This window comes from Camelus ferus, chromosome 14 (assembly GCF_009834535.1).
Source record: "Camelus ferus isolate YT-003-E chromosome 14, BCGSAC_Cfer_1.0, whole genome shotgun sequence".
NCBI classification, from domain to species: Eukaryota; Metazoa; Chordata; class Mammalia; order Artiodactyla; family Camelidae; genus Camelus; species Camelus ferus.
The window spans coordinates 904,143-965,090 of NC_045709.1; the positions used below are offsets into that span (position 1 = coordinate 904,143).

General features: G+C 34.1%; 2 pseudogenes; both read left to right on the forward strand.

Annotated features, from left to right (window-relative positions):
- Positions 1 to 34,948: 34,948 nt before the first annotated feature.
- LOC102510514 lies at positions 34,949 to 36,051 on the forward strand (annotated as a pseudogene).
- An 887-nt stretch (positions 36,052 to 36,938) lies between these two features.
- On the forward strand, positions 36,939 to 44,065 carry LOC102510285 (annotated as a pseudogene).
- The last annotated feature ends 16,883 nt before the right edge of the window (positions 44,066 to 60,948 follow it).

Consider the following 60,948-nt stretch of genomic DNA (forward strand, 5'->3'; position numbering starts at 1 on the left):
CAATAAGAAACAACTTCCTAAAGATAAAAGGTAGTAGAGAAATAAAAATACAAACTCATACCTGACTCATTTCCATTTTTGTTCCTCCCCAACTACTCAATGAAATAGAAGCCTTTGAATATATTTAAACATCCACTTAATCAGGTTCTCCAGGAAGTTAAGCAATTAACCATTTGTTGATCATGTGTTGATGGAAAGTAATATTCTTAAATTTTATACAAATGTCACTTCTCTAGGACTCAAATTGCTCATTAATTTAAACTGAATTTCCCACAAATATGAACAAATTAGCAAAATTTTACTTCATTCTAATTTATTGACATTTCCTTAATTAAAATAGTAAGTTCCAGAATAGTTTTGTTTATTTGAATTCTTGGAAACTAAAACACTTTAGCTCAGCAAAGCAGCTTGCTTCAATTTTCATTATAATTTTATTTTCTAGATTGGAATCTTTGAAATCCTTGCCATGCCAAATATCATATGCCATCTATCAGCATGATATGTGAAGTTACAGAGATGACATTTAATTTGTGCGATCCTGACAGTTTTTTTTTTCTGTTTAAATGTGCAACATTTTATTTCCAAAGAGAATTTATTTTCTAATTCTTTTCGCATTCTCTTTTGGAAACCAATTTATCATGTTTGATCTACATTGTTCATTATTTAAGAATTTTGCTGGTATTGTTTTGACACCTAATGCAAGAATCTTACAAAACTGAAAAACATTTTTACTATATCTCATATTCTAATTTAATTTCATGTTGTCATATTTCATTTTACATGGAGAAGTTTTCACCAGTGGCTTTAAACATAGCAGAATTGAAAATGAAAACATTTTAAAATTGGTTTATTTTTTATTACTATACCAGTATCATCTTTTTGAGTTTTGAAATCATATACACCCAGAGTCTAATTAAATGTGTTTCTAATATATCACCCCCAGGGTGTATGCATTTTAATGTACCAGACAAACAGTTGTGTTGTTACTGTTGAGAGAAGTTTGGTTTAATAGAAAATGCATTTCCATCTTCGGGGACCTAATTATCTATTTATGTATGAAGAGAAAGTTATGGAATCAATACAGGTACATTGTTGCAAAACAAAGTCTTAATTTTTGAAATCTGGTACCAAGTAGGAGAATTGGGATTTACTCTGTATAAAAGAACTTTCACTCCTGTTTTTGTAATTTAGATTTCTGAGACTTTTCATCACTGAATTGATGTATGCTCATTTGAGTCTAGAAGTAGCAAATTTTAACATATCCTCTGCAGGGTTTTTTTGCCTGTTAAAAATTAAGGCATGAATTGCATACAGTGAATGGCTTAGATCTTAAATTTTATATTTTTATAGCTTTGGCAAATGTGTATACTGTTGTAATCTTCAACCTGATAAAAACACAGACTATTCATCACCATAGAGTCAATTCTCTCTCAAATCCTAATTAACCATAACAATCAAGACTCAATTATGTCTTTAAATAATAGAAATGTAATTAAAAAATCTGTTAGAAGATATGATTAACAAAATTATATAACAGTAGCTGTAAAATATTATTTTTCTTCTTTCTTATGCATTGTCTATGGCATAAGGATTGATGTAACACTCGGAAATGCAAATAAAACTCTGAAACTTTTGTTTTAGTTTTAATATGTCCTAATTAATGGGAGATACATATTCACAATTTTTTTCTCCACTAAATACATGTTTGGATGTTTGTGCAGAAAATATATCATTCAAATTTCAGAATCACTTTCTATGATAGAGTCTAGATTATTTTTAAAAGTGGTGTTGAAAAGTATTACAGATTTTTCATGCTGATTGTACAATTGACCATCTTACTGAGCACTTTTATTAGATCTGATAAGTAGACTTTTTGTTGTTCATATCTTTTGTTTCTCTTGCTCAATGATTCTCTTTTAAGAAAATAATATTTAAAACACATGTAAATCTGTAAATTTTATATTTTTCAAAAATGGAGCATTTGATCAAACATGATAAGTTTAAAAATCAGTCTCAATTCCAGTCACAGTTACTGAATTATCTTCTTCCCTCTCTGAGAAAATTGTTTATTATTTGTGTCCCAAATAAAAAAAAATTGAAAATTGATGGGTCCCATGAGGTTTTGGACAATAATGATATTTTTAATTCAATTGTAGTACATCTGAGAACAACAGAGTGTATTATCATTAGAACTTTAACATTCATCACACATTAATGCAGTCAATACCTGTTTTATTTTCCCTTGCTTTAATAGGCATCACAAATAGTTATAAATAAAAATATTTTAAACATAGCTATAGAATGAAAACTTTCTGTGTAGGAAAACGACCTTATCAAATAAAAGTGTAATACTCAAGAGTAATCCTACATTCCCTTCATCTTTAGAAAACTTAGAACTAGTGATTTTTAAACAGATACAAAGTAGTTATGAATATACTGCTGATGATAGTATTCAAATATATTCAATTATACATTTAAACAAGATTTATTTGTATATTTAACTAATGATTTATTCTAAATCTTAATGGAGATTAAGTTTACAATTAATCACAAAGAGTTTTTCTTTGGCAAAATAAATTATTATGTATTTTTTTCTCTTTTTTTTTTCAAGAAAACTGCACCCTTAGTTGGCAAACAAAAACTTACGTTTCTTAATTTTCATGACTCTATTGTTGAAAACAAGATGACAAACCCAAAATGGAGTTAATTATGTTAAGTCCCATATAACTGAATTGAGACTTAACCTAATTACAGTTTCAAGTCTCCCAGAAATGGAGTCTTATACCAGTCAGTCAACACTAGTTAAGTCATTTGCCTGATAAACCTTACCCATCCCCTAAAGGAAAATAACCTTGCCACAACCAACCAAATTTTTTTCTTTTTGTCTAGTAATTTTTTCATTTCTTTCCCCTTCTGTCTATAAAAAGTTTTCATTTTGTACTGCTCCTAGGAGCTCCTTTATACACTAGATTGAATGCTGCCTGATTCATGAATCATTGAAAAAGCCAATAAAGTATTTAAAATTTACTCCATTGAATTGTGTTTTTTTAACACTAGACTCCTCACTCTGTCTTACACTTTAAATACCAGTATCTGAGCAATAGAAAGCAAGAAACAAAACCACAAATCAAGCCAAGATGCAGTAGGGCAGTGTTTTTTTTGAGAAGGTCGGAAAATCGAGTATGCTCTTACTTACAGAACAAAAGAGCCCTTTGATGTGAGGAGTGCAGAGTTGTTCATAAGTCTCCTCTCTTTGGGGCATTACCTCCTGATATTTCAATTTAGCAACAGTCAACATTTTTTTTTCCTGACTTAAAGACTAAGAATGCAGCATTGTGCTAGAATTAATTCACTCTTCTTCATTCATATCTTTATCTTTCAATATCTGCTGTGCACCTGTCGTATTTTAATGTCTGAACTTATCTCTGTTGTCTGTCTTTGAAAAACTGGCGGTAGAAATGTGGGAATATCGTCAGCCCAATGCAGTATGTGCTGCATTACAGGTAGAGACAGAGATGTACAGTGGGACAACTTACAGAAAATTCAGACAGTACCAGCCCATCCTTAGAAAGAGAAAGACTAGTTAAATATTAAGAAATGACTAGGAGTTCATTAGAGGAAGAAAGGGACAGGGACAATATCTGTGCTTTTGTGCCCCTTAAAGATGCAAAGGAACTCCAATTTCTTACATCTCTTATCAGAGAAAAATAATCTAATTAAATAAATGACACGGTAAGAAAAGATAAATTATCTCTCTCAACTGAGTTTTTCTGAATCTCCATGTCATTTTCTCTTTGGAATAAAAGATATCACACAGTTGTACTGCTTTTTATGAGCCCTTGTCAGATAAATCTCTGCTCAGAGTATTAGAGAATTTTCTTTCATTTTTCTCTTTCCCTAGATTCCCTGAGTATAAAGCACATTAAGGGCTCCTCTGATAAGATAGAAATGCAGATGAACATTATCAAGATATCACCTGCAAATATTTTCTTCAAAATCTTAGCAGAATTTGGCAATTTTGATTACACGCCTGTACTGGGAAAACCTCGTACAGTCTTCTATTTTCATAAATATTCTCATTTGTGCAATTTCTTATTATTTTCTTTCTCCCTTTTTCAACTTTTCTAAAAACATGGACATTTCACATCATATGCACAATCCCATCTCTCCACTCCATGTATTGAAATTCATTCATTCATTTATGCATTCAATCATGTTAATTACCCTCTAGTATTCATTTCATTTTGAATAATTTCAAACCTATAGAATAGTTGCAAGAATCATACAAAGAATATTCACAACCCTTTTTCCCAGATACAATTGTTAGCAAATTATTTTCCTTCTCTCCCCTCTCATCTTTTCTGTCTCTTTCTTTCTCTCTCTCTTCTTCCTCCCTTCACAGTATAGACATAGAATGAGTCCTGGAAGTGGAATATATACCTTAAACGTGATGCTTTCTCATGCCTATGGACCACATGCCGTGCATACTCTAAAAACCTGGGGGATCCTTTAATCTTATTATGTTGCAAAGCTCTCCATCAGGAGACCAACTTCCCAAATCTCATTTAAGTTGTACCAGCTCTCCCAGTAAAGTCTCTTTCCCTCTCTGTTCTAAGGTCCTAGTCACAAGAACACATTACATTTTGTTGCCACAGCTTATAAACCTACCCATTTCTGGCACATTTTTCTACAGTCTTTTCCTTTTTTTTTTTTTTTTTGGTTTTGACAGTTTCCAAAATACAGGCTTGCATTCTGTAGAAAGACCCTCCATGTGTTTATGCTCAGTGTTTTCTCATAACCAGATGTTGGCATTGCCTTCTTAACAGGAATATTACAAAATGATTCTTATTTCTTCTCAGAGCATCACATCACACGAGTGCCCAGTAGACCACTGTCACCACTTGTAATGTTAACTTTAAACAATTAGATTTGTTTTTGCTCGACTTCTCCATGTAACGTTACCATTCTCCCTTTTATATATCATATATTTTGAGGAAGATAGTCTAAAAGTGCTACTACTGTATACTGAACATTTTTTCTACACTTAAAAAATACCAATGGGGCGGCAGGAGGAGGACTGAAAACCCCTCTGCCTACAGAAGGTTATATTATGGTTAAGGAAGAGGAAGACTACAATATAAATAAGTAAACTCTGCAGTATTTTAGGTCTTATTTAAGTTTAGAAAAAGGCCAAAATAAATGGAAATAATGGGGTCTGTGGTTGAGTTTTGAGAGGTCTTTTTATCATAGAGTTATAAGCAATCTTTTATATTCTGGATACAAGACCCTTCTCATAAACACAAACTACAAATATTTACTTTCATTCTGTTAATTGGCTTTTCACCTCACTTTCTTTATATTATTCTTTAAAGTAAAGCATTGTTAAATTTTGATGAAGTACAATTTATCTATTTTTTTACTTTTGGCATCATACCAAAGAAGATTTTATCTAAATTCAGGTCACTAGAATTACCCCTGTATTTTAATCTATGAGTTTTATATCTTTGTATGTGGATATCAGTTATCTCAGCATGATTTGTTGAAAAGATTACTTATTAAGAATTGAATTCCTTAGCTCCTGTAAAAAATCAATTGACCATAAATCTGAAGGGACTCTCAAAGAGGCTCTTCAAAAGCTGACTGGGATTGCAATGAATCAGTAGGTCAATAAATTGTATATGTCTATTTAAGAAAAAGAGAAAAGTCTCAAATTAACAACACAGACATCTCCCCTGAATACTGGAAAACAAAGAGCAGACTAGACACATTGCTTTAGTACCATTTCATAAATTTGTTTTGTTGATTTTTGTTTGTTTTATTCATGTCAAACTATTTTCTAATTTTATTTGTGTTTTTTTCTTTGACCATAGGCTGTATATAAGTGTGATATTTAGTTTTCACATATTTGAAAATTTCCTAAACTTCTTTTTTTTTAACATTTTTTATTGATTTATAATCATTTTACAATGTTGTGTCAAATTCCAGTGTTCAGCACAATTTTTCAGTAATTCATGGACATATACACACTCATTTTCGCATTTTTTTCTCTGTGAGTTATCATAACATTTTGTGTATATTTACCTGTGATATACAGTGTAATCTTGTTTATCTATTCTACAATTTTGAAATCCCAGTCTATCCCTTCCCACCCTCCACCCACTGGTAACAAGAAGTCTGTATTCTCTGTCTGTGAGTCTATTTCTGTCCTGTATTTATGCTTTGTTTTTGTTTGTTTGTTTGTTTTTGTTTTTGTTTTTTAGATTCCACATATGAGCGATCTCATATGGTATTTTTCTTTCTCTTTCTGGCTTACTTCACTTAGAATGACATTCTCCAGGAGCATCCATGTTGCTGCAAATGGCACTATGTTGTCGGTTTTTATGGCTGAGTAGTATACCATTGTATAAATATACCACCTCTTCTTTATCCAGTCACCTGTTGATGGACATTTAGGCTGTTTCCATGTTTTGGCTATTGTAAATACTGCTGCTATGAACATTGGGGTGCAGGTGTCATCCTGAAGTAGGGTTCCTTCTGGATACAAGCCCAGGAGTGGGATTCCTGGGCCATATGGTAAGTCTATTCCTAGTCTTTTGAGGAATCTCCACACTGTTTTCCATAGTGGCTGCACCAAACTGCATTCCCACCAGCAGTGTAGGAGGGTTCCCCTTTCTCCACATCTTCTCCAGCATTTGTCATTTGTGGATTTTTGAATGACGGCCATTCTGACTGGTGAGAGGTGATACCTCATTGTAGTTTTGATTTGCATTTCTCTGATAATTAGTGATATTGAGCATTTTTTCATGTGCCTATTGATCATTTCTATGTCTTCCTTGGAGAATTGCTTGTTTAGGTCTTCTGCCCATTTTTGGATTGGGTTGTTTATTTTTTTCTTATTGAGTCGTATGAGCTGCTTATATATTCTGGAGATCAAGCCTTTGTCGGTTTCACTTGCAAAAATTTTCTCCCATTCCATAGGTTTTCTTCTTGTTTTACTTCTGGTTTCCTTTGCTGTGCAGAAGCTTGTAAGTTTCATTAGGTCCCATTTGTTTATTCTTGCTTTTATTTCTTCTAGGAGAAAATTTTTGAAATGTATGTCAGATAATGTTTTGCCTATGTTTTCCTCTAGGAGGTTTATTGTATCTTGTCTTATGTTTAAGTCTTTAATCCATTTTGGGTGATTTTTGTATATGGTGTAAGGGAGTGTTCTAGCTTCATTGTTTTACATGCTGCTGTCCAGTTTTCCCAAAACCATTTGCTGAAAAGACTGTCTTTATTCCATTGTATATTCTTGCCTCCTTTGTCGAAGATGAGTTGACCAAAAGTTTGTGGGTTCATTTCTGGGCTCTCTATTCTGTTCCATTGGTACCAATACCATGCTGTCTTGATGACTGTAGCTCTATAGTATTGTCTGAAGACTGGGAGAGTTATTCCTCCAGCCTCTTTCCTTCTCTTCAGTAATGCTTTGGCAATTCTAGGTCTTTGATGGTTCCGTATAAATTTTATTATGATTTGGTCTAGTTCTGTGAAATCTGTCCTGGGTAATTTGATAGGGATTGCATTAAATCTGTAGATTGCCTTGGGCAGTGTGACCATTTTAACAATATTGATTCTTCCAATCCAAGAACATGGAATATTTTTCCATTTTTTTAAGTCTTCTTTAATTTCCTTCATCAATGGTTTATAGTTTTCTGTGTATAATTCTTTCACCTCCTTGGTTAGATTTATTCCCAGATATTTTATTACTTTGGGTGCTATTTTAAAGGGGATTGTTTCTTTAGTTTCTTCTTCTGTTGATTTATCATTAGTGTAAAGAAATGCAACTGATTTTTGAACGTTAATTTTGTACCCTGCTACCTTGCTGAATTCTTCAATCAGCTCTAGTAGCTTTTGTGTGGACTTTTTAGGGTTTTCTACATATAGTAACATGTCATCTGCATATAGTGACAGTTTCACCTCTTCTTTTCCAATTTGGATCCCTTTTATTTCTTTCTCTTGCCTGAATGCTGTGGCTAGGACTTCCAGGACTATGTTGAATAGGAGTGGTGATAGTGGGCATCCTTGTCTTGTCCTAGATTTTAGTGGGAAGCTTTTGAGTTTTTCACCGTTAAGTACTATGCTGGCTGTAGGTTTGTCATATATAGCTTTTATTATGTTGAGATATGTTCCCTCTATACCCACTTTGGCGAGAGTTTTTATCACAAATGGGTGTTGAATTTTATCAAATGCTTTTTCTGCATCGATTGAGATGATCTTGTGGTTTTTGTCCTTTCTCTTGTTGATGTGATGTATTACATTGATTGATTTGCATATGTTGAACCAGCCTTGTGTCCCTGGGATAAACCCCACTTGGTCATGATGTATAATCTTTTTTATGTGTTGTTGGATTCTATTTGCTAAAATTTTGGTGAGGATTTTGGCGTCTATGTTCATCAGTGATATTGGCCTATAATTCTCTTTTTTTTGTAGTGTCTTTGCCTGGTTTTGGTATCAGGGTGATGGTGGCTTCATAGAATGAGTTTGCGAGTATTCCCTCCTTTTCAATCGTCTGGAAGAGTTTGAGAAGGACTGGTATGAGTTCTTCTTTGTATGTTTGGTAGAATTCCCCGGTGAAGCCGCCCGGTCCTGGACTTTTATTTGTAGGGAGGTTTTTAATTACTATTTCTATTTCCTTTCTAGTGATCAGATTGTTCAAGTGTTCAGATTCTTCTTGATTCAGTTTTGGTGGACAGTATGTTTCCAGAAACTTGTCCATCTCCTCTAGGTTATCCAGTTTGGTTCCATATAGTTTTTCATAATATTCTGGTATGATATTCTGTATTTCTATTGTATTTGTTGAAATTTCTCCATTTTCCTTTCTTATTTTGCTAATTTGTGCTCTCTCTTTTTTCTTCTTTGTGAGTTTGGCCAGAGGTTTGTCGATTTCATTTACTTTTTCAAAAAACCAGCTTTTGGTTTGGTTCATTTTTTCTATGGTCTTGTTAATCTCTATTGTATTTAATTCCTCTCTGATCTTTATTATTTCCTTCCTTCTGCTGCTTTTTGGGGCTTTTTGTTCTTCTTTTTCTAATTCATTCAGGTGGTGGGTTAAATTGTTTATTTGAGATTGTTCTTCTTTTTTGAGGAAGGTCTGTATCGCTATAAACTTCCCTCTTAGCACTGCCTTTGCTGTGTCCCATAGGTTTTGAGTGGTTGTGCTTTCATTAACATTTGTCTCAAGGTATTTTTTAATTTCAGCTTTGATTTCCTCATTGACCCATTGTTTTTTGAATAACATATTGTTTAATCTCCATGCTTTCCTTTTTTTCTCCTTTGTTTCTCTGTTGTTGATTTCCAGTTTCATGGCATTGTGGTCAGTAAAGATGCTTGAGATAATTTCTATCTTCTTAAAATTGTTGAGGTTTCTTTTGTGCCCAAGTACATGATCGATCCTGGAAAATGTCCCATGTGCACTTGAAAAGAATGTATATCCTATTTTTGGGGGGTGTAATGCTCTGAAAATATCCACCAAATCTAGTTTTTCTATTGTATTATTTAATTTCTCTGTTGCCTTGTTTATTTTCTGTCTGGAAAATCTGTCTAGTGATGTTAAGTGCAGTGTTAAAATCTCCAACTATGATTGTATTCCCATCAATATCCCCCTTTATCTCTGTTAGTAATTCTTGTATGTACTTAGGTGCTCCTATATTGGGTACATATATATTAACGAGTGTAATATCCTCATCTTGTATCACTTCTTTAATCATTATAAAATGTCCTTCTTTACCTTTCTTTATGGCCTTTGTTTTAAAGTCTATTTTGTCTGAAGTCAGTACTGCAACACCTGCTTTTTTGGCTTTTCCATTTGCATGGAATATCCTTTTCCATCCTTTCACTCTCAATCTGTATGTGTCCTTTTCCTTAAAGTTGGTCTCTTGTATGCAGCATATTGAAGGTTCTTGCATTATTATCCAGTCTGCCACTCTGTGTCTTTTGACTGGAGCATTTAGTTCATTAACATTTACAGTAATTAATGATAGATGTGTGTTTATTGCCATTTTGAACTTATCTTTGCAGTTGAATTGGTATATCCTCTTTATTCCTTTCTTCTTCCTTTTGTGGTTTGGTAATTTTCCTTTGTATTATCATGGATTTTATTTAATTTTTGTGACTCCCTTGTAAGTTTTTGGCTTGTGGTTACCCTTTTTTGTAAATCTATTCACCCATTACTATAACTGTTTTTATTAAACTGATAGTAACATGATCTCAAACCCATCCTACTGTTAACAAATTTAAAAAAGAAAGAAAAAAATATTCTATATTTCCCTGCCTCCCTATCCCACTCTCAGTGATTTGTATGTCTTCTTTTATAATTTCGTGTTTACTTTATTTATAATTCATGAGTTATCACCTTTCCAGTTGTGACTTTCTCATTTCTGTAGCATCCTGCTGCTTTTCTATTTAGAATAGCCCTTTCAATACTTCTTTTAGCATGGGTTTAGTGTTGCTAAACCCCTGCAGCTTTTCTTTGTCTGTGAAACTCTTTATTTCTCCTTCTATCCTCAAGGATAGCCTTGTTGGATAAAGGATCCTAGGCTGCATCTTTTCTTCACTCAGGGCTTTGAATATATCTTGCCACTCCCTCCTGGCCTGTAGTGTTTGTGTAGAGAAATCAGCTGAGAGCCTTATGGAGGTTCCCTTGTAACTTACTCTTTGCTTTTCTCTTGCTGCCTTTAGAATCATTTCTTTATCTTTGACTCTGGCCATCTTGATTATGATATGTCTTGGTGTGGGTCTATTTGGGTTCTTCCTGTTTGGGACCCTCTGAGCTTCCTGTACTTTGATATCTGATTCCTTCTTTAAGTTTGGGAAGTTTTCAGTCATGATTTCTTCAAAAACCTTTTCAATCCCCTTTGATCTTTCTTCCCCTTCTGGGACCCCTATTATGCGAAGATTGGGATGCTTTATATTATCCCATAGGTCCCTTATGCTATTTTCATTAATTTTTTATTTGCTTCTCTTGTAGTTCTTCTGAATGGGTTCTTTCTATTGTCCTGTCTTCTAGATCACTAATTTGTTCCTCTGCATTATCTAGTTGGCTTTGCACAGCTTTTAGATCATTCCTCATCTCTGTCAATGAGTTTACCCATTCTACTTGGCTCTTCTTTATAGCTTCAATTTCATTTTTGACATATTTTATATCTCTAAACACTATCTCTTTTAATTCTTTCAGCAATTCGATCACTCCTTTTTTGAAATCTTGATCTAGTAGGCTATCGATATCTATTTCATTGATCTTTCTTTCAGGGGATTTCTCTTGTTCTTTTAATTGGGAAAGGTTTCTCTGCTTCTTCATCTTGCTCATACCTCTTTGGCACTGTGGTTTATGGAGTATCAGTTGTTTATTTTGGTCCTTAAGGATTTTATATATCTAATGCCTATTTAGGAATAGAACTTAGGAAAAAAAATGAGAGAGAGAGAAAGAAGTTTAAAAGAAGGGAGAAAGAGGGTTTGAAAACAGTGTATAATGAATAATAGAAGAGCGAGTTGAAGCAGAGTATTAATCGGGTTGAGATGTCCTTTTAAAACCTTTAAAAAAAGGGGGGGAAGATGAATAGATGTATTTGAAACCTGTGTCTAATCAATAACAGGACATCAAAACCCAAGAGAAAAAGAAATGAATTAAGAAGTAAAAATTAAGAGAGTAATAGAAAATAGAACATGTAAAAACAGATTTACAAAAAAAAAGGGGGGGGGGTGGTTTGTCAGTGTTCTCCTGTAGTCCGTGTTCTTTTAATGTGAAGTCTTTCTGTCTTCGTCCTGTTTTGGAAGCTCAGCTTGCTGTTTTCAGAGGTCCTCTGTTGGCGCCCTCTTCTGTGCTGCTCCCAGCACCTGTCAGCAAGCAGATCGCGCCTCCTCCTAACACTGGGTCAGGTGCAGCTCTCTTCCGTGGGCGGGCGGGTCACTGCCCCTCCGGATGCCACAGTAAGTTGTTGCAGACTGGCCAGGTAGGAAGGCAGGTCGTGCCCCCTCCCAGCACCTCGGTCAGGGGCTGTGTTCCTGCCCGAAAGCCGGGGGGGGGGGGGCGCTCTCCCTCTACCTGCGCCGCCGGTAGCTCCGATGCTCTGTGCGGATGCGCGCTCTGCCCTGGTCGGCGCTCCGCCCTGGTCGGGGCTCCACAGGTGGGCTCGGGGAAGACCGAGGGACAGCCTTGTCCCTGCTCTGAGCCAAAACCCAGCTCCTTGTTTGTCTCTGTGGAGCAAGTTCTCTGAGGGACCAGGATGGAAGGATCCTATCTGCCCCGGGTTGTAGGCCAGTCTCAGTCTGGCCTTTGAGGCTGCTAAGCCCTTCGGTGTGGATGCAGGATTCGCCCCCGCCTCAGCCTGGGTGCTAAGTGCGGAGGATATGGCGGCTGTGCTTGAGCCCCGCCTCTCTCCCCCCGATAACTTTCCGCGGGTTTTCAGAGATGGGGGTATGTACCCTTCCCCCCAGAGCACATCAACCTTGCTGTTTTATGGAGGGCCCGGGTTGTTCTGCCCTGTGCACCCACAGCCACGGCGCGCAGCCCCTTGCGTTCCCCCGTGGCTGCCTCCGTGCAGCTGCCCCCGTCCTCCGACCGGCTTGTGCAGCCTGGCCCTGCCGGCGGCTGCCGGCCCGCGTCTCAGGCTGGGTGTCGGGGGGACGCTCTGTGCCCGTTTAACTTAGTTCTGTTAGTCAAGGGCTGCTCTGTACAGATCCGAGCCTCGGAGGTCCCACCTCTGTCCTGCTGGCCTCTCAGTTGGAGAGGGGAGACCCAGCGAGGGAGCGCCAGTCCTCCTTTGCCGCTCCCTCCCAGCGGGACCCGTCCCGCGCTGCTTTGCCTTTTGTTCTTTCTTTTTTCCTTTTCTCCTACCAGATTTTTGGTGTCTTTATCTTTTGAAGAGGGGGATGTTCTGTCGGAGTTCCGCAGGTGCTCTGGTTGGCTGAGTGGGTCTGTAGATGTGGGTCTTGGTGTATCTGTGGGAGAGGGTGAGCCACGAGTGTCCCTCTACTCCGCCATCTTCTCCGTCATCCTAAACTTCTTTATGTTATTAATTTGTAATCTCATTCTTCTGTGGTAAGAGAACATACTCTGCATGACTTCAGCCTGTTAAATTTTCTTTATCTTCTATCATTTGGTCTATCTTAGAGAATGTTTCATGTGGACTTGAGAAAAAATTGTATTTCCTTCCCCTCACCCCTCAGGAGTTTTCCATAGATGATTGTTAGATTTAAGTAGTTTGTTGTGTTGTCTAACTCTTGTATTTTCTTGTTCATCTTTTGTGCTGTTCCATCATTTCCTGGAGGTGAGATATTAAAGTTTCCAACTTTCTTTTGAATTATCTATTTCTTCCTTCATTTCTTTCAGTTTTTGCATTATCTATTTTGGGGACTTTTCTTAGGGGTGTGTGTGTGTATACATATATATATATATATATATATATATATATATATATATATGAATTTATATATTCCTAATGAATTTATATATTCTTAATATAACTCTACAATGTTCTCCTTTTCTCATGAAATATTTTTTTAATAATACATGGTTTGCTTTTCTGATGGTTATAGTTTGAATAATATATCTTATTCTAGCCATTTGTTTTCAACCTGTTTGTATCTTTAAATCTAAATGTGTCTTCTGCATGTAAAATAAAGTTGGTTTTATATTTTCACTGAGTTAACAATGCTGCTTTTTCTTTGGTTTATTTAATCCATTTATAATTAACAATTTTAAAGAAATATTTTTATCTACATCTTCCATTTCACTTTTTGTTTCTAAATATCTCATTTTTGTTCCTGTCCATATTTTACAGTCATTTGAAATTAAGTAAATTTTTTTTGGTATAACATTTAAATCATTTTAATAGCTTCTCCATATTTTTGAGTTATTGTGGTAATGTTCTAGGGCTTAAAATATATATCTAAATTTATCAGAATTGACTTTAGACTTATACTGAGCTAATTCTAGTGAGATACAGAAATGCTACCTTTAAATATCTCTGTTCTCACATCTCCTTTATTGTGCCATTTTATTTATAAACTATTAAATCTATATATGTTAAAAACATTAATATAGTATTACTATAATTACATTACACAATTTTATTTTATTTATAAGAGGTGAGAGAAAAAGAAAAGCAAATATATACTTTTTAGAGTTTCTTATTTACCATTTCTGGTTTTCTTCATTTGTTTGTGTGCTTTTGAGTTACCATCTGGTGTAATATTTTTACTTCATTTAACTGTATAACTGTCCTTTGTGTTTTTTTGTTAAAATGTATTACATTTACATATATTATTGACTCAACAATACATGTTATTTTATGCAATTGTTTTATATAAAATTCAAAATAGTAGAAATATGTAATCATATTGTTTTATTCTTATCTCCATGATTACCTTTATTGATTCTCTATTTTTTTATGTGGATTTGAATTGTAAGATGTCACTTTGTTTTATTCTGAATAGCTTTTATTATTATTATTATTTGTAATGAAAGTTTGTTAGCAATAAATTCTCTCATCTTTTGTTTATTTGGGAACATCCTTATTTTGCCTTCATTATTGAAACATAGATTTACAATATACAAGATTATTGTTAACATTCTTTTAAAATACTTTTTATCTATTTATTTTTGTTTGTTTTTGGGGTGGGGTAATTAGGTTTTTATTTATTTATTTATTTTAATGAAGGTGCTGGGATTGAATGCAAGACCTTGGGCGTGCTAAGCATGCATTCTACCACTGAGTTATACCTGCCTCCCGCCATTGTTAACATTGTTTTTCTTTTCTTTTCGTACTTTAGTATGATTTCTGACCTCCACTTTTTTTTTAAATGAGCAGTAAGCTGTTAATTGGGGTTTGCTGTGATGATTACTTTTCTCTTGTTTCTTTTCACAATTTTCTCTTTGTTCTTCAACATTTTCACTAAGATAAGTCTAGATATGAATCTTTTTGACTTACCCTGCTTACAGTTGGTTGAGATTCTTATGTGTGTGGATTAATTAGTTATTTTTTCTTGAATATATACCCCGGAGAGGAATTGCTGTATCATATGGTAGTTCTATTTTTAAAATTTTGAGAAACCTCCATACTGATGTTGAGTTGTATGAACTGCTTATATATGTTGGATATTAATTTCTTATTGGTTTTGACATTTTTAAATATTTTCTCCCATTCAGCACGTTGTCTTTTCATTTTGTTGATTGTTTCCTTTGCTGTGCAAAAGCTTTTAAGTTTAATTAGGTCCCACTTGTTTATTTTGCTTTTATTTCCTTTACTCTAGGAGAAGGATCCAAAAAAAAAAACCATGTTGAATAAAAGTGGCTCACCCACTAAATGAGGCACACAATAATCACCTTTATAAAATTTGATATGATATTTCTAGAATGGTAATATAGGTAGCTCCATCCTGTCCCCAGCAAAACAACCATCACTTATAAAAAATATAAAATTCAACATCCATTTATGATAAAAGCTCTCCAGAAAGTGGGCATAGAGGGAACATATTTCAAAATAATAGAAACCATATATGACAAAACCACAACTAACATCATACACAACGATGAAAAGCTGAAAGCATTTCCTCTAAGATCAGGAACAAGACACATTACCTCCATTACCTCAAACTCAATATGCCTGAAATGAACATCAACTTTTTAAAATTGTATGTTACAATGACAGAGTAAACACAAGTAAAAGTCAGTCTTCTTTTTGTCATATGTCTTATTCTATTCTAATTGTTCTTAATTTACACTTTTAAGTTTTTATAATGATCATAATGTATTATTTCTCTTTCAGTTAATTGACAAGGAACAATTTCATTGGATTAATTGAATTGACCAGGAAGTCAATATCAGCATTTATATTTATAAGATGGTTGGAGATTAAGATTACTTCTATTAGAAGTTTGTACTTTTGTAAAAAGAAAAATAGATATTTCTATAAGTTAATTTGTATCAGTAGCCTCTGTAATGACCCAAGGATGAGTCTATTTAGTTTCTTTGAACTTTATTTTGTTATCCATGGGTTTCTCTCTTCTTAAATTAAACCAAATGAAGGCTCGAAGAATATAGTAGACTGTGAAAAAGGCTTGTTCTGGTGCCACAGATAGAGGTACCTCTCTATTCTTCAAGAAGACATCATATAATTGCTTTAATGGAGCCAAAGAAATAAATTATGAGATAACAATCGTCTTTAATCCAACCTTATAGTTTTACAAATAAGATGAAACTAAATAGTAGCATTTGATATCATCAACAATTTAAAACCCCTATTTCTCTACACTCTCTAAAATGAAAGGTCACTGAGGCATAAAATCTGTGCTATCATGATGTAGAAACCATAATTGCATTAATATATATTTGAAATGTTTATAATTAAACCCACTAAAAGGACTAAGTTGGGAATTTTCCCATCTCTGTCTTACAGAGTATTAACTTCCCAAATAAGAGTAATGGATAGCTTTAGCTTACTCACTTTCAAAACTAAATTTTTTTTTTTTTTGAGGGGGAGATAGAAAGGTTCATTTATTTATTTTTGATGGAGGTACTGGGGATTGAGCCCAGGATCTTGTGCATGCTAGGCACACACTCTACCACTGAGCTATACCTTCCTCCTCAAAACTAAATAAATCAAATATCAAATCTACGTGTACCTCCCTAGCTTGAGTTCAGATCAGTATACACTTTTGGTCCAGCACACATCTTTTTCCCCGTATTATCATAGTGCTGTTACTTCTTTTAAAATGAATCTCTTTCTCTCTGTAGCCCCTTCTTTCTTTGCTATTTAGATAGTTCACTGCTTTTGGTCGTCCTCCCTGGACCTCATTCCGAAATTCCCTTTCCTAGTCTCAGTAATCTGATTTGCTAGGACTTCTCATCGCTGTTTTATAACACTTAAACATTCACCACTTACTCACTCCTCCAAAACAATTAGGCTTTCCATGTGACATCATGGCCAAAATGCTCATCTATGGATTATTTGCATAGATAGATCAACTTTTATAAATAGAACGTTTTGATTGATGGCGGACTCCCAGTTGAAGAAGCCTAACAGTACATAATGCTGGACCAGAATAAGCTGATCCACAAGCTATTACAACAAATAGGATACTGACATGTAAATATATTTCTATTTCTTTTTCTATATTGTTTTGTTCTGTTTCATTTTCTCTCCTAATATTCAAAGTGTTGGCTCTAATAATTCATTTAATACAGTGACTCTATGGTAGTATTTCAAAAGCATTTGACTTTAGACATTTTAATCAGGAAATGTATCCAAACATATTTTAATTAATTTTAAACAGTCATAGTTTTCAACATTGATAGCACCAATTTCTTCTAGTATTCAACTTATTTAATTTTATAATATAAGTAAATTTCTCCTATTGTGCTAAATATATGTGAGGCATATGTAGTTAACATGTGCTAGAGTATAAAAACCAATCGAAATATTATTCTTTATCAGCCTGAAATAAATAATTACACACAATATTATATTATATAAAAATGATCTAAATTAATGGAAATTGGTCTACTATTTATGCAAAATTGAATAAAGCGTAAGAGTCAATTAAGCACACATTTCTATCTTTCTATGAATCTATCTATTCTATTTTCTCATATTCCTGGCTTAAAGATTAAAATTATACTCATAGTAAAAGTGACTATTATTGACTTATTCTGTACTTAGGTTTGCCTTACTGCTACAAGACAGTGAAATCCTATTATCTTAATAGATACTAAATGCATTCTTTAAGTAAAATGATTTACTAAAAATATGTGTACCTGAATCTAAGAATGGATATATTATTGATGGTGATTTTTTGCACCATTAGCCATATCTTCTTTATACTTAACTGCTATCATCTTTTTAATAATGGATATATTCAGCAGAAAAATTATTGCTCAACATGAGTTAGGGCAAGTTTCTGCTAGTCAGAGATCTTAAATATACTCTCAAAGAGAGTTAATCTGATTTTTAAGTTTAAATTGTCTTAGGCAGTGTATTTAGCTCATTTTGTATATCAATAAAATTTTCTTACTATTTCACTTGAATGAAATTGAAATAAAAACAGTTGACTTACTAGATATCTAAATTTTATTTTCTTGTATAATACTGCACATCTAATTGTTCTTTATGACATCATACATAGTAAATGGATACTCTGCGATTGGTATCTTACAGTGAGAGAATGAAATAAAAAAAGGAATATAGACACCATTTATCTTTTCTACCTAATATTTCTCTTATTATGTATGTTTTCCTATTATTATTTAGAACATCTAACCATTTTCTTTGTCAGTCTCTAAAAACAATGCAAGACCTAAAAGCTTATATAGCTAACAAGAGAAATTCAGGATAAAACAAAATGGAAAGAATAAAAAAGAACAAATTCACATTTATAATTTGACACACCCAAATTGTGTCTTTATAAGTAATAGGACAAGTTGAGAGAAAATCAAAATGATACAGATGCTCTGAACAACATTATCAACTGACATGAAAACTTCAATAGTGGCTTTAACGGAGTATGCATCCTTTTCATGAGTATGTATGACATTGACAAAGATAAATCATAAGAAAATATCAAATATACTCTGACCACAAAAAATTAAGTTAGAAGTCAATAATCAAAGGTATCTTTCAATCTTTAATAAATTCCAGAAGTCCTCACTAATCAAAGAAGACATGGTATGCCAAATATAAAATATTTGAAATGAATAAAAATAAAGACTAAACATAACTGTAAGTTGCAGTTACAGCTGTCCTTAGATGGAAATTCATAGAATTAAATGTTTACATCAGACAAGGAAAAAGTTCTGAAATCAATGGCCTCAGCTTAAACCTCAGAAAACAGGTAAATAAGAAGAAAATAATTTAAGCAGATGGAAGGGAATAGTAAATGTAAATGCAAAAATCAATGAACTTGGAATCATAAAAATATTAGATAAAACCATAAAACCAAAAATTTTTGTCTAGAGATTAATAAGATTGATGGCCATATTGATAATAAAATAAGAGAGAACCACAAATTATTCATATTAAAGATGAAAATGTGACATTTGTATAGATATTATAGACACCAACTTAATTTTAAGAGAATGTTATGAGAATAATAAAGGAATATTATGAACAACTTTATGACAATCAATTCAATAAATGAAGTGGATTAATTTTTTGAGAGACTCAAATTAAAATGCACACTCAAAAATAAATACATATTCTTCAAGCTTTATAGCTACTAACATACTGAATACACAATCTAACACATTCCTACAAATTAAACTCTAATTCCAAATGATATTGCTATTGAATTCTATAAAATATAGAAGAGAGAAATAAATCTGTTCCATACAGTCTCTTCCAGTAGAAGGGGACAGAATCCTACCCATTCATTTTCTAAGACCAGAATTATCTTGCACCAAAACCAGGAAAATGTATAGCAGAAAAGAAAACTATAGAATTATATTACTCATGTACATACATTCAATCAGATCCTTAACATATCAGCAAATTATATTCAATAATTACCAAAAATTAATTCATCATAGCCTATAATCATTTATTCCAATAAATAAAGTTAGCACAACATTTGAACACCAGACCGTATAATTCATTATCTCAATAGTCCAAAAATAGAGAATTCATCCAATCTTATTAATATATAAGGAAAAAGAATTTGACAAAATATTGATTCTATTCATAGAAAAGCTCTCAGCATCCTAGGACAAAAAGGAAACATCTTCAACTCAATAATGAAAATCTGAAGAAATTCTATGGCTAACATTATACTTAATAGAAAGAAAAACAAAAAGAAAGACCTATAGATTTTCACTAAAATTAGAAAAATGTGTCTTCTCTCACTGCTTATATTCAACATTATAATGGAGGTCATAGGTAAGATAATAAGGCAAGAAATATAATAAAAGTCATACAGATTATAAAAAAAAAAAGTAAAACTCTATTTTCAGACAGCATGATAATGTGATCACCTATGTAAAAAGGAAAATCTAAGATTTTACATAAAATATCCTCTACCAAATAGTAAATTTAATAAGACTGTAGGATAAAGGTCAATATACAAAATTGATTGCATTTCTACATAATGACAATAAACACTGGGCTTTTTAAATAAATCTATTTATAATAATATCAAATAAAATTTAATTTTAGGGATAGATTTAATATAGAAATTAATAAATTTAATAATATACAAGATTTATGTACAAGATTTATGTGATAAAAACTATAAAACACGCAAGATGTAGATAAAATACTGCATTTTAAATCAAAAAGAATTTTTAAAAAACCCTGTAATTAGAATATTATTTTTCCAAGGTAAAGTGGTCTGAAAGTCAACCATTCTCAGACTTCTGCTTAAATTTACTAGAAGCAGTCCCATGTTTGAAGTGATGTGGATTTGACCTATGATTCTTGTTTGGTCACCACTGGTCGGACCTGCTTGAACTTCTGAATTAAAAGATGCTCTTCAGGACTAGAAGTATCAGATCTGACGTATAAAGAGCTTGGAAATCATCACTGCCCTTAAGGCTAGAAAAAGCTGTACAAACTGAAAACCTGTGGCTTTTCTGAGACTCACCTGATAATTGATGTAGCTGGACAAACCACTAGAATGAAATCTGGAAAGACAGTCACATTCAGAGAGATACTGGTCTTAGGATTTTATTACCTGCAGCAGAAGCTGCTGGAATCAAGAAGATGGTTGGGACTCTAAGATGGTTATGTTACAGAATTGCTGAAGGCTGAGTGAAGACTAGTGTGAGAGTGAGATACTCCCGGGGTCCACTGTCATAAATGGATTTTATATAAGGATACCCACTAGTTTCTCATGGCAGGTGTGGGGATCTGTGAAAAACTCCTTTGTGCCCATGGTCAGGGTGAGGAGGAGAGCAGTGATTGGAAAACCACCCAAACATTTTTCTCTATAAAAGTTCTAATCTTGAGGGGGAAGAAATTCCACAGAGGGAAATTCTGACATCTTACTCCAAAGGGAAGAGGAAATTCTGCCCCAGTTCCCATCTTCTTATCTCACCAATGGGGGAAAAGTTCAATAGAAGACAGGGCTTCAGAAAATAAATGTAAATGGTGCCTTTAGGAAAGGGAATAAAGATCAGGGGATAAAAACCTATAGCCTTGGAGGAGGGACAGATTTGTGAAAATCCACACCCCCAAGAAACAGTCCATGAAAAGACTGGGACAAAATCATGGAATTATAGAATATGCCCTCCTCTACCTCCTACGACCATACCATGAGCCTCCAGCACTATAACTATGAATTGTAGCTAAAAGAGACTCTCTCTGAGGATCTGTACAAAGGGAAGCCTTAAAGCATAAGGGGACAAAAATAGAGGCTAAAGGAATTTGATGTCTGCAGTACTTACGTCTTCAAGGTACACAAACACAGCCGTACTCTTGGCCAGATTAATGTAAAATCCTCATGCTGAAGGTCAATTTATTTACATTCCTTTACTCTCCATAACATCAGCTTCAATTAAAAAAAAATACAATGCCTGCTGAAATGCAAGAAAAAACATCCTGAAAAAGTAAAGCAACTACCAGAACCAACATGTGGGAATTATCAGAAAAGAGAACTGAAATTACTAAGTAAGGATCCAAAAGAGGAAAGTAAACAATGTGCTAGATTATGTAGATAATGTAGCAGATGAAAACGTTAAGAAAGAATCAAAGGGAACTCTAGAAATGAAAAATATAATAGCAGAACTAAAAGATGCCTTGGATGGTTTCGTTAATAGACTCTAGATAGCTGAGAAAAGAATCAACGAACTTGAAGACTGGTTATAGAAGTGGCCCAAACTGAAACACAAAGAGAAATATGAATAAAAAAATAAAGGAAATAAATAGAACATCTAAAGACTATAGGATAATAATAATTAAAAAGATATAACTTACATGTAATTGTAACAAACAGAAAAGAAGAAAGAGAAAATATAGAAAAATATTTTAAGTAATATGGCCAAAAACTTTACTAAATTAATGACAGACATGAAACCATAAACTAAAGAATCTGAGAGAATAGTAAGCAATATTTAATAAAAAGCAAAAAACAACAACAAAAAGACTAGACATATATTCAAACTTCAGGGGAAAAAAAGAGAAGAAAATGTTGAAGGAAGATAAAGAAAAAAGGATACTCAGAGAGAGAAACAAGGATAAGAATTTCATCAGGCCTCTCTAAAAATTATGCCCAAAAAAAAGAGTGTGGGTTGAAACATTTCAAGTGTTAATAGAGAAGAAAAAAAACCCAACACCTAGAAATCTATATCTAATCTATATCCTATGAAATTATCCTTCAAAAGTGAAGGAGAAATAAAGACAGAAAGCAAAATGAGCGAAGTCCTTTCTAACAGTCTTGCTCTGCAAGAAATGTTAAAAGGTAGGGGAAAAAAAAAAGGTAGAAATAAAAAGACGTAGGTCTGAAATTTGGAACTACATAAGGAAGAGGGTTGCCAAAGTTATAAATAAAAACAAAATATACTCTTCGTTTCTTATTCTTTGTTGATATAAAAGACAACTGCTTGTTTAAAGCAATTTAGTAACAACATACCAGGAATATATAACCTATGGACAACTGACATAAATGACAGCGATGTCACAAGATATAAGAGGAAGATATTGAAGATAAATTCTTTAAGGTAACTGAAGAGGTTAGCTTCTAGTTAAAAACCAATGTAGTACAGGGAACGATGTTCAATATCTTGTAGTAACCTCTAATGAAAAAGAATATGAAAAAGACTACAGGTTCACGTATGACTGAAGCATTACACTGTACACCAGAAATTGACACAACAATACATTGATTATACTTCAATTTAAAAAAATGTGTGATTTTTCAGGCTTGACTATAGACAATTATAAAGGCTTCACCAGTCATGTCTTACAGGCCAAAGTCCCCTCCCCACACCAGACTTGGCACACAGCCCCTTCACTGAAGTCTCCGAAGAGAGTCTCCTCAAGACGTAAGTCTTCACATCCATGCATCCATAGCCCCAGTGTCTTCCTTCCGAGGTCTCTTTATCTGAGGCCAAGGGAAGAAGTCCTCTTCAGCCTCCTCTGCCCAAGCCTCTTTATGGGGAAGAAAGGGGGGAAAGAAACCAGGAACACACTTTACCCTATTCTGACTCAGTACCCAGTGCTTTCCCACTCTTTTCTCTTCCCTCTAGCCATCCCTGACCTCAGGGTCCTTACAAGTGCCGTAGTCTTTTGTTCAGGCTCTCAGCAGTGAGCCACCCCAGCACCTGAGCTGTTCCATTTGCCCCTTGACTTGTGTGCTATTCCAACTGCCAAGGAGTTGAGCTTCCATGGTTTTAGCCTCTTGCTTATTTCCCTTGCAGTACATGATTAAAGATTTAACTCTTTTGCCGTTGCTTTAATTAGCTCCTCTGACCTCTGGCCGCTCAGTTCTCTCTGCTCGGATCAGCTGAGCTCCTGACAGTAATTGCACCACACAGAAAGTGTTACAGTGACATTTGATGGTGCACATGGATTATGTAAACACACATATTGTAAATTCTAGGACAACCATGAAAATAGTTTTAAGAAAAACAGAAGGATAAATAGTATACAAAGAAAAAATATAAAATTGAATAAGTAGAATCAAATAAAAAAGTTGGAGAATTTGAAACCTCTTTGTTATAAATTGATCAATGAAGCTGGTACAAAATCAGTAAGGACAGAGGTGACCTGAAGAGGATTATCAGTTAATTTGATGGAACTAACATTTATAGAATTTTCCATCCAACAACACAGAAAACACATTTTTCTCAAGCATACGTGAAAAATTTACAGAATTAGATCATATTCAGGCCATAAAACAGAACTGATCTGGGTAGGCTGTTAAGAAAGCCTGAGTGGCCCCTCTTTTGGTGCTCATGGGAAGTTCAGACGGTAGAAGCCCCGTCCACACAAAGGAAACCTTCCCCACAGTCTGACACCCTGCCCACTGTAGACACTTACCAGTTTCCCTTTCCTGCTGTTTCAGACCATTTTTGGATCCTGCTTGGGACTGGGCCCTTTTCTCCCTAGAAACAAATCCTACTATTTGAATAATAAAAAATAAACTTTTTACTTTCTGGTTGTATGTGTGTTGTCATCATATGTGTTACATATGTTCAGTGTGCATCTGTGTGATTTATACACATTTAGGGTAAATATAGAATTAACACAACAGTCCATAAATAGGTCATCAAGAATAATATCATAAGGAATTTAACATTTAGTTTATTTTAAAATAAAATGCAATTAAATATTTTTTAAATTTTATTAAACATTCCCTAAATTATTAAATCTATTGATTTCTTTTCAGATACATTTAACTTAGCCAGGCTTGTAGATGGTTTAAGAACAAGCAATTCTTTCCAATTCATTGAATCTTTTTAGATACTATTGTTTTGCTCATCCCACCTTGAGGCTATGTTTTTTTCCCCCACCCCCCACTGTTTCCCATATATATAAGAACATCTATCTGTGGATCTGAAAATAAAAATCTTTCTCACCCAACACAGATTCCTTTGAAAACCTAATAGGAAAGCAATTGGAAAAAGAAACAGGGGTTCTTATTTACTTTTCTCTCATCCTCCCTGTTTGATATCTTTTCCTCATTACTTGGGCTTATTTTGGTCTTGGTTTGTGATCACATGCTAATTTGCACAGCTCAATTCACCCGGATGGAGAATCTAGCTACCTGTGAGAGTAAAGGCACATTTCTTTAGGCATCCTTTTTTTTCCCAGGTCTAATGGGTTATACATCCGCAGGACTAACTTTCTTAAACAGCAGGCAGTCAGTATCTTCTCTGATGATAAGTAATAAAAGTGCTTCCTGAACTCTTTGTCTTACATCATGGAGCCCTTATTTAATAGCTGTAAGTCCTACTCATGTCTGGTAATATCAGTAGAGAAGACAAACTCACAAAAATCACTTTTCAGAGAATATACTTGTGCAGAAGTTTGTAGAATGTATGGCATTTATTGTATTCCTTACATCTCAGGTTCTGTGTGTATTCCACAGTTCATTTATCTTGTTGTCACAAGGTTAGCTGCTTTGGGCACTAGTTTTGATTAATACCTTCAGGAAAGATGGAAATTTCCTTTTATATGGACTGAATGTGTTTATGAGGGTATCTAACGCTACATCTATTCCCTCTTCCCATGTTTGCAAGTAAGTGTAAAACAAAAATCAGTTTGCAAAAAAAATCATATCAAATTTCATGTAGAATGAAGGGCCATTTATTTAAGGGAAATATGTATTTTAATTTATTATCAGACTCACAGACATAGAAAACAAACTTCTGTTTACCAGGGGGTAAAGGGGCAGGTGAAGGGGTAAACTGGGAGTTCAGGATTTGCAGATACTATTATATACAAAATAGATAAACAACAAAGTCCTACTGTATAACACAGGGAACTATATTCAAATGCCTTCTAGTAATCTATAATGAAAAGGAATATGAAAAGGAAGATGTATGTATTTGTGTATAACTGAATCACTATGCTGTACACCAGAAATTAACACGTTATAAAATGACTATATTTCAATAACAACACTTATCGCAATGAACACACTAAATAGTTCTGCCAGTATAAGCAGGTCTGCAAGCTTTCAATGCAAGAGAATTCATTTATGGTGGGAAAAGCTTTACAGTTTCAGCCTGCGACCTCCCTTTCTTCAGCAGAAGCACAGCAACATCTTTCCTCCCATCAGCCCCTGCCCCATGTTATAACCTCCCCACCTAGAGGAAAAGCAGAAACGGAAGTATCAACATCATCCGGGGTCATCTGATCATGTATTGTGAAATCACACTTCAAAATGTCTTTCACATTTGATTTTTATTGATAGTTGCTACCTTAACAGAAACTAGCATAAATGCAATAAAAAATAAAAGTAAATGTTATCTTCCTCATGTAGGTAGTTGAATTCATGTACTGTCTTTACCATTTCTCAGTCATGTTTCAGACAATTACATATTTTTTTCCTCTGGAATCTTAGAAAATTGTATTGTGATTTGCGTGCCGAATGCATTAACCAGCAGGGGGTACAACACAATGATATGATTCCTTGATGCTATGCCTTCTTTATCTGCTACCTGTAAGGCTTCATTTTTCACTCAGTAAGATCTTTGTATTCGTGGGAACAGCCAGAGGGTTTTTCTATAAAACGAAGCTTCACAAGAAGTGTTAACTGCTTTAAGTACTAATCAGTTATTTAACGGTTAAAGGAACTCGGTCAACTGTGAAACTCTTTGCTCAAGATTTCACATTAGGACCATTAAAAAAAAAAAGAAGCCTGGACTAGACACTAGTTCTGCTGATATGCACTATCCACATCTCTTTTCCAATACATGCTACTTTAATCACTTTTTTTGCACTTACCTGCCACAGGAAATCTACACTTATATAGTATTGTATTTTACATACTGCAATTAAAATGATAATTTTATCATGTCTTCCCCTATCAGTTGCACTTCTACTAAAGGGAAAAAAAAAAAAAAGAGGGAGAGAGGGTTAACATGGCATTCATTTAAAAATGTCTAGTGCTTACCACATGATCACAACCCTCAAACGTCACTCAGTAAGTTTTTGGTGATCTGAATGAAAGTGCTGTGTTAACGACATTTATGTAATGTGGGTATTGAAATGAAATAAATGAACTAATTTAATTAAATGAAAGATGTAATCAGGGTATATTTTGGAGACTCAAAAATACATTGCAATTTAAATCAGGACATTTCTGCTCCTTCTACTGCTTAACATTTTATTTTCTTATTACAATAATATCACTATAAAAAACACTAACACATTCTCAAAGCCTCCATTCTAAAGGCTATCTGGCAGGCAAGATCTCATCAGAATTACTTTGATTCTTGTATCAGAAGCCAAAAAATACTCATTCTTTATTACATTCTGTTCTACAGAGATCTATGCTATATTGACTTAGAGGTTATAGTGTTTACACCACGGACTTAAAGGAAACAGCTAGTGAATGATATCTCTGGTAAAACACTGTTCACAGGTAAAATGCTTAGGTAAAAGTTTTCCCATAGCTCAATTCCCAAAATCATACCTAGTTAAAATCTAAACTTAGAGATACAGAAGTTTACTTCAGTAGAGAGGGTGTTATTTATCTTTGAGCTGGGAGCTAAGAAAACTGGTTATATTTTGGGCTGAACATATGATTTCAAGTAACTTCGCAGGATTCAGTGCAATATGGTGGACAAGGACACATTTTCCTGTGGACTGCAGGAATTAGAATTTTGGACATGCAGCCACAGCTTAAATCTTAGCTATAAAATTTTCTAGTTTTGACATCAATATATGTCAATCTCATCAGTTGTTTTTAAATGGAGATAATTATAAATGTACAAAGGTAGCTACAATTTTGGAAAAGTGAATTTCAAATGCATATCTAGATATTTTACTACAGTTAATTTATTTACAATTAACTTTCAATTGCTTTTCAACCTAAATGTTCATTGACAGATGACTGGATAAAAAAGTTGTGGTATATTTATACAATGGAGTACCACTCTCCCATAAAAAAGAATAAAATAATGCCATTTGCAGCAACATGGATGGACCTAGAGATCGTCATTCTAAGTGAAGTAAGCCAGAAAGAGAAAGAAAAATACCATATGTGGAATCTTAAAAAAAAAAAAAAAGGAACATATGAACTCATCTACAGAACAGAAACAGGCTTTCAGACTTAGTAAACAGTCTTATGGTTACCAGGAAAAGGGGGAGAGAGGGGATAAATTTGTGAGTTTGATATTTACAAATATTAGCCACTATATATAATAATAGATTTTAGAAAAAGTTTATTTTGCATAACACAAGGAACTATGATCAGTATCTTGTAATAAAATTTAATAGAAAAAATAGAAAATGAATATATGTATGTATATGCAAGACTGGGACATTGTGCTGTACACCAAAAATTGACACATTGTAACTGACTGTACTTCAATCATAAAAAATAGAAAAGCTATTAGCCAAAAGAGAAAGCCAGTGGTTAACTTTCAATTGCTTTAATATGAGAGCAAAATAAATTTACTTTTATCCTTTTAACGCTTATAACAGATATTCATCTTTAAATTTGTAGGCATGTTCGTATCTGTTTTGTGTTGGCAATGGGATAAAGAAAGAAATATCTATGCTTCTGAATTATTATTATTATTATTATTATTATTATTATTATTATTATTATTATTTTAAAAGATTTTTGTTGATCAATGTTAGATTCACAGCAAAATTGAGAGGAAAATGCAGAGATTTGCTGTATATCTCCTGTCCCTAGACATGTATAGCTTCCCCCATTGTTAATTTCCCCTGCTAGAGTGGTACATTTCTTACAATTGATAAAGTGATATTGACACATCATAATCACCTAAAGTCCATATTTTACATTAGAGTCCACTCTTTTTTTTTTAACTTTTTTTTTATTGAGTTATAGTTATTTTACAATGTTGTGTCAAGGGTCCACTCTTGATGTTGTACATTCTGTGGGTTTGGACCAATGTGTAATGACATGTCTTCATCATCATAACATCACACAGAGTACTTTCACTGCCCTAAATATCACCTGTGCTTGACCTATTCATCCCTCCTCACCCCCAGCTCCTGGCCTGATCTTTTCCTGTCTTCATAGTTTCACTTTTACAGAATGTCACATAGTATGTAAACTTTTTTAGACTGGCTTCTTTAGATTAGTAATATGCATTTAAGATTCTTTCTTAACTTTTGACGACTCGATAACTCATTTCTTTCTAGCACTGAATAAGATCCGATTGTCTATATGTACCACAATTTATTTATATATTTTCCCCTGAAGGACAACTTGGCTGCTTCTAAGTTTTGGCAATTATAAGTAAAGCTGTTGTAAACATCCATATGTAGGTTTTATGTGAACATAAGTTTTCACATCCTTTGGGTAAACACCAAATAGCACAATTGCTGAATCATATAGTAAGAGCATGTTTACTTTTGTAAGGTACTGCCAAACTGCCTTCCAAAGTGGCTGTCCCATTTTGAATTTCTACCAGCAATGAATGAGAGCTCCTGTTTCTCCACATCTTCCCCAGCATTCGGTGTTGTCAGTGTTCCAGATTTTAGCCATTGTAGTAAGTGCTATTTAATTTTAATTCCCCCGATGACATACGATGTGGAGCATCTTTTCAAATGCTTATTCACAATTCTATATCTTCTTTGGTGAGATGTCTGTTAAGGCCGTTATCTTTGATTTTTTGTAATTTCAAAATGGCATGCCTACATGTTGTTTATTTTTTTTTTTTTTGGCATTTATCCTACTTGATATTCTCAGAACTTTCTGGATCTGTGGTTTGGTATCTGACATTATATTGGGGAAATTCTTGGTCATTGTTGTTTTAAATATTTATTCTCTCTCTTTCTCTCTTTTTTTGTCCTGGCTTTTCCATCATGCATGCTATACTTTTTATTATTGTCCCCCAATATTTGAATATTCTGTTCTATTTTTTTTTTAGTCTTTGTTCTCTTTGCTTTCCAGTTTGGGAGGTTTCTACTGAAATATCCTTAAGCTCAGAGATTATTTCCTCAGCCACATCCAGTTCACTAATAAGCCCATCAAAGGCATTTCTCATTTCTATTAAAGTGATTTTTATGTCTAGTATTTTGGGGTTTGTTTTTAAGATTTCTACTCTCTATTTACATTGCCCATTTGTACTTGTATGATGTCTATTTTATCCATGAGACCCCTTAGGGTATTAATCATAGTTGTCTTTAATTTCCCTGATAATTCCAACATCCTTGCCATGTCTGATTCTGATTTGCTCTATCTCTTCAAACTTTATCTTTCACCTTTGGTGAAATGCCTTATAATTTCTCTTGATAACCAGACAGGATGGACTGGATAAAAGGAACTGCTGTAAATTGGGCTTTACTAATGAGGTGGTGAGTATAGTGGGAGGGAAAGCACTCTGAGTCCTGTGATCAGGGCTTAGTCTTCTAGTGAGCCTGTGCCTCTGGACTGCGGACTTCACAGGTCTTTAATTCTTTTCTACTCCGCTAAGGTGGGAGAGGCTGGCTTGCAGTGGTTGAAGTGTTTTTTTTTTTTTTTCTGTCTCCTAGTCAGTTAGAATCTGATAATACCCCAGCAGGTTAGACTCCGCTGAACTAGTTTCTGCTGAGGGCAGGCCTTGTTTAAGAAGAGAGTGCTCTAGTGTATTTCAACCTGGTTCCTTCTCCCCTCCCTCTGCCTGAAGCAGGAGGGTCTTCTCCTTTGATATTTACAGTGAGAACTTGGTTGAGTTTCCAGAGGTAAATCTCACATCACAGCACCCCACACCCCACACCCCCTCCCCAGGACTTGTTTCCCATGGAGTTTTAGCACTCAGAGTTGTCCACATTGAGCTTCCCACACTTTGGAAATGACAGTTCTGGTTTTACTACTTGAGCCCTGGTTTCCATGACAGTTTCTGTTCATGTCTCTGCTGGTAAGTTGTTTGTGGGTCTGGTCTCTCTTGGGAGAAGTGATTTGCTTTGTGTCAAGACTTTTCTTGGGGATTCTAGAAGAGGTGATGATTTTTCATTCTGTTCAACTTTTTCTTATTGTTGGGATGAAGTGGTGGCTTCCATACTTCTTACACGCAGAACTGGAAACACCAGAATTATTTACTTAGTAAATATTTACTGAAATTTTACTGTGTGCCAGGAATCCGCTAGAAAGGGGTTCAACAAAAGTAAAGCAGACAAAATTTCTTTTCTAAGTGCTTATGATTTACTAATGGACAACTAAAAAGACTTACAATATTAACGGATTCAATTTTAGAGCTAAGTTGTTAACAAGAGGCAAAATCTAATCTTGTCACTGAAGAATACTTTCTTTCTATATGGCTGGAATTCTGGTATTTATATAATCTAATTGATATCATAACCTAGCCAGAAAAAAAAATTTCGTAGTATACTAGATTAAGATTACTGAAAAGAAAATTAAAATAGAGCAATTTTCTTATAGGAAACCGAGTTAAGGCAAATGAGAATTGAAATCCCAAAGCCTCCAGCTTTTTAAAGCATAAGTAGATGCCTTGGTCTGAATGTTTATGTTTTATCAAAATTCATATGCTGAAATCTTAACCCTCAGCGGTGATGGTATTAGCAGGTAGACCTTTTGGGAGGTGCTTAAGTGATGATAGTGGAACCCCAGTGAATGGGATTAGTGCTTATAAAAGAGGTTGCTGAGCCCTTTCCACTATGTGAGGACCACAATGAGAAGTCTCACCTGACATGCTGGCGCCCTAATCTTAGACTCACAGCCTCCAGAATTGTGAGAAATAAGTATCTATTGAGTATAAGCTACTTAGTCTGTGGTATTGCCTTACAGCACTCCAAATGGACTCAGACAGCATACAACCTGTATAAACTTCAGTAAATTGTATTAATAGTATGATCTTTTTCAGGCTAGCATATAATTCATAAATCCTGAGAACCCAAGTTTATTGTATGCCAGTATTAAAGGGAAGTGAATGCTAAACAGAAAGATTAGAAAATAAATTTAATTCTTACATTTGCAACTGGCATTCAAACTTTTGGTCTGACCTCAGAAAAATTATTAATATGTTATAATCATGTGTCCACTTACTATAAATAAATTGGATATTAATCCTGACTCCACTGTGCAGACAGTTTATGTGATTCAGTCAATAGACTTCTGTTAAATGCTCAGAAGACAGAAAAATCACATAAAGGTGGTAGAAGTAACCCTTGAATTTTATTTTCTCATCAAGAATGGGGATTTTGTAATCGACATTCTATAAGAATCCATTATAAAGACACTAAATGCTCACCAGAGCTCACATGCCAAAAATTTGTATTTTAAAGAGAAATCAATTAACACATCAGGACTGGTGAAAATAAGACAGTGGGAAAAAGAAAGGAAGGAAGGGAGGAAGGAAGAGAGTAAAACACCAAGCACTATGACAGTAGATTACATCACTGTGTAGACATACAGAAATAAATGAAATGCTCAACAGGGTACTCAAGTTAAGAGAGGCGCCTATGGTGTAACAGACTTATAGTCAAAAAGTCTGGATCCAAACCCTCATCTAGAACTGACTGTGTTTGCCTTTGTCCAGTACTCTTTATTTCTCTAAACTTCAAATTCTTCCTTTGAAATGTTGGATGATTATGCGGTCCATGAAACTGCTGTAAAGGTGGAAAAGAATGAGGTGTTTGGAAAAGCCACTGGCATATTGTGGAGCACACAGTTGAGGCTCTGTGTGTGCTTGAACATTTCTTTCTTGATCAAACAGTTAGTGACAATCAAAGGAGCTGGAACTTGAAAAAAACGAAAAGAATTTTAAGCACAAGGAGATACAGAAATGAAGAGAAAGGATAAAACCTTACATTTCTTTATGGTTTTTGACAACTAAACTTAATGAAACTAACTGAATATGATAACTCAGAGTGGGAGTCAACTGATGGATGTGACGGTGCCCTGGGTAAGATACTCTCTGGAATCAGTTACATTAAGGAGGTTTTCTCCAGCATAGATGAATCTGTTATGTCTTAATTATGTTAATGTAATAATCATAATCTAAATAAGTCTGCATACCCATTTTCTAGGAAGTCAGCTAGTTGCTTCTTTTATTTGTGTGTGGAAGAGAAATGACTAAAGGGATTAAAAAATCATAATTAAAAATGTGCATCTTGTGACATAACTCTCAATTCTGGAGCAGAGGAAAAAAATAGTTTTAATAGCTTGGCAGTACGCAGATCTTTATAAATAAGACTTCCTCTTTGGTCCACCTCCTCTTCCATCATAATATGGGGACCAGTTACCTAATTATTCATTCAATTAGAAAGTCAAGTATTTGAAGAATATGTAGACTTTTATTTTCTCTGCTACTTTTTTTTTTTTTTTTACAGCTAGCATGCTTGTTTAGGGAATATTTATTATTTCAAGGATAAAAGCCTGAAGACCTATAAATAAATTTCATCTTTCTAAGTTTGGAAGAACAAACTAGTTAGTTCAAGAGACCAAGGGACCACTAATCTCCCCCAATTAAATCCCACACTATACAGCTTTGGGAATGTTTGCTATCCACTTAAATAACCATCAGGTGAACTGTTTTGATATTTCACTTGAGGGCTTAGAGTTCAGAATATAAACTTAAGCTAAAGTACATATTGAAGGTTATCTCATTTGAGTTTCTCTCCTAAAATTATATAAATATTGTTTGTTAATCTGCCAATTTCAGTAGTTATCAATTAGGGGTACATTGGTCTTATTTAAATATTTTGGATTATTTGTTTTTAATCCTGCTATACTGAAGCAAATATAAAATCAGAAAAAAGAAGTCACTCCAGAAAGTACCACCATATTTACTTTGGATTATTATTTTTAAGTAAGGGGAAACAAACACAGGAAGGGAAAGAAAGCAGGAGGGAGAGAAGAGAGAGGAAAAGAAGGAAGGATGGAAGAGCTTCACGTAGAGAACTGAAACTTGATCTCCTTTCCCTCTAATTCTACTTCCTTAGAGGTAACCTACATGTCGAAATACCGTATATCATTCGCATACTTAAAACATTCTTTACCAAGAACACTAAATTCCTGCCAAACACAAAATTTCTAAGTAGATGGCTTGTTTTCTCCTTAAGCTTTTTGCTGTAATTATTTCCTGGAAATTTCTGGCTATCTGGCAAAGAGAAGAAATTCATTTTCTGTTATTCAATGGGTTTTAGTAGAGGTAGAATATTTCACGTCAGGTTAGGTTTGGGAAAACTCTGTACTCAGAAAAAAAAGAAGAGATCTGATAGTTATTTTCCCAGTTAATCCAGAAAGCATGATTATTGTAAAGCAGAAGAGCCTGCATTAAAGCAATAATGGTATGTATGTGAAATATCCCTTTATTATGCATTAGCATTGATTCAAAAGGAAGGGTGACATATTGTACAGAATAATGCATTGACATAGGAATCGGGTATCCTGACTTATTCTCTCAAATCTACCACTAGATAGCAAGCTTGATATAGGCAAGTCAGTTAACTTCTTCACCCCCATTTCTTTCTCTGTAAAGTAATGGGCTGGATCTGTATTTTATAAATCTTTTAAAGCTTGAAAATCGTATCATTCTAAATACTCAGACTACATTATCTTTTATCAATTGTAAAGGAAAAAAAAGCACAAAGAATATTCATATATTTCATCTGTATATAATCCAGGAAAGATCACTAATAAAATAATTTCTTTTGTATTGGGCATTGGATTATTTGCATTGCATCTTGAGATTTGAACAATTCTATCTATAGAATCAAGATTATGGAAATCTATTAACTGGTAGCACTCACACATGTTGTATTTTATATGTAGTATTTAAAAGGGGGAGGGTGAAGAGTTTGCATTGCACTTGTCAACATTTAACCTTGAATATGTCAAGAAGTATTAGCCATAATATCTGTTTGTTAGTATAATATGCTCCCAAATTAACGTTGTTAAAGTGATTCTAACTGCATATAATGTTTGATATAAGCCCATTTGGAATTTAAAACATTAGTTTTTGACTTTTCGCTATTACATTATGTCATTGTGCTACTTGCAAGCCATTAAGTGAATTCATATTTCTTTGCTTAGTAGCCAAAGCCTTAACTCCTTATCACAGAGAAAAGTATAGATCGTTGAGTCACACTCTAACCCAGAATAGAATAAACAAAGAAAAAAAGAAAATTATAAAATCTCAATGAGTCTTTCTGATTGAAATATATACAATAATGTTTAATCAGAAATGATAGTATGGTTAGAGAATTATCAAGTAGACAAATCTAATGAGATAATTTGGAAATTAAATAATTTAAACTCCATTTAGAAAATATACAGAACATTAAGATATACAGATATCAGATAATTTGCTTAGCCATTTTGTAATCATTGGGGGATAATGTCGTAAAACTTTTTTTGAATTGTAAATTGTTCAGACATTTCCTTTATATATGGCTATATATCCGGAGACCTTATCTGTGGAAACAAAATTCTATACATTTTAGAGAGTCCCAGTTCTCCAGCGAGAGGGACTATATTGTTAATCAAACACAGATTCAGCAACAGAAGGAGATTCTGAGTTCTCTGCACGATTCACAGCCGGATCCTGTGGTAGTAGAAAATGTGCTTGGGCTGGACCAGCAGTTTGCTGATGTACACTTAAATTCTATAGATAATCAGAGTCAAAGAAGTACAGTGAGCAAAGGATGTTGTATCTCTTTTCACTTGAAGAATGGAGAAGATGCTAAAGGACTCGATGATAAAGACAGTTCAGGGAGGAGTTCTACCAAAGACAAGGGCACATACAGCAGTATTGAGTCTCATAGTGATTCCAGAGGAAAGTCTACTTTCTTCAGTAATTGTGGAAGTGGATAAAGGGGAAGGTTTGATGATCGTGAAGGGAGTGACTATGACAACCCTGGCAGCCACGTGACCTGGCAGAAGTGACTTTGGAAAGTTTGAATATGGTAGAAACAGTTGCTGGCATGACAAATCGATGAAGCTGTTTGGCCAAAACCACTTCCACCAAGTAAATGTTGGGAACAGAAACTTTGTTCTGAAGATAACACTGGAATTAACTTTGAAAAGCATAACATTCCAACTGAGGCAACAGGCAACAGCTGTCTCCTACATATTGAAACTTTCATTGATGTGGGGATGGGAGAAATTATCACGGGAAACATCAAGCTTACTTGTTATACTCACTTGACTTCAGTGCAAAAGGATGCATTTTTTTTTAAGGATGCTATTCTTTTTATGATTGAGAAAAGAAATCTGATGGCTTGTACCCAAGCAGCATCTGTAAAAACTGCAGCATTTCCCTTGCCTATCTTGAGTCAGATTTAGTCAGATGGTCCAGGAGACACTTTGAGGGACATGAAGGAAAGACTGGAAGGTATGGGCACTGAAAGCAGTACTAAATCACCTTGTTATTAGCACTGACAAGAGAAATCTGGCAGTATCGATCTATAAGGAAGCCAGAAAGTATTCCTACTGGTCTAGAGATAGTCCTTACACCACTTAGGGTGATGCTGATATTGGTCAGCAGATTTGATACTTAGAATGTAGGTGGCACTTAGTTGCCACTCCTGGAGTCCTGGCAGACATGACGGAAAGAGAAAATAATGGATTAGAGTTCCTCAAATATTTGGTGTTGGATAAAGTGGATTGACATAGTTATGGGGTTGGAAGCTCAGAAATACAGAATACTTGAACAAGACAGTATGCCACCAAAGAAAGTTTACTGTACCATGATGTTTAGTGCTACTTGCCTTAAGAAAATATAGATGCTTGCTTATGAATTCCTGGATGAATATATCTTTTTGGCTGTTGGGATACCTCTGAGAACATCACATGGAAAGAGTCAGACAAACAATCACTGCTGTTTGACCTCCTAAATGCAGTGAAAGAATACATTGACCTTAGTGTCTGTGGAGACCAAAAAAGGGAAAAAGCCCAGTTCTAGTTGACTAGAGTAGTAGCCGCAAGAAGACTAGATGTTTCAAATGTTACCAGCACTTTATCAACGTTGACTTGCCAAATGATATTGAAGAAAATGTACATTGTATTGATTGCGCAGGATGTGTAGGACAACTTGGCCTTACCACTGTGTTCTTTAACAAGAGGAGCACAAATAGTACCAAGAGTTTGCTGGATCACCTCATGAAAGCTAAATAAGAGGTGCCATCTTGGTTTGAAAATATGGCATATCAACACCATTCCAAGGGTAGCAGTCCTGGACATTCTAAGAGTAGTAGATTCTGTGGATGATTTGGTGCCAGAGGCTGTCAATATAGTAGTGTTGTCGGCCATTCCAGCTTCAGCAGAGCTGTGCTAACAGCAACTGAGGTGGTGGAAAAGCCACAGCACCAGCAAAGAGTTTGGTGGACATGGCTGTGGAGGCTTTCACAACAGTGATGGATACGGAGGAAATTATAACTCCCAGGGGATTGACTAGTGGAGCAACTGAGCCTAATTTGCAGCAGATCATCCTGCCAAACAAGTTAATGCGGCAACCACATGTAACTTAGCCAGACCACACATTGTGTGGTCTCAAGAACTTGTAGCAAATTTACCAACTGTGATACTCCATTGATTCTTTTTTTTTAAGGAAACTCAAGGTCACAAGAAGAGGTGAAAGGAGCAATCAGTAGCCCTGTTTAGAAGGTAGTTTGAAGACTTCTCTGCTGTTGTTTGGATTAACTCCACTCTCACCTACCCCCCAATTCCAAACTGCATTTATAATTTTGTGACTGCAAATCACTTATATGCTAATGTAATGTACTTTTAACTTTAGACAACTTTTTATTTTGGCTTCATTCTTGTTGGCTTAGTAATGCTCAAGTCAAAACAATTTCAATTGTTCTCACAAAATAAACTCATTGAACTTGGGCCAAAATTGTTTTAAAAAATCTGTACATTTTAAACTTAAGCACATAGGTACATACCAACTCTATTCACTATTTAAGTATTTTAAAAGTCGACTATCTTTATTGTAGTAAACCTCTCTCTTAAGGATATTTGACTTCCTAAATATGTCATTATAGAGAACAGCAGATATATGTTTTCCGAATTAAAATATCGCGATGGTAATGCCATCCTTTCTACTTAATATAAAAGTATGCTTTGCTTTATGACTGTAAGGAGACCTGATTCTAATGGAGCAAATGTCAAACATATGGGGGATATGGAAAATTACCAGAGAGACTCAGTAAGTCCTGATGAATCTATCCAGTACAAGAAAATTAAACAGTACCTGATTACTGTTTGCTAAGACGAAGCTCAATCTGTGCACACATTTAATTTATGGTTTTAATTTACCTTTAATGTAAAATATAACTTCCAAGGATTTAATATATCACTTGTCCTTAATAAATCTGTCATCAATGTGAGTTAGTCTTATATGATTTTTAGAAGCAATCTCTGAGCCTAAGAAAAATTCAACTAAATCACATTTTTTAATGTTTGCTGTATGAATAAAATATTCCCGCAATAATACTTTAGTATTTAGTGGTGACATTTGCCTTGAATGGAAAAGAGCAAAAGATTAAAATAAAACTACAGCCCTTAGAATTTTCTATATTAGCATATTTTAGTAAGGCACGACATATGACTCTTGAAATGGCTAATCTTTTGGATATTCAATTTCAAGTGATTGGTGTTTACAGAAACGAGCTCAAGGAGCAAAATCTAGAAGCATGAAAAAAAATGAGATTTATTGTGAGACTTAAGAACAGAAGATAAAAACTCTTAATCATGAGTTAAAAGTTCACCAATGTCTTATTCTGATCACATACACCCTGTAAACCACATTAAGAGCTATTGCTCAATTTTCAAAAATTCTCCCTTCTCCCCTAAATAGCACTTCAAAAGTGTATCGGCTTTAGTTTCCACTCTAAGTATTTAAGAAAATATTCCACAAAGCAGAAGTTTTATAAAAAAGAAAGAAATATAGAGAAAAGAGAAACATAATAAGAAAGCCTCATGTGCCGCGATCAATATGCTTTAGTGCACTGCCTTTCTTTTGTATCATGAATAAGATTAGAAATGTAATTTTTTACTCAACTTTTGTTTTTATTTATTGGTCAAATATGTCTAGTATATGCACCACATCATTTTCCTGTTCGTCCTTTTCTATTGCTCATATTAGAAATCAAAAATGTAATTTCCATTATAATTAAAGCTGAGTAATGAGAAATCTAAAATTGAAAACTTTTCATACTTATGTCCTTTCTAGTTGGAATGGAAAATGTGTCTAAAGAGCTTTGACTTACTTTGAGTACTGGAAGTAAAAGGGACATTTTAAAGGGCCCAGGAGGTCGTAAGTCAATTCCACTTCCTGATTGAAAGAAGAGGGCCATCGAGCACCATCATTTCTCACCAGTTCAGGCGAAACATATTCAGCACATTAGAAGTCACAAACACTTTAGTAAGTTCATGGCGGGAGGGAAACAGTTCAGTGATAGAGCGTGTGCACGAGGTCCTGGGTTCAAACCCCAGTACCTCCCAAAAAACAAACAAATAAAAAAAACTTTAGGAAGTTCAGCATTGTTTTCTCAAAAGAATGAACAAATAAAGGCTACTAATCTACTTGTGACACAGTTATCATTGTCATTTTCTCCTCTATTCTTACTATAGTGAAAACATTTTTTTTTACTGAAATAAAATAGCTTTTAAAAAAGATACAATGTTGTAATGAGCTTCCAAAGAAACCACAGAAATCAAATTATAAAAGACAAATAATTCACTGGTATTGAGCATTGATCTGATTAACTTTGTTACCTTAAATTGGACATAATCTTTTCTGTAACAATTATAGTGAAATGTTAGATAAGCTCAAAAAAGTAATAGACATAAAAACAATTCTTCCCAATTGCATGTGTTTATTTTAACGTATATTCTGCTAAGGTCATAAGCTTTTTCTATGAGTCTGAAAGATCAATAGACTTGTTAAATTGTGTCTAAACCAACTATATAACTTCAAGCTTGAAAATACATTTTTCACTTACCAAGAAACAATTTAAAAATAAATAGAAACCCAGAAAAAATAAAGTGTACTTGGGTACCCCATGAAGGGACAGTACACTATTTTTGCATGCCACGAATCCCGCCCATATAAGACTAGAAACTTAATCAATAAATGTTGTGTGTGACTATCTTCTCCACTGACCAGCCATCCCCATCTTTCTCCCTCCTCTCGGGCCTCCCTATTCCTGAGAAGCAACACGATGAAATTAGAACAGTGAATAACCCCACAATGGCCTGTAAGTGTTCAAGTGAAAGGAAGAGTCACACATCTCTCATTTTAAATCAAAAGCTAGAAGTGATTAAGCTTAGTGAGGAAGGCATGCCGAAAGCTAAGGTAAGCCAAAATCTAGGCATCTTGCACCAAACAGTTAACCAAGTTGTGAACACAAAGGAAATGTTCTTGAAGAAAATTCAAAGCATTATTATTGTGAATACATGAATGTTAGAAAGCATAACAACTTTCTGGCTAACATAGAGAACGTATTAGTCATCAAACCAACCACAACATCCCTTTTAGCCAAAGCCTAATCTAGAGAAAGACTCTACTCTTCAATTCCTTGAAGGCTGAAAGAGGCAAGGACACTGTAGAAGAAAAGTTGCAGAAGAAGAAGAAAAGAAGCTACCAGATGTTGAGTCATGAAATTGAAGGAAAGAAGCCATTGCCATAACATTGAAGTGTAAGGTGAAGCAGCAAGTGATGATGGAGAAGCTGCAGCAGTTTATCCAGGTGACCTGGCTAAGGTAATGCAGGTGGCTACACTAAACAAATGATTTTCAATGTAGATGAAACTATTTTATATTAGAAGATGCCTTCTAGGATTTTCATAGCTATATAGAAGAAGGCAAAGCCTGGCTTCAAAGTTTCAAAGGATAGCTGGCTCTCTTGTTAGGGGCTAATGGTGACTTTAAGTTGAAGCCAAAATCATTTATTACCATAAATAGAATCCTAAAATTTGAAAATCCTAGGGCTCTTCAAAATTGTACTGAATCTATTTTGCCTGTGCACTCTCAGTGGAATAATAAAGCCTAGATGAGAGTGCATCTGTTGACAACAAGATTTACTGAATATTTTAAGCCTGCTGTTGAAATTTACTGCTCAGAAAAAAAAAAGTCGTTCAAAATATTACTGCTTATTGACAAGGCATCTGGTCATCCCTCCATCTCTGATGGATGGACAATGAGATTAATGTGATTTTCAGGCTTGCTCACACAACATACATTCTGGAGCCCATGAATTAAGGGGTAGTTAGTCTTTCATGTCTTATCAAGAAATGCATTTCATAAGACTATAGCTGCCATAGATAGTGATTCCTCAGTTGGATCTGGGCAAACTAAATTGAAAACTTTCTGGAAAGTATTCACCATTCTCCGTGCCATTAAGAACATGCATAATTCATGGGAAGAGGTCAAACTATCAACATTAACAGGACTTTCAAAGAAGTTGATTCCAACTTTTATGGATAAGTTTGAGGGTTTCAGGACTTCAGTGGAGGAAGTAACTGCAGATGTGGTGGAAATTGCAAGAGAACTAGAATTAGACATGGAGACTGAAGATGTGACTGAGTTATACAACTTCATGATAAAACTTTAATGGTTGAAGAGTTGCTTCTTAAGGATGAGGGAGGAAAGTGGTTTCCTGAGGTAGAATCTACTCCAGGTGGAGATGCTGTGAGGATTGTTGAAGTGACAGGGAAGAGTTTAGAATATTAAATCAATTTAGTTAATAAAGCAGCAGCACGGTTTGAGATGATTGATCCTAATTTGGAAAGAAATTCCACTGTGGGTTAAATGCAAAACAGCACCTGCACAGTACAGAGTAATCATTCATCAAAGGAAGAGTCAATGGAAAAGGCCAACTTTCATTGTTGTCTTATTTTAAGAAATTGCCACAGCCACCCCAACCTTCAGCAACCACCACCCTGATCAGTCAGCAGCCATCAACATGGAGCCAAGACCCTCCACCAGCAAAAAGGTTATGACTCCTTGAAGACTCAGATAAAGGGTAGCATTTTTTAGCAATGACATATTTTTAAAGAAAGGTATGTATATTGATTTTTTGACAAAATGCTGTAGTACACTGAATAGAGCACAGTATAGTGTAAACATAAATTTTATATATACTGGGAAACCAAAACATTCATGTGATTCACTTTTATTGTGATATTCACTTTATTGTGGTAATCTGGAATTAAACTTACAGTATCTCTGAGGTATGCCTGTAGATATAATTCTAAAATATCAACTAATGACTAGGATATTTTGATAGTTTATCAACTTTCTGTCCATTTTCATACAAGCATTAAGGCCTTAAAATTTGATTATTAGTCATCAGAAATAAATCAATTTAGTCTATTTAAAATATGTTTTGTTTTCTGCATTATCAAATTAAGTTATCCTCAATGAAAACAAGATCTTTTAAGGGGAAGGAGTTGATAACAATAACAACAAACTGAAAACATGATTCTCTATGTTATTACCTAAAATGTAAACAAAAAGTTAAAATTACTTGTACTAACAGAAAATTGTATCTATGTAGAAAGCATACATATCATTTTTGGACACCAAATATATAACTTTTACTTATCAAAATAACAAATTACTCTTTACATAATAGAAAATATATAAAATGTTCTTGAAAGATCTATGTTGGTGTCAAGTATAGTTTAAGAGGAGGGAAGAATATATAGTTTATGTGCTATAATAATTCCCATAACAAGGAGAAAGAAAAAATACTAGCATGTTAAATTATACATTATAAATTCAAACTGATAATCTAGAATTCAGTGATAATGACAATAATACAGTCATAGGTGATACATATTTTATTCATGGTTACACAAAACATTTTCTAAAAAAAGAAAGTACTCAATATATAATAATTAATTGGGATATAAAAAACTTAAAAATTTAGAGTATAAATTTAAATTAGAAGAGTCCAAAGTAAAAGCCAAAATTCATACTTATCTATATAAGAAAATAGGGTGTTAAGTAGTACTTTTCCCATTAAATCACAATGGGAGCCAAAGAAATGGCCAAATTAACCCACATTTGTAAAGAGAGAGTCAGTCAGTCAGAAGGTTTCATTAGGACTAAGAGGTGATCACAATACACTCCCTAAACTTTCAAAGAAAAAGGGACAGAGTAAGTATGGAAGAGAGGGAGACACGAAGGCACCATATACGTAGTCAAATTGTGAAGGGTGCAGTGTCCAAGCTTTGGGGAGGAATGTAAACCAGTTTCCTCTCTCATTAACCAAGTGTACGTATGTGTGTGAGGATGTGTGTTCTCTAAAAGCTAGATTAAAACTTTGTCACCTGGACCTAGGCAAAGGGACAGAAACCTTTATTTGTAGACTTGATTCTGGAAAATATAGAGAATTTGTGTGATACTTCCTTGATAAAGGACAAAGAAAAAACTGATGAAATTGTGACTTTAGAATTAAAAATTGGAGCCCAGATGGCTTGACATTCAGATCCTAAAGTTCAAATCAATGCCTTATGCAGTAAGTGGCTACCAGTATCCCATGCTGTTTTTGCTATGATGTGTGAGAAACATCTTGATCCCTTTGATACTACAAGTGAGAGAGTGGAGTAAAAAACTGATGTGTGCCCAGAGGATTACAAATAATTTAACTCTCTTCGGTGGAATCTGAGGCACTGAAGCAGTTGTTATGAAACGTGGAAGTGAAGATATTACTCCAGTTATTATCTTTTCGCCAAAATGTTTGCAAATGATGCTAAAGCTTTGCCTTAGAATAAGCCAAGACCTCTCTCCCAAAAAGGAATTGCTCAGAGGCATGAGCTTGCAAGAAGAAGACACGTGGAGCATGGAGCAGCTTGGAGCAGCACAGAGGTGGGCACCCTGGGAGCCCACCCAGGACCACCCAGGATGGGAGTGTCTTTGAATGAAGTCCAGAGGTAGAAGAGCCAAAAGATGATGAGCACCAGGTGGAGAGTATGACCTCTAAACCTGTGCCCCAGGAAGGAAACAACTAAGAGTCTTTTATTGCATTTGCTTGAGTATTCAGTGGTATGGCTTAAAGAGGGAAAAAATGCTTGTCTTGAGACCCAAATACAGTCCTGTTGAGTTTCTGTAGTGGGTGCCATTAGGCTTCTCAGCAACACCAGATGACCTTCCCCCAGTCCGCCATAGGGCATGCTGCACTCTGGAAATCCTGTGTCTTCTGATGGGAAGGGAAATCTAGAGGAGGTAACTTCTGGGAAGTGTGCTAGGAATAGGATGCCATCAAGACTTTGTGCTGAAATCCACACCACTGTGCAACCTGCCACCTTGCCCATCATTTATACCATTCAACTTTGAAGCACCCCGATTCTGAAGGTCACTGCTGAACTGAAACACTCTAAGTGGCATGCTTCACTTTGTCAAAGGAAGGAAGCTGTTAAACCAAGCTGATCCCTGTGTCCAGATTTTAATTCAGGAAACAGAAGAGCATGTCCTCATGTCAGAGAAAAGACTGTGGAGCACCTAGAAAGGCAGAGAATCCTCAACAACAAAATAAGTAACTACTACCATTGCCAGAGTCTTTTCTCTATAATAAATTAAAAACTATCACCCAGGGTTTGACGCTGAGAAATTTTCTGCATGCTGCAATTCTCCGTGCATTCACTTTCAATAAAGTTGATCTATATAAATATCTTTTAAAAAATGCCAACCTTCTCCTGTGCATCTTTGAGCAATGGGGAATTGAAGAGATAGCATAGAGCAGAGATAAAGACAAAAGGAAAGCCAACATTCCACACTGTGTTTCTAGGGCAGAAGGAGTGAGCTTTTCATAAGGCAAACAGACACCCCAGCTATTAATGGAGCTTGAGCTGCTGTTGTTTCTCCCAAGAGGATTGTCTGCAGACAGTGAACACAAACAGCATGAGCTTGTGGATGCCTGAGGTGGCAGGAGGTAAGGGGATTCCTAGAAAAGGACTGGGTCAAAGTGGGTCTACACAGACGGAAACCCCCTGGGCCCTCCAAAGAACTTACTCGTAAATCCCTTAAAAGAGCAAGCCCTTGGGTTTGTGCCACACAGAGGACATCAGTGGCCAATCAGTGTCAGCCAGAGAGTCGAAAACAGCAAAGTGCAACAGAGCAGGTGTCAGTTAAGTAAAAAGATGCACCTTTTCACTTTCCTTCAATAATTTAGAAAAATCTAGCCTCAAAAAGGGAAAATGGGAAGAGTGAATTAAAGCTAACCATAAATTTCCTTTTTCATCCTCACCATTTAGAGTCTCAGGGAAAAAAAGAAAAACATGAATTAGGATTTGGACTGAAAGGAGGAGAAAAAGTAAATCGATTCATCTTTAACTGGATTGATCTTTAAAACTTCAAAGTCGCCAGAGAATTTCAGCATCTACTCAAGATACAGTTAAGAGATAAACATGGAGATTTGACAGAGTCCAATTAAAATCAGTGAATTAAAACCATTTCATTTATACCCCTCTGCTTTGAGACTCCTCATTATAGGACCATATCTAGAACATTCTTGAATAGCTGTGTTCTTTTTAATAGAGCTTTATTACTCTTAATATACTGCACAGACTCTTTAAATATCTACTTGACTTTTAAAAATATGTATATATACTAAAATAAAGCCTTTAAAGGAAGTAATACAATGGAAGCATGTATGGAAATAGACTATTAATAGTTATGCCTCTTTCTGGTGCCTTGTTTTTTTCAGAGGTGACAATGTCATGCCTAGTATCATTTCCCTACATCATCTCAGTAGTGGATAGGAGGGGACAGTAAACAAGATTTAACTATGTCTTTATGTTGAACAGAAAACATGAAAGAGGAAGTAACAAAAACAGCCTGCAAAAATATTTCTTCCTCCTTATCAACTCAAGAAATATTTATTGGCAAAGGAAAATTCATTTCACTTTTTTTAGAAGTGACTCTTATAAGTAATATTTATATTATCAATAGATTTTTTTCTCTTTAAGCAAGCACTCTCAATGCAAATACATAAATGTGAATCGCTAACCCATATAGCTCGCTTTCTTAGTTACCTAGAAAATAGTAACTCTTACAGCAACACATCATTTACTCTAAGTTAATTTTTTGCAGAATATTCATTGCACTCAAAGCTAATTGCTCAAAGGTAAGATTTTGTTTTTTGATTTATATGAAGTATACCAGTCAGGAAAAACTATGGCTAACCTAGACATTTAAATGAATAGATAAATAGATAGATAGACAGACAGACAGATACCAGACAGATAGTTTTTAGTGGCATATGTTGCATTTGAAATTAAGAATATTTTGTTCAGTTAAATTTTGAGCACCAGAGTTTCTGAATACCACTCTTAAAATAAATTTCATTCTAATATAATCCTTCATGAATAATGTCCAATTTATGAAGTGATTAAAAAAACTATTTATTAGAAATAATGTTTGAGAAGCTATAAAAGAGGAAAGTTAGCCGAATGTGATAAAAACATTGTTCAAGTTCTGAATAATATTTGGAAATCACAGTTTTTGAAAATTTATCAGCCTTTCATTCTGTGGCATCAATTCCAGCAATGTTTTACCCTAGTGTTCTTTCCCTGAAGGAGGATGCATAGGAGACAGTCTGGCTTTTATTTACAAAAGCCTATTCTCTGTGAATAGTCTACAAAAGTGGGTTTCTGTAGATGTTATGAAGAGTTTAGAGATATGTGAGTGAAGGAAAATAAAGGAAAATTCTAGAGAGAGAAAGACAATCTTTGAAACCTAATTCCATGGAGGAGCCTAAGTGTGATGGTAAAACTTCAAGTATTCCATGGCACTTGATAGTAGAATGTACATTTGAGTATGAACACATGTGGGTCTCATTCATTCAGTTTGACAAGAGATCCATTGGATTCTTTCCATATGAAGAACTGCATCCCCAGTTAACTGATCTTAATCAATGCAATATTAATTCATCACTTCATTTTAGGAAGGTAGACAATCCAATTAAAATGTAAATGTTAAATATAAATTTTAACTGGTGGTAAATAGTATTGTCTTAGGTCAATACCTGTTATTAGTGTATTTTGACAAATTGCATTCACCTACTGCAGTCTATACGTCTGTCTCCATATTGAAAAAGTGTACCACCTAAGCAAAATTTTAAACTGTATCACATCACCTCACTCCACACATAGTCCCATATTTGGCCATTTTAGCTACCAAGGGATTGCCAATAACCAGAATGAAACATAAATAATCTTAACAGTTCCTAAATAAAGCCTTTATTTATAGGGTATTTACTCATAGCCGATTTTCACACAACTTTTATTTGCTTGGTTAGTTTCCAGCATTATAAAAATTAAAACTCACAAGTGTCTAAACTGATAAATACAGGCACCATAAGAACTTTTTGTTTAATTTTGAAAGACTGACAGTAACAGCACGATACCCAAATGTGTAAATACACATTATTTTATTATATAATTTTATAAAATAAGTAAGAGCATAAAAAGTAACAAATGAAACAACAAATTAATTAAAGCCTAATGAAAAATGTACTTTAGTAATTTATATGCTAGTCTTGTTACTGTAATAAAGCCAATTCCCATCTCTCCATCACCTTACACACACACACACACACACATACACACACACACACACACACCCAGTGGTCTGATTCCTGCCACATTTATGCATCAGAACTCCTCTTGCGTATGTTCATTAAAATATATATTATATATATTTTCTAGTAAATGTATATAATATATATATCTCATAGAAGTTCTGGAAAAAGAAGAAAAGTAAGTAATTGTGAAAATCTCTCATTCCTATTGGATATCACCCCAGTTATTATGATAGAAGCAAATGAAATTAATGAAGAGATATTCTGATGCTCTGAACAGAGGCAGAAATGCTTCAGGCTGAAAGAGAGGGGACCAGTTAGCACACCAAGTAAGTCTGGAGTCTCTGGGAAGATGAGGATACAGCAACCACAAGCACATACTCTTGGCAAGCTTGTGTAAGAGAGTGGAAACACTGAGGCTTCTCTAAATAGCTTACTAAAGTGAGAGAAAAAGAAGGATGGAATTGCCAAATGATGACGGCAGACTTACTGTGCAACAAAAATGCTATGTGGAGGAACCTCAGAAATAACAAACAAACACTTTGGGTGGTGCTGAGATGTGGTTTTAACTTATTTAGGGATTATCACTGCAGTCTATATTTACGCTAAGTACATTTTGATTCTTGATAATAAAATAAGTTCTTCAAAAGTTTCAGTTATGCCCTATTCATACCCAGGCAAAGCTGGCAGTTCCTTACTGTCCTGCACTGTGACCACTATTCTCAAGAGTTTTACAAATTTCAACCAAATAGGTTGAGGTAAAGATCCACATGTGATCTTTTAAGAGAAATAATACCCTGAAATCCTGACTCAACTCCTATGTGGTGATCCCAGCTGGACCTCTTTTCACTTGAAATTCTAGCCTTGAGCTCTAAGCAGTTTGGTCCTTGCTGATTCTCCTAGGATCCCCTAGCAACACCGTTAGTCTTCTTGAATCAATAGTTCTTAAGCAGAGAAAATAAAGCTCCAGGCCAAAATAAGACAGAAAGAGTACAGGAAAAAAAAAAACAAAAACTGGCATATCTTTCTCTTGTGATTTCATTACTTCAGTCACTGAAGACCACATACTCAGTTTTCCTGAAGTATGAGAATTGTGACAAGAAGGAGAAAAACCATTATAATCCCCTTTTTCATTGTATGTTAGTTATTATTCAACATTCTTCCAATGATTGCTGGTCTAGTTCATCAATGTAAGTTTGTGGTGATTTTATTATGCTGTAGTCTTTCCTCAGTACCCTTTTTAGCGTGTCCATCATAATAATTGGTCTCCCCTGCTACCGGAAAAATGCTTTAGGTAAATTTGGGGCCACTTTGTTTATTTGCCTTTTCTCTTTTTATCTCATTTCCATGATAATTTTTATATTTTAGTACTATCTAATAAATTTAAACTTTTAGGATATCTGCTGGATGTATATAATATGATAGGCAATATATTTCACTTAAACTGTGATATCTTAGAATTTTTATGTATTGATATTGGTGTACAATTATATGATAGACTACTGAAAGAAAAATTATGGTGATGCCTTGGTTTAAGGTAATAGCACTATAGTTTGAAAAAAGAAAATGATTTTAAATTAATGTAGAATGAACACTGTTCAGTGATAGATTAAGTACAAGCTATAAACAAAAATGAAAATTTAGTTCTGTCTTAAGAAATTGGTTTCCTAAGGATGAAGAAATTGAGTTGTTAGTGCTAGGATTGAATTAGATACTCAGATACATGGGGAAAATGGGCAATCGGTACATATACATTTAAAGTTTAGAAAAGTCTTGAGAGAAACACGTTTGCCAAATGTTAATATAGAGGTGACGTTTGAAATCACAGAGATGGATGTGAGCTTGCCTAAGAAGAGAGAAGGGACAGAAATGAGTAAATGCTGTAAACTTGGGTTCAGTAGTTGAACCCATTAGTGATCTGCTAGATGCTGCCTGCTGATATACAGTCTTTTTAATATGACTCAAGTTTGGGGAGTTTTCAGGTCATATCGTCGTAAAGAATCAGAACTCTGAGTTCTTCCTATTTTAGGGAATAGCTTACTTTTTAATATGGCCATTTTTCAAAAGAATGATCAGGTTTATTTCACGTCATAGCAATTGACATTTATTTCATCTATGCTTAATTATTAGTTTATCAGCTACTATGAAACAATTTGCACTATTTGATGCTTTTTTATACTTTTAGAGAATGCAATTAGGAAGAAAAGATTCCACTTTATATGTGTTTATGAAATGTTAGATTTTTAGATATTTTAAAGTGTGGTTAATTTATTACAAAATAAAGTTGTTATTTAATAAAAAATATTTAATAATAAAAATCATTTAAACTTTGCTATAAGCAGCAATTAAAAACTGAATACAGTTTTATCTGGAGGGTGAAGATATTTACTTAAAAAAGTCCACATAATATGCTTTGAAAGAAATTTTCTAGAAACCTCCGTATTGTTCTCACAATTGTGCTGGGCAGTACTGGGAGGTTATCAATAGTGAGTAAGAAGGAAAATACATCCTTAAAAATTGGGGGGGGATAGTAATAACACAATACAGAACTGCAGAAAAGGATATATTCATGTTATGGGGTTAAGTTATTAAATGGTCTTTTTTGGAATGACATGTACAATTATTCCAGAAAATCCCTAGCCTGGTTCATGCCACTCCTGGAAATCTGAAGCCCTCAGCTTTTACTATGAGTTCTGATTAACTTGCCATAGAATCATCCAAAATAAATATTCATTGCAACCAGGGTTAAAAAAAGAAGATATCTCCAAGGTGATAATAGTGCAGAAACAGAAACAGGCATTGGGTTTTAGTTTTGTGTGTCCTTTATTTTCTGTGATGGGGAGGGAGACTTTATAAATGTGGCTCCAAGTTATGAGTTTTTAATGTAACAAAGTAGGGGGTCACATAATCCAGCACTTCTTGTACAAATCTTTTATATTTCTTGTTATAGTGCTTCCATAGGTAATTTCAGAAAGGTAAAAATATAATCAAATATAAATTAAAATTCTAAAATAACTGAAGTTTCCTACTCCTCTGGTCTTATGTGGGTTTCATGGTCTTTATGCTTTGCTTCTTGCTATTAGAGAGGGAAACATACCGATGAGCTTTTTAATTCGGATGACAAAGTCGTCCCAGGTAGGACAAATCATATGGTCACTGACTTTTCTTACTTTAGCCTATTTTTGGCTTTCTTTAATATTTAGAGTTTCCTCTATTTCATATGTATTTGACTGACAACTCCAAAACTTCTCTACTATTTGAAAATCAATAATTATTGTGCATATTGCTCTGATGGAGGATATTCTGGAATATGGTATAATAGTTGGTTACTTGGTTACTGTTTTACCAATACTTCCTATTTTATTTTTACAACAAATAACTTTTTATGATTTTATCTGGAAAAAGAGCAATGATACACAAAACATTAAAAGTCATACTGAGCTGCTAAATAGATGAGCATTTTACTCATCTTTTATCCTATTAAAAATGTATAAGACTGTGTTATTAATAGAAGACTTTAGCAAAATTCTTCAAAACATTTCAATCAAGGAAATCAATTCATAAAAGATAGTCACACTGATTAAAATATGAACTTAGTTACTTTGAATGTGGGTGTATCTGTCTTTGTGTGTGTGTGTGTGTGTGTGTGTGTGTGTGTTTTCTAAATTTTGGTAAGCAATGCTAATTTTAGCAAATGTACTACGAAAGAAATAAAAGATATGTTCAATTAAATTTGAACTAAATGCTGTTTAATAACTAAATCACACGTTTTATTCCTCTGAAATATATTTACACTTATGTAATACAAATTTCACTAAGTAAACATGCTAATTAAAGCTATAAAAGTTATGTTATTTTTATGTTGATACAAAGTTTTAAGAAAATATACTGTTGGTTAATGAAATTTGAAGGAATAAATAAAGCAAAATTGTTGTTATAAAGTCACTGTAACTTAATTTTTCTCATAATAATGTAGAATATTCTCATAAAAACATCACACAAGATGGGAATATAATAAATGTGAAATTTACTCATACTTTGAAGTTAATCCCAAAGAAAATTCAACTTACTAATATTTTGTAACATTTATTTACTGTGTATATATTTACATGTATTTTTCTGTCTAGCTCTACACAAATTGGATACCTATACACACATTATTTTGTACCCTTCTTTTTCACTAAGTGGTTTGTGATTATTATCATTAACATTAAGAGATTTAAGAATGTATATAGTGATTACACAATATACTAAAGCAAGTTCCTAGGGGGAAAATATCTATTACTGCAAAAATGTTTGTTATTTCATTTTCAATTGGTTTTATTCTATTATGGATCATATCAGAGGGCTTCATAAAATAAGTCATAGTATGAACTAAAGTAGGGAACTTATGTTTGCCAGATTTATTTTAGGGTTGAGATTCTTCTTTCTCAGACCACAGTTTACACCTTATGAGAACTGTAATTCCTTTCCCTAGAAATAAATTTTATTATTAAATTATTTTAACATTTTAAAATATGTTGTATATTTTCAAAATAGCCTCTATAGAAGTTCGTGTCTTTAAAAATTTTTGCTGTTTTGACATCACCATATATATTTAATATTTGAAACAGATAGTAGAAATGTAACTTGTTATAGTATTTTATTTGCAATTATTACAATGCTATTTAGCCTTTCAATATGTGTACTTTTTATTATTTTGTCTTTATTTGCAACAACACTTTCTTTGTAGTAAGAAGTTTTGAAATTGTTCATTGTCACAGTTTGACTATGTACCACATTTTTTCATAGGCATGTTTATCATCATCTTTACTTTTCAAATACATGGTAACCATAATGTTTATTTAATCCTTACACAAGGTTCATTTAGGAGTGTATTATAATATCCAGATGATTTAGGTGAATATTGGTGAGGTTTTCTTGGCTTTTTTATATTGTTCATACTTTAATCTCTAAATTAATTTTATTAAGATCACATTTCCTTAACATTACTTCTAGACATAAAATATAATTATGCTTTGTAAAATGTTTCATGGAAGCTTAAATGCATGATTTATTCTCTGCAAGATGTATATACTAGTATAAAAAATACTAAAATTAATATATATTTAAATTTTATGAAATATTATTTACTTGTATTTCTTTGATATCTCAAAGACCAGAAAGATTATGTTAAAATAATTTAATACTAAAATGTTTCTTCTATTATTTTTGTGTTCCCTACACTTTTTAAACTGTGTGTATATATGGTGTGTGTGTTAATTATTCCTTGTACAAATTTCAAGGAAATTAAAAAATTTTGTGATTGGATATTTTAAATAATGACACATTTTTAATGTGAAAAAGTTGTTTTTCATATTTTAGCTCAAATATCTCAGGTGTTAATATGACGGCCAATTAAAAAATTGTCTTGTCCTACATTCATCAATTTTTCATTTTTTTGTTTGTTTTAGTTATTGCTCTTGTGCACATCAAGTAGATTTGACTTTTGCTTTGTCTTATATTACCCATTTGAGAAGACTTCTCTTTTAATACATATTTTGAAAATATTTAAATTGGTGTTATTTCTAAGCGGTTTTTAATTTTTAAATATTGTTATTGCTTCTGCTGGTAGTATTGTTTTAAGATTCCTTGCTTTGACTTCTTTTTTCTTATTAGTTTACATTTTAGGAAATGTAATAGTTTACATATTAGGAAATTATATATATATATATTGTTTTCTACATATCTTGTTTTTATTCATTATATTTTAAACTCCAAATAAATGTACTAGTTTTCTAGATATCTCAGCAACTCTAATTCAGAAATAAAACTGTTTATTAATTTCTACTAATGAAAGGAGAAAAGTTAATACACACACAATTCCTCAGACCAATCCCTTTCTTTCTGCATTTTTCCAAAAGTTACATATCTTTGCCACAGCTTCTTATGGCCACATGCCTGCACAATTTATATTACCATTTAAAAAAATTCCTTAGCTTTTATTTTGTTTTTAAACACAATCATTTGTGTTTCATTCTATGAATAAATCATATGGATACTTATCCATTACTTTTTACTATCATAAATTTCAAGGTCATTAAATCTTATTTCAATTCATTTATTAGTTGTGCTCTGTTCAGTATACTATTTTGTTATACTGGAATTTGGATCTTGACACATTTTTTAAAAGTGTACATGAAGTCTTTGGATATTTCAAAAAATACTTCTTGTGGAATTATGTGCAAATGTCATAGCTGCTGCTTTAGAATTCTCAATTTCACCCTGGAGGAGTAATCAGCAGTGAGGGACAAAGGGGACTTGGACCTAAGACTGTGCCTGAGCAAAGCAAGGGGAACAACTGCTGATGCTGCCCAGGAAACTTACAGCTCCAACCTCTGTGTGCAGCTAACATGACCTAAGAATCCACATGGACCTCACTTGGCTTCAGCACTCCTCCTCTCTGGGGCAAGAGTTGAGGTGCTGGGAGAAAAGAAAGCAAACACTTAAAGGGAACAACACCAGCTTAAGCCTGACCCTCACGGTTTTTGCTCCAGCAACTTGGGATCAGACCCTCCACCACCAAAGTCAGCAGAGGAAGGAAATAAAAAAGATTAGAGAGAAAATAAATGAAATAGAGACCAAAAAAAAAAAAAAAAAAAAAAAAAAAAGATGATTTTTTGAAAAGGTAAACAAAATTGATAAACATTTAGCCAGGCTCACTAAGAAAAATAGAGAGGACCCAAATAAACAAAATAACAAATGAAAGAGAAGAAATAACAACAGATACCATAGAGTTTTTTTAAAAATGTAAGAATACTATAAATAGTTATATGGCCACAAAATTGAAAAACCTAAAAGAAATGGAAACATTTTTAGAAATATAAAACCTGCCAAGACTGAATGAAGAATAAATAGACAATTTGAACAGACATATTACTAGTAGTGCAACTGAATTTGTAATGAAAAACAAAATCGACCAAACAAAAGTTCAGGACCAAGATAGCTTCACAGGGGAATTTTACCAGACATATAAGTAATGGTTAATTTATATCCTTCTCAAATTATTCCAAAGAACTGAAGAGGGCAGAATACTCCAAAATTCATTCTATGAGGCCACAATTACCCAGACACCAAAACCAGACAAAGACACTCCAAAAAAAAAAAAAAAAGAAAGAAAATTACTGACCAATATTTTTGATGAGTATAGATGCAAAATTTCTCAACAAAATATTGGCAAACTGAAATCCAACAAGACCAAACTCTGAAAACTATAAAATATTGATGAAAGAAATGGAAGATGATGCAAAGAAATGAAAAGACAGCCTCCTAATTCAATGGCTATTGAATTGGAAGAATCAGTATTGTTAAGATGGCCATACTGCCCAAAGCAAGCTAAAGATTCAGTGCAGTTCCTATCAAAATGCCAATGACATTTTTCACAGAAATAGAACAAATAATCCTAATATTTATATGGAACCACGGGAGACCCTAAAACGCCAAATCATTCCCAGCTGGTCTTATTTCCTCTCCCTTTGAACATCAAATGAAGATGAGAAGGTGCATAAAATTCTATAAAAAGACAAAATATCACAGCTAATTGTCAATCAAAACCAAACAGGAAGAATGGTCAGCATCAACAAAAGCTAAATTTCTAAAGCAATCATCCCATGAGTGGAAGTATGATCTTGTTTCCATTCTTTTGATAATGGAATTTCTTTAGCATTGCTAAAAAATAAGGGTAAAAGGTGTGTAGGCAAACGACATAAATGAAATTGAAGTAGTGTGAAAAAAAATTTTTTTTAAATAGACAAATTCTCACATGACATTGTAATATGTCACTCTAGTGTCATACAATAGCTTGTACAACAGAGAATGACATATTAAGTTGTCATTTTCACTTTCACATGGAGGAGGGTATATATTCCAGTAATATATAAGAATGAGAATGGTGTCTAGTCTCTTGTATTCATATGTTTTTAATGTACCTAATTTCTTAATCCACATGATGTATATTTGAGACGTATTCTTATTTAAGAGAAAATAATACTTATCTAATTAAATTCAAAGAAACATAAAACTTTGCTCTAGCCTTAGATCATCATCTGAGTGATGCTATGTGGCAATTTTTATTAATGAGGAGTATATTATTGAACTCCTAAGCAAAGTGGTTTAAATGGTAAATTATACACGTGTTTCCTCTGCTATTCACAGGTTGCCCATTTCCATGTTATTTGATAGAACAATGCATAAGAAAAGGTAACAGAGTGTAACCTAGTTTATCTATTGCTTGAAAAATGGATGAATCAGAGGCAAGTGTCTCTCCATCTTTAAGTCTGAAGTATGAATGTTATTGGGTTCAAGAGCAAGCTGACCGGCAGACTCTCCTTCCTCAGAACTCACTGAGAGAGCTCTAGAAAGATAAAAAAATTTGCAAGAACAAACTCAAATAAAACTTCAACGGTGCCTAGAATATGGGAGAAGTAACTTTAAATATGCATTTGAAGTCAAAGAATGCAGCCAAATCACACACATCATGATCTACTTCAATGGGCAGAAATGCTTTGTGAAACAAAGATCAAAGGATGCCAGCTCATATTGTGAAATTATTTCATGAAAGCTAGTAAAGAGAAACTAACTAAATTAAAAATAGGAACATCCTAATGATCACAGCGATGTTTTTAGTGCGGATATGCAAATCTACATGACACGAACCAGCGAAAGGGAATATTCTATTGCTTAACAAGATTTCACACCCTTTTCTTTTGTGACTGGGCTTTTATTTTTTAAATTTTTTTTAATTGAAGTATAGTTGATTTACAATGTTATGCTAATTTCTGGTGTACAGAACAGTGATTAATTTATAAATGTATATATATTCCTTTTCATTACAAGCTATTACAAAATATTGAATATAGTTCCCTGTGCTATATAGTAGGGCCTGGATGTTTACTTATTTTATATATAATAGCTCATATCTACAAATCCTGCACTCATATTTCTTTTTTAATATAGTACCTTACATTATAATTTTAGTAGTTTTGCTCATTTGTCAAAATTGTCTCTGGTTCTGTCAATAAAGATATTTTCCTAGTGATGACTTTTTTACCATATTTACTTTAAAAAACTCTGTAAGTTTTTCTGATCACAGTCACTTCACTTAGTGCCATGTAGTTGCTTACAACTAGGTGGGAAAATGATGAACAGTGTCACGTGGGTATTGGCAGAGGCCATTCTCAACACCTGCTTAGAGAAGCAGCACACCCTCAGGTCAAAGATTTACTGAAGCCGTAATTCAACAGTGGAAGACTAAAGTAAGTCAGTGTACTGGTGAGTGGGGGAGAAAGTAATCAAGAAGCTACTAACAGTGTGGGCTAGTGCTGCGAAATTAGCTGGGTAGTCGTCTCATTCAGGGTAGCCTCGGGGACTTGCTGTGCAACTTGACACACTCAGGGAACAGAATGAGCTGAGTCTGACAAGCAGCCCTCCGGAGGTTCTAAACAGTCAGTTTACCCCCAGATCGACCCAGCTTTCATTTGGAAATACAGGGATCAAATCCTACTTTTGAGGGAGAACTGTGACAAGGGTGAAGACAGATTGTAGGGTGACAGTTAAGCTATCTGTCTATCCACTCGGGGATCCAAGGTCCCAGCGGTGATGGTGTCATCACATTAATGATGCAGAACAATTGCAACTCCTCAGCTTTGTTAAAATGTAGGCAATATGGGAGCATTGAAATTCCATGGTGATTTCCAGAATTTTTTCAGGACACTCATGCCAAGTATATAATAATTGTGGCCGTGAGTTTAAGTGTAACACATGGTCCCTCTCTGCCTGATGTAGCCCGAAGCCTTCTGGTTACACATGTATTTCAGAAAAAAGTTGTTTCCGGAATTATGCTTCTTCTAGTAAAGAATCTGTCTTCTGCCGAGATTGTAGTAAAGCTGGGTGATCCTGATACATTACACATACGTGGACTCTTACTATAACTGTTTTGACTATATGGATCACCTAGAGTTGTACTGAAAGTCTAAAAAATAGGAATCTCTTGTCCAGCGCTGTGTGATGCAACTACAAGAACGACAGAACAGTTCCACATCTCTGCTCTGCATTATAATAACCACCAGCCACATGATACAACTGAGTACTTGAAATGTTGTTAGTTTGACAAAACTGAGTTTTTAATGGAACTTAATTTGATTTTAATTTTATTTGTTTATTTATTTATTTACCTATTTTTTATTTTGAATGGAGGGACTGGGTATCAAACCTAGGACCTCGTGCATGCTAAGAATCTACCACTGAGCTGTGCCCTCCCCCACTGATTTTAATTTTAAATAGCCGTAAGTGGCTACTGGCTACTTCTTTGTACAGTTTAGCTCTAGACTATAAAGTTAAAACAACTAGAAGTGAGCAACTTATAGGTATGGAGTCAAAAGACAACTACTTAGTAGAAACTTTAAATATAAATATAAATAAGTGTAAATATAAATATGCATTTCCATCCTGACCAGATGTTCAAATTTAGTATTATTCAGGTGTTATTTCAGGGATTCATAAATTCAGTCAGAAGCCTAAGTACTTCTCATCTTCTGGCTCTGCCCTCTTTAAGGTGTCCAAGTGGGACTCCTCATGAACACATGCTGTTTTCTGAAGCTCCAGGAATCAGATCCTCATCTGAAACATCTAAAGAAGGAAAGGAGGGAGGGAAGGAGATGAATAGTTGGAGCACAAGGGATTTTTAGGGCAATGAAATTATTCTGTATGATACTATAATGGTGGCTACATGTCATTATGCATTTATCAAAACCCATAGAATGTACAACATCAAGAGTGAACCCTAATGTAAACTACAGAATTTAGTTGATAATAATGTGCCCATGTTGGTTCAGCAGTTGTACCAAATATGCCACACTGATGAGGGATGTTGAGGGTAGGGGAGTATATATGTGTGTGTGGGGAGAGCTATGTGCAAACTCTCTGTATTTTCTGTTCAATTCTACTGTGATCCTGAAACTTCTCTGAAAGAATAAAGTCTATTGAAAAAAAAATAAAGGAGGAAAGGAATCCATTCTTTGGTTCTTTTATTTCATGCTCTCTATACTGGAAAGGAAAATCTTTCTTAGAAGGTAGCTTCATTTGCATTTTATTTGTTTTAAAAGTCCTCAGGGGCAGAACTACCTGCAGAGGTTTAAGGGAACGTGACATTTCAGACTGATTCATGGGAGATCGGCTCATGCAACAAAGGAAAAACAGAAGAAGAACTGTTAAGTAGGGCACCCATAGTGTCTTCTAGACATCCTATGAGTGTTGAAGAAAATATCAGCCAGGTAGGGGAAATGAAAAGGGAAAAAAATACGCAATAAGATATACTTCTGTAGAAATATGAAAATGTGCCAGGGGTCTTGAAAGGTAGACAATGATGAAAAACAGTTCTACAGTAATAGAGAAAAAGATTTTAAAAGGCAAAGTGTATGGCTTCTTTAGACTTGAGACATCATATGGTGTGTGGTGAGAAGTAGAAAGGTAGGAGCATGAGGACCTACAAAGAGTTAGGTCATCTGAAGTACATGTGCCGAGATAATGTGTACATCAAGTCAGAAGTGGTGGGGAAATGCTGAATAATTTTCAGTGGAGAATGGCACTATTATATTACTTGCTGACTGCCATATTTAATGTATTCTGAAGGGTAGAATATGGCAGAGACTTTTCATGTTCACAACCACTAACCCAACCCGGCACTCCATCCTCCTTCCCAACTTTCTTTTACTGCATAGCCAGTATCACCTCATAACATATTACTGAGCCATACAGAACATGCTTAAGGCCCATCTCCTCTGCCAGAAACTTCCTGGCTGTTTGTTTTACCATGTTCTCCCTGGCTGCCCTACTCAGGCCACACTAATCTCCTTAGTGATCAACGCACTTGCCAACCATCTCCCTCCTTGGAGCATTTGCTGTGGCTGTTCATTCTATTTGAAATGCTCTTTCCCTGCATATTATATCACTTAATTCTTTGCAGGTATTTATCAGGTTTTGTCTCAGAGAAATCATCTCTAAACTACATATTTAATGTTACAGCCACTACCCTCCCTAACTTAGCAAATGCTATATACGTTTCTAGATTTATTTTTTACATAGTAATTTTTCTCATTGAACATATGTACTTTGATAATACTCTAGATGTTATACTCTAGGAAAATTCTATAAGCGCAAGATTTTTGTCTGTTTTGCTCACTGTTAACTAGTGATGCTAACAGTGCCTATGTTAAGCATGTATCAGATTTCCTATGAATATTACTTGAAGGGATATATTCACATTTCATAACAGTTGTATACCTGTAACTATCTTTCTCTTACTAATAAGATCCTTCAGATAGGGCTGTATGTTACTTGCTTATTTCAGGCTTAGCATTTTTCTGTTCTATAAACTCACACAAATAATTATTTAATATGTGAGCTGTATTGGTACACTCTGCAGATTAGTAATATATGGGATTATACATGGTGCAGTTATGAGCAACATTTGTCTCTGATAAAATTAACTTAAAAAATGAATTATCCATGTCTTGGCTATTGTAAATAGTGCTGCTATGATTTCCATCAACAGATGACTGGATAAAGAAGATGTAGTATATTTATACAATGGAATACTATTCAGCCATAAAAACTGACAACATAAGGCCATTTGCAGCAACATGGATTCTCCTGGAGAATGTCATTCTAAGTGAAATAAGCCAGAAAGAGAAAGAAAAATACCATATGAGATCGCTTATATGTAGAATCTAAAAGAAACAAACAAACAAACAAACAAAGCATAAATAGAAAACAGACGTAGACTCATAGACATAGAATACAGACTTGTGGTTGCCAGGGGGGTGGAGGGTGGGAAGGGATAGACTGGGATTTCAAAATTGTAGAATAGATAAACAAGATTATACTGTATAGCACAGGGAAATATATACAAGATCTTATGGTAGCTCACAGAGAAAAAAAAATGTGACAATGAACATATATATGTTCAGGTATAACTGAAAAATTGTGCTCTACACTGGAATTTGACACAATATTGTAAAATGATTATAAATCAATAAAAAATGTTTTTTAAAAAAGTAAATTATCAACCAACTATTTAAAAACAAGTATATTTAAATTTCAACTCCATATGTTATATATTTAAGCTAGATCTTCTTTCCCTCATGGTAATAATCAATTAATGTCAACTATTAGTTGTCTAATCCAGAGAAGGCATATGCTCAATAGTTAAAAATATCCCCTCTCCCCAATTCACATTATTCATTTATATTCATTGTCTTGCTTTCTTAATATTTTAGTGTGTAACCTCTGTTGTAATTAATGGAAAACCTGAGAAGAATGCAAAAATATTCTTTTCACTCAGTATTAGAATCTTTTCAGAGGAACTGGTTTTAATTAGGTCTATTTTAAAAAGAAATAGAACTATTTGTTGATAGGAGCATTTTACTCACTGTATTAATGTGCATATTTTGATAATCTTTATAATTATTTTCGTTTGTCAATTTAATATATTAGCTAATTCAAAACATTAATTAACTTCAGTTCTCTAAATTAATTAAATCTGAAACATCACAGAGTCCTGTTGTCTCTGATTAGTGAACAGCCTTAAGAAAACCTGGACAGGATACACAGAAGCATAACAACAGGATTGGGAGGCTCAACAACATGAACAGAGGTTAATTAACTTGAAATATTTTTCTATGTTGGCATTTTTTCAACCCATTTTAGAGGAAATATTATGCTAGTTATATATAATGTCATGATACAATGAGAGTTTTTCAAAATGAGCTGAA